General features: G+C 45.5%; 2 protein-coding genes and 1 pseudogene across 3 annotated transcripts in view; 2 read left to right on the top strand and 1 right to left on the bottom strand.

Annotated features, from left to right (window-relative positions):
- Positions 1 to 1,577: 1,577 nt before the first annotated feature.
- STK25 (serine/threonine kinase 25) lies at positions 1,578 to 15,143 on the bottom strand. Its single transcript, XM_088479220.1, has 11 exons — positions 14,457 to 15,143; positions 12,325 to 12,555; positions 12,013 to 12,069; positions 11,813 to 11,921; positions 8,384 to 8,541; positions 8,109 to 8,294; positions 7,577 to 7,722; positions 7,351 to 7,453; positions 3,291 to 3,362; positions 2,519 to 2,649; positions 1,578 to 1,780 (listed from the first exon to the last, which is right to left on the bottom strand). Exons 1-11 carry the CDS (start codon positions 14,484 to 14,486, stop codon positions 1,762 to 1,764), a joined length of 1,242 nt encoding a protein of 413 aa, XP_088335346.1. The 5' UTR covers positions 14,487 to 15,143; the 3' UTR covers positions 1,578 to 1,761.
- A 37,790-nt stretch (positions 15,144 to 52,933) lies between these two features.
- LOC148517028 (AMMECR1-like protein) overlaps positions 52,934 to 62,089 on the top strand; it is a 9,160-nt pseudogene continuing 4 nt past the window's right edge.
- BOK (BCL2 family apoptosis regulator BOK) overlaps positions 56,789 to 62,089 on the top strand; it is a 110,696-nt gene continuing 105,395 nt past the window's right edge. The window contains exon 1 of one of the 2 annotated variants that reach the window (XM_088479280.1): positions 56,789 to 56,872. The gene's annotated coding sequence lies outside the window, so the exon portion shown is untranslated. The remainder of the gene's footprint in view (positions 56,873 to 62,089) is intronic. The other variant, XM_088479279.1, reaches the window with a different exon arrangement.

Below are 62,089 nucleotides of genomic sequence, written 5' to 3'. Positions count from 1 at the left end.
GGTTGCAAGCGCCTTAGCGAAACAAGCCCAGGGAGGTTCCTGTACCGGGACCGTGACCATAACCGGCCGTGACAGTGCCAGGCACTGGGGACATAACCCCTCCGCGTTACCCTCCCCCTCCGCTATTGGTACCTTACATTTAGTACACATGAGCTGGAGAGGAAAATCAGTCTCAGACATGATGGTAAGTATGTGACACACACACCTATACGTATTGGTATAGTGTGAATAACACCCTGCACACCGCGCACCGCAAGGGCTTTGAGCAGAGCAAGATCAGGGACAGTAATAAAGCTGACAGTAGAAGGTGAAAGTACAGACAGCAGGCTAGCAGTTCAGTCACATACAATGCAGAAGAAACAAATCCCTGCACTATTAGCGCTGGTTCTCAACTACTCAGACCCTCAGGCTGGTAGGACTCAGCGCTGCATACACTGACCTGTAACAAACAGAGGAGAGGTATGCTGGGGGACCCAGACCGCAATGCCACCGCTCACAGGCTTCCAGCAGCGTTCACCATGCTTTAAAGATGGCCACCGAGGAGCAGAAGATGAAGGAGGCCGGTCTGGGGAGGACAGCTGACACACTGAGGCCAATCAGGCAGAGCAGAGAGGCTGTGTGCAGCAGGGGAGGCGCCGGCTGTGAGACAGGGAAAGCGCGCTCCCCTGGCATGCATTTAACCCCTGGGACGCCGCAGCGCATGCCGCTCAGCAGCGGCCCGCTGTCCCAGGGGGTAGTGGAAGCGCAGGTTGGTCGCCTGGCTCCACGCTGCAGCCAGTCCCCAGGGAGCCCCCTGCCTGGGGACTCAGGACCATGTGACCAGCGGGGACCCACCGCGGGACCGCGCTGCTTACCTGCTATCCCCTTGGATCCGGCCATGGTCCAAAACATCTGGGGACATCGCTAGCCGTGACCCCAGATGTCTACCAGCATCCCCGGATCAGTACCGGCGTTCTGGTACCGGCGGGGTGTAGGGGAGACGGCATGGACGTCAGTACTGACTGTCCATGATGTACTCCCAGATGTGCAGCCAGCGCTGCCTTTAAAAGAAACTTCAGGGGCTCTTCACAGCCCCCCTCTGCACAGTGCCTCCGACTCTGGCCAGGCACCGACGAAACTGGGATGCCTTGGCTCGGGAGCGGGGTATAGGAGAGAGACCCAGATGCATCCTGGGAGGCTGAAAACTTTAACTCTGTGATGCCTGAAGACTGACGTCATCACCTATACCCAAGGTATCCTGTGGATACCCTATGGACCCTGAAGTAGAAAAAAGAAAATTATTCCACTGGCTACTACTGGTTTGTTTTCCTTTATATCAGTCACAACAATACCTTATTTCACCAATGCCACAGCAGTGTAAGCTGTGACCTTCTGCCTGCAGGTGGCAGTGTTGTTACTGTGATTTACCCCCAGCTGTATGTTAGTATGTTGTTACATTATTGAAATCAGAATGAAATGGAAGCAGTGAATATTCCACTTTACATACAAAGCACAAGCATCTTCCATAGCAGTGTACCAAGAGCCCTATGTGGTTAATGTAAAAATATTTTTGCTTATTTTTCATTAAAGATGCCAAATTACGTATCCACTTTTATATAAAATGTCAGTTTATTTCTATACAGTAAGTGATGGTTGATGAGAAATATTGGTAAACATCTTTGTACATTACAATAATACACATAAGTAATGCCATTATGGTAGTGTTCCAGGTCACAGTGCAGTCCCAATACACATCAGGACGTGAAGGAGGATGGTGTCGGCTCAGGACGCAGAGGAGAACCTGGGAAGAGAAACAGCGGACATTGCGCCATTAGGATCCCTCCAGCATATAGCAAACGCCTTCCCTATGCACAGTGCAAGCAGCCATACTCCAGGGGCGCATGGGTGTGCTGTTCCAAACAAGTAATTTAGGTCATATAAAGATATATTTACTTCACTCAACAGACCACAATTCTAGCGGGAAAATTGGAGGCTGCACCTCCTGTACTTTGTTCTGCTGTCCCTAGTGGAAAGTCTCATATGATGCCTACACACTGACATCTTGTCATTTATCACAGCTTCAGAGCAGCCAGATCAGAGAACAGTGTGGTTCTCACATGGCTAAACTGCATGGAGTACGTGTTCACATGATTTTCCAATGCCACCTGTAAATCATGGGTGAATGATGCCACCCCCTTCTTCCGTCCATGCCCAAAGCTGCCAATGGTTATTGTTTGGTGCAGGTTACAGCCATAGCTACTGAAATATGGGAATGGAGTTCAGGGATTCGTATAAAATGCAAATAAGTAATGTTGGGTCTATTTAACCATCTAAAATCACAACGTGTGGGCAGCACTATTACTATTGCAAAAGAAACCCAAAAGAGGAGGAGAAGATGAAGAATGGGGTCCATCAGAAAACAGAGAAGGTAGAGACAGATATCTAAGCAGCAGTCATGAAGACATGAGGAAATAGGTAAGCAGACATTGTAATGAAGCGCAGAACCACAGTGCTGAGTGTGAAGGATGTTTCCTGTTACCTCTGCACACGCTGAACCAGGTGAGAGATGAGCTGGTCTGTGATTCCCGGGCTGGACTCCTCCGCTAAGCTAAACGCGTTCTCCAGCTCCTGCACAGACCCGAATGCTCCAGCACAGCGCTGCTCCCTTAGCTGCCAGATGGAGACAGAAAGGACTTTATCACGTTTCCAAAAATAAAAAGGGGGGAGCAAAGCTTTACCGTTTTTATCATATAGATCAAAAGAAGAACTTGAGGTGCTGGTGTTGCTATCAAACAACTTGAGCCCGGTTTTAAACATTAAGAGTATTTGGCTTTACCAATAAAACAAAAACCCACAGTAGTGTTTTTCTGATGAAACCAGGACACCAGAGAAACATATAAAGGCATTAAGTCTTCAGTTTGTTTTAACCCAGATTGGATTCATACCAGCCACGTCCCACATGGACCATAGAAACTTCTGAAGTACATCTTTTACCAAAGGTGAATATTAGCTGAACAGTGAGCTGTGGGCTGTTATATACAATGACCCATCTACAGACACGGGGCCACTAAGTTCAGGCTTCAGTGACCGGCAACTTATTAAAGTGGATAACATATACAGAACCGGTTGTGCCATCAACCAGTGTTTTACAGCACCATAGACTAGTTACATTGGATTTTATTCTTGTCTAGAGCAAATAGTACAGTTAAGCACAATTACTGGGGCTGCTTCAGCCTATCACAAAGTAATGACAACGCACAGTTACTAGCTTATCATATGTATGCATTACTAATAGAAGTATAGGATCTCACCTCCTGGAATACGGGAGTTACCAGAGCCGATAAACAGTGTGATCGTGGCAGGCGCTGTATCACTTCCGATGGCTGCAGAGTCGAGCACAACAAAATGACAATATGTTAGATAAGTCCTCTAAAGAATATGTATGAGAGATTTAGCAGTACGGTATCCGGATGGTAGATAGACAGTAACTAGATAAACTGTCAACAGACAGAAAGTGAATAGGGCGACAAATGATTTTTCGGGTTAGGCTGCAGAAGGGAACGTTAGGGTTAGGCACCAGGGGGAGTGGAAGGGTTAGAATGTAAAAAAAAAAAATCACGTGTCAACCTTTACTATATCGACCATTTGAACGTCGATCTTTTGACCCTGTCGACCTTCTGGTGTCTATCAATCAACACCCAGCAGTACAGGTATAATCAATGCATAACATACATTTAAAATAGGAGATTAGGTGACATTTGTAAGCCCAAGAATAGTATCTAATAGGCCATTGAAATGGGTTGGGTATGATATCCCAGTGGCTGAATAGCCGCCGGGTGAAATACTGACGCTGGAAGCCTGATCATGCCCGACAAGGGCACATAAGTATACTAACCCTACCCCTCTCTCCCTAACTCTTCCTTTGGTGCCTAACCCCCCCCTCTCCGCAACCTAAAACTAACCCTCCCCAGGGATACCTAACCTTAACCTCCCCCCCCGGTGGTGCCTAACCCTGACCCTCTCCGGGGGTGCCTAAACCTAACCCCAACATCCCCCTCCCCCACGGCTAAGAGCGGACAGCTTACCTTCGTTCTGGGAGCCATCTGACGAGATTTCGACGCCTAGCTTTAGTCCAGAGTCAGGATTTAGACAGACGGCTTTCCAGCCGTCAGTATTTTAACTACATCCCCATTGAAATAGTCTGGTTGGGGAATACAGGAGATGTAGGAAGTTACCCTGACTTACGTTCCTCTCCCCCAGATGACAGTATGGAAACAACAGACAGGCTCCCTCCCACAAGAGATCATGTAGACTGCTTCTTTAAAGCCTTGGGAGCTGAGGACCCGATTCAGACCCGCTCCCTAGGATGCGTTCACTCGTAGCCAGCCGATGTTTGCATTCCGCGCATGTGTACGCATCACACTGCACTTGCGCAAACTAGTCCGAGCAATCGGGAAGCATACGCTCTCCTAGCATAGACAGCCCGGCAGAATGAGTGACAGGAGAAGCAGTTTGTTGGTGGTGACAGGGATGGCCACTATAAACGAGGAAGGGGAGGTGCGAACGCAGGAGTGCCTGAGCGCCGTTACAGAGGTGTGCATAATTAAGAGGCAGCGTCATAGTACACGTCACTTGGTTGTATTTCACACTGAAGTGCTCGCAGTAGGGTATAGTCAACCACAAGCGCTGCGTTCTCTTCCGATGGTCCTCGATGTACCGATGGTTGCATACACTTCCTGGAGATGACGTGCGCAAGTGGGCATCTTAAGACAGGCTGGTGGGCGTCTGCATACACAAAGCGATCGCAGGCCAAATCATAGTGGGCGTGCTTATGCCTTGCCGTGCGATCGCCTGCCTTGCTGTCACTTAGCCAAATTTGCATACGTATCGAGCGAGCGTACAAATCTAGCGAATGGGTCTGAATCGAGCCCTGAATTCTTAGCTATCAGACTTTTTCCTGCGGACCTCAATGGGATTCTGACTCCTCTCCTGACCCGCAGGGTGAAAGGAGAGGAATTAAAGCCCTTAGGCCTTCACATTCTTAGAGGTAGCATGTAACAGTTTCCCCCTTTGCCCAGGTCAGTATATTTAGCTTCGGCTCTGTTAAGAGAAGCTAGAACTCCACTCTGACCATTTTCCGAGCCTTAACCCCTGAGACTGAATCCCACAGCCCCTAGCCACAATATCCTCATGCAAATGCACAGCTTGCAGGCAGGTAGACCCAGTTTGGGAGGGCAGTCCATTCCTCTGACCATATCAATCCTACTTTATTCTCCCAAACTGAAAATTAAGATGGTATAAGAGATGCCACAAAAACAGGCATAAAGGTTGTCTTAATCTTCCTTTGTGTTGCTGAGTGGGGGTGGTCTAATATAGTAGCACAACGGGAGCTCGTTTTGCATATCCCCACAGGTGAGAAGATAAAGGGTCTGTAGCTTAGATGAGACCTGGAACCTTCTATCAGGTCTGGTCCACACAATAGGTCCCACAAATGTGGGAATGGAACATTCTGTTTCTTCTTGAAGAAGAGTCATCAGGCACAGTCTCTCTCGCCTTCCTAAAGTTTTAGTACCCCTCTAAATCCCCTACCCAGGCTCACCCATAGGAAATATAATGGGGGAAGCATTATTCAGCGATAGTGATGTCTCTGATTATCAGTATATGGTTCGGTCCTTAGGATGTCTGTACCCACTGTGTCTAGGATACATGTACAAGTGTCTTTACTACATCCAGGGCTGTATTTCGGGCTTGTGACTATAAGTAATTATGCAACTTACATGTTTCTATCATACATTATTCTTTTCTGGCTGCTAAGTATAAAGCAGAGGGGGAGGAAAGAATTCTATCTATACGGTCTCCTGAGCAGTACTGCCCTAGGTAAGGGTCATTGTGCCTATATGGTAAATGCAGCCCTGACTCATTCTTTTTTGCACAAATGAAACAGACTGATCAGCAAAAATCTTTATTTTCAGTAATATGAGAACTGGTGTCAAGGACAGAAGGTGCAGATGTGTCGTCACTCGTCTCTGCTGCATTCGCGCCAAACAGCCCCTCTCTGCGCTGGGCGGCTTTTTTTTTGCAGAAAATCTATTTAAGTGGCAATAATGCATTGTAACTAGACTGTGCTGAGTAATGTGATATGCGACACTTGTATGTCTGTGTGAGACTGAGTCGCTGAATCAGCAGGTGAAGGGCTACGATGCAGCTTTTTCCCACACCAAGTTCCGTTTACAGACTCAGTCACACACAGATATACAAGTGTCACATATCCAATTAATCGACACAGTCTCCTGGTGCGTCCTAGTCGCATCACATCGCGATACAGACACAATTTCGGCAAAAAAGATGCCCGATGCAGGGGCAAATGTAGGATTTCTAGAGGGGGGTTTCCAATTGCTTAATTTTAAAGCAAGTGTAGCCAGTCCATGAAGAGGGTATAATCAGCACTTAAACAGCTAAAATATACGTCATACGAAGTACAATGTATGTAATAATTCTGGCACACAGATCTGTCTACATACATCTATACGGTAGTGCCTAGCGTCTTTTTACACGACTCTTCCCTTAAAATGCATCTTATTCACAAAGCAATGTGAATAGGACGCACATGTCGCTGATTAGAATGATATGCGGCATGCCTAGATTCTGTGTGTGACTGCATCTGCATGCAAAATGCTACGTTACAGTGTCCCAGACGCTGAGAGACATTTTACGGGAAAAAGTTACATGAAAAGATGCTCGGTGCTATAGAGTGGTGCTACGGTTATGGCGCGACTAGACGTGCAAGGAGGCTAAGTGTGTGTATACAGGACCAGCGATCATAGTATGACATTATATGCAGCACTAGGGTCATCCTGCCTGAGCTAAAAGTTTTTATTTCAGATTTGGGCACCATTCCAGATAATTTGAGCAAGATTGGGACTCTAGGGGAGCAGCAAAAGAGCCTAGCATTGCCCTGGACATATATGTACATATCGGTCTCCTTATGTACTTGGTAGTGTATTATTATACAGTATTAATAATTGACCCTATAGACGATCTATTTCAGTGTACCTCTAACAGTGCATGGTTTCCAGATCTCCTAATTGGTGCACAAGTGTATTCATTACTGGCTCACACATTTTAAAAGATCAACAGGTGGTGCTAATTATTTAATTTGTAATATTATATGCTATTTATATGGTGGTCATCATGGTATGGGCTGGGGAGGGGGGTTTCCAAGTAAACTGAAACCCCACCTGTGTTTGCCTATGCAGCGCTAGCAGATGGCTCACTCACGCCAAGCAAATGGCGTTGCATGGCATATTGAGTCTAGGTGAGCAAGGACACATCTCTACACAACGTTTAGGTGCATGTTATACAAATTTGTACCTGCTGGTATCCCCACTGCAGTCTGCTCATAGAAGAAGGTCGCATGGTTTCTGGAAATGACCAGTGAGGTGTCTGACTCTGATTTCTCTCATCTTCATTATCCCTGGCCAATCACAAGAACAAGGCATTGAGGGTTACTGTACAATGTAGGGTCAACCACTAGACCACGCAGTCATTCCAGCAGGGACTGAGATATTAAATGCCAGACTGTTCCTGCTTTACTCACAAATCAGACTCATCAGAGCTGGAATCATCGCGGTGGCCCTGAGATTTCCAGCGTCTGTATCGTTCCACCAGTTCCATAAGAAAGGAAGTTTTCTTGGTGTAGCGTAAGATGAAGCGATGTTTGAGCAGCTCCCGTGCCGTGGGCCTCTATATAACCCCAAATACAGATAATGATATATAATAGATTATCTTTTGTCTTTTATATAGGATTTCATTTATAAAGCATCGCATGCATGGTACAGCAGACTCCTGTCCTACCCACCGAATATAACAATATACCGCCAGCTCTTACATACTCAGAAAAACTGCCTGAAATTGGATTTAAATTTTTTTTTTTAAAAAGTGTTTGATGCAACAAAATGAAAGTTCTGACTTCTGCCCGGTTACAGGGACTTCAGAGTCCTCCGTAATACATGAGCATCTAATTTCCGCCAGCAAGTGCATGAATTGCATTGTTTAATATGGTATTAGATTTAGCCTACCTATTAGATTTAGCCAACACCAAGATTTAAAAGAAAAAATAAGACACTTACAGATCGGGGGTCTTTGTTCAGACAAGCATCCACAAAATCTTTAAATGGTTTGCTGTGCTGGCCTTGCAGAGATGGAGGGTTGTTTTTGGGAATGAGGAACAAGACTCTCATGGGATGGAGGTCAGAGTATGGGGGCTCACCTTTGGCTAGCTCAATGGCTGTGATCCCCAAGGACCAGATGTCTGCCTAGAGAGACAGGGAAACATGAAAACCGTTAACGATAAAGTGGATTCTGTGGGACAAAAACTCACACAGGCACACACACGGCTTCCAACCTTAAAATCATAGGCAGACTGCTTGATGACTTCTGGTGCCATCCAGAATGGTGTTCCCACAAACGTGTTCCTCTTGATCTGAGTATCTGTCAGCTGTCCTGCTACCCCAAAATCAGCCAGCTTCACATCTCCTTGCTCTGACAGCAGTACATTAGCAGCTGGAAACACAAAGGTGTAGCTATAAATGCAGTGACACATGCAATACAAACTAAAATACAACATAATATAAACTGAACAAGAATGGTCATTATTTCAGGAAGATCAAAAGGAACATTTACAAAATGTAAGTGACTGCTACAATTTTAAAAGATAAATGTTCATATATGAACCGAGGGACAATACACTGCTTAATCTGACTATACACTGTACTCTGCTAAAAAGTAAAAGTGTTAACCACCCTCCTGTGGCTTCCTACCAGTGGTTCTCGGTTATTGACCTAAGGCCTGTATCTACAATGCATTATCACTCTAACAATATTGTACACGGTCATTACTGCTACAGAAAGGAAAAAAAATAGTAGTCGATTCAAATAGCGTAGATTTTCATCTGTGTACATATCCGCTTAGGCTCTATATCGCTAATTTTCCTGTGCACCTCTATAGGGTGCGGGGCAAATCTAGAGATGTTGTTGGTCGGGGATGCAGTTCGTGCCATTACCCATACAGAGTGGCAGTGCACAGCACCTTCCAATCAAAAATGACGGCTTGGTACAAAAACATTATTAAACTTTGTAAAGCCATTCACGGAGGACCACGCCTGCTCAGACAAAGCTCTTTCTTTGACAAAGGTTTCTCTGCTGCAATGTACACGTGCTGAACATAAGCAGTGATCCATCTTGGTATTGTCTCTTGACACAGGCCAGCCTATTTTTTAGGGTTCATAGGAGACCAGAAGGTCATCAATTTTCCTCCAAAGACTGATTGCAATCTAGTGCCATAATCACAATGACCTCACTTAAGGGAAATGTAGAAATCAACTTAGATTAAAAAGATGGTTTAGTCCAGAAAATGGCCCCCCCATGAATATCATACAGCTCAGACAACCTATGGGCCATGGAAATAGCCAGGAGAAATACTGGTTTCCATGTGAGAAACTTCCCCCTTAAGCCATTTGATACAGATAACGTGGACTGTTGTGATGCTGCCAAAATGTAAAGAAGATCACACTCTCTTCCCAGCTCCAGAAGTACTTCCCTGTAGCTAGTGTCTCTAAAGGGGCGTATCCACTACACGAGAGTGGAACGACTGCACGATTACAACTTTGTAATAGTGCAATTGTTCTTCATCCTGTGCAGTGGATACTGTGCCCACACTGAACGATATGTTGTTCCATGCAGGCACCCTCCCTCGACAGGTTGGTCTGCATGTTCAGGCGATGATAGATGTCAAAAACGACCAGCGGGAGTGCGCATCGCTGGTCGTTTTTGACATTTTAATGCAGGATTCATGAATGATTAATGAGTAATTGAACGATAACGATGTTGTAACCGTTCAATCGCTCATGTTAATCGCCTAGTGGATACGCACCTTAAGGACATGAAGAGAGCAGTAGCTGCTGGCAAGACATCGGTTTTGGCTGCACTTCAGTCTGTAAACCAAAGCTTGCTAGGAAGGAGGTATTAGATTGCCTTCAGGTCTGCAACACCATCCAGGTCCCCACATGTCATGAACTACTCCCCTAATAAGAATGGCACCCTACTGCAGACATCGTATACCCCCCACATCAGAAACAGGCCACAGTATTCTGTGGTCCATGTAGGCTCTAGCCTCCCCCTGATCTCTAGAGTGATCGGCGTTTATGTACCAGGCTTTAGCCCAGAGAAGCAAGAACCAAAAATCTAATTTACAGTAAGAAGCTGCTGAGGTTGCAGTGATAGCACAGTGGCCTGCAGAATGGGGATATAGAAGTGGAGGAGCGCAAACATACTGATTATATACATGGTGCAAAGATACACCTCTGTGTATTTAGCTTAGTCCAAGTCTGCGTGGTTCGCATTTACTGACCTTGGCCTGCGTGAGGCCGTCCCATTAGGACCAATTTCCGCCTCTTCGATAATTGCGAGTAAGGCTCTGCATTGCCCATACTTGTGCGATTCCATTTTCATAGGAGGCACTGTGCCAATTCTCACGCTACACACAGGTACATAGCCACTTCACCACTAAAATGGCTGCATACAATCTGCCTAGGGTTTAATGAACTTTGGCTTCAATTAAATGTCTACCATTATTTTTCATTAGGTTGACATGCTTAGGATGTCGACATTGGCCATGCTGGCATTCATGTCTATACGGATGGCATGTCGACATAACAGAATGTCGATCCAAAGTCCCTGATCCTGGAAGCCTCTCGAGCAGCATCTTCTGGGTTGCAGCGGCCATATAACTACTGCAAGGGACAGGACCCAATATGGAACCTGTAATACATCAGTCCTCTATCCTTCCACCAGTTCTCTACCCATGGGCCTACGGTTTCCCCCGATACCTAGTACTCTCAACTTATGTACCAGATTTTTATTTGGAACAGTATTGAATGTTTTCAGAAAATCCAATATATCACATTTATTGCACCACTATGATCTAATGTGAAACTTACCTTCATGAAACCATGCCAACGCTGTGTGATCAAATTACAGTCTACAATGTACTTCACAATCACAGCCTCAGAATCCCTCTAAATAAGGTCAGGATAACAGGTCTATTATTTTCTATCTCCAATTTTGATCCCTTTTTTAAAGACTCTTATTGTCATACATATCAGACATAAATAGTGGTCCATCACATACGGAAGAATTTTGGAATTGACGTCCCCTTTCCATGTGTAATTACACAAGACCATTGCTCACCTTCTGATGGCTGAGACAGGCACGCATCATCTCTGAATCACTCATGTCAAATCACACCAATAACCGAAGGACATTTCATAAACAATAACAAGTTTATGGTCACAGGAGTTTTAGGGACATGTCAGAAAATTAGTGCATCACTAACAGTGCATAATGATATGCTGCAATACACAACTATAGGAGAAAATGGTCATTAGAAATTGCTAAGAACGTGAAACATCTCACTAGTTGCTATGGAGTAAAAGTACATTTTGTGCAGCATTTTCCCCCGGTAAGAAAATAGCAGTGCCATATAGCTGGGCATCCTTTCCCGATACCCCCTGCACACAGCAAGTGCTGGGGACACTACGGAGAAGCAGGAAGATAGCTGCCGGGGGCATCCTAAGGACATGCCATGTGGCTTTCCTTACAGCGGGGTGACTCTCCAGACACCCCGCAAGGTTAAACAGTGGTGTGACTGGGCTGTCGCCTCAGCCTTGCACGTTGGGCGGCAGCACACCGTAACGGCCATGGATGTTAGAACTGTAGTAGCAGTGATACAGATAAAGATGAGCAGTAAAAGCAGATTGCTGTACCAGTGTCCTCACCTTTGATGTCTCGATGGATCTTCCTTTCAGAGTGTAAATAATCCAGGCCCTTAAGGATCTCCCGTAATATCGTGGCAATATAGGACTCCTCCAGTGGGCCGGGTTTCAACTGCAGCAGGGAAAGGTACAGAGATGACATTATGGGGCAACAACAGTTATGTATAAACACATACATTTTTATAGAGTTTAGACTTCCTTACCAAGTCTAGTGCCGATCCTCCACCCAAATACTCCATAATGATCCAGAGCTTTGACCCCTAATTAGAAACAAAATAAAAGATTCACATGAAGTGCATACAGAAATGGTTTAGTACATCCCAGCATGTCCACAAACCATCATTTGCCAAAGGCATATTACCCTAAGCTTCCCCACTGCTCCAGCTATAAACCAAAATGGTTCAATGCACAAGGCATCATGGGAAGACCATCTGCTTCCTGGTCAAACCTATACAGGGCAAGGGTAACAGAACAGTCCTACAGTAACAGACAGTTTTGTTACTTTAAGTCATTACCTTCAGGTAGGAGCCATAATAACGAGTAATATAAGGACTGTCACATTGGCTCAAAACAGTGATCTCTTGTTGGATGTCCTCAATCTCATCTTCTGCCTCCTCCAGGTCTATGATCTTGATGGCCACAACTTCTTTGCTGCTGTTCTCTATCCCTTTGTACACCTCTCCGAACGAACCCTTCCCAATGCGTTCCAGCTTGGTGAAGAGGCGTTCTGGATCCATCCTGGATCCCTATGTTAGAACAGAACATTAGAAGCTCAGCAAGCACTAATGCAGATTCAATCACTTCACTTCAAGGAATGGTTCAGCCAGTGTGACAGGGCAATTGAAACAAACAGTAGTATAAATATATATTACCACCACGTGACAGTATATAACATTTATTTTGTTCTCTCAATAATTGTAAACAATAGAACTATTTAAACAAAAGACAGCCACCCCCATGCACTGGAAATTAATGTATATACAATCAAAATTATTTAAACATATAATTGTACTGATCCCTGACTCAATTGATAAAAGGTGCCTAAAGTCAAGCATACAGCCATGTAAAGGGATGTAGTTATGGGATTGACAGTCACTATGTCGACAGTTAGGACGTCAGTCCTGGGAATCCAGGTGCCGGCATGTCCACAAGGCTAACATGCTACTTACAACATGTTAGCCTTATCGGCAGTACAACTGTAATTAGCAGCATCTTTACCATTTGATTAACATGCCTGCATTCCAGGATCAACATCATCACTGTCGACATAGGGACTGTTGTTCCCACATACCCCACCCACACAGAAGGGGTTGGGTATGGGATGCTGGTGCCCAGGATCCCGGCGGTCAGAATCCCGACGCCGGCGTCCTCAGGATACCGACACCTGTAGGTAAGTATCCTAACCCTACTCCTCTCGCTCTGCAGCCTAAACGTAACTCTTCCCCCTAGTGCCTAAAGCTAACCCACCCCTAGTGCCTAACCCTCCCCCTAACCCCTCACGACTTACTGTCGGAATGCTGGTGTCAGGATTGTGACTGGTGTCAGGATTCCTGGGCCGGTATCCTGAGCATCAGCATCTTAGCAGCCGGGATTTAAACTACATCCCACAAAAGAGCTCAGTGGCTTTAAACGTGGCACTGTCATAGCATTCCACATTTCCAAGTCTGTCTGTCAATTTTCTGCCTTCCTAAACTGAAAGTGCGCTTATTCTGAAATGGAAATGTTTAGGAGCAACCACAGCTCTGCTGCAAGGCGGCAGGTCAGACATGCTCACAGAGCGCATAGAAATGGTCTGTTCTCATGTGAAACACTAACTACACAGAGTGCAGAACTTCCTCTGAAACCAAAGTCTGAACAGTTCTATGGGAGCAGCCGCATACAAGACTCAGATCACCACGTGCAATGCCAAACATTGGCTGGAGTTGTGTAATACACACCGTCATAGACACTGGAGCAGAGGAGGAACAAATCATAATTAGGTAGGTTCTAGTTGGTCTTCAAAACAACAGGTACTTAAGGTGCGTACACACTGGGCTATTAAAGTGGATGACTGAACGATATCGTTATCGTTCAGTCGTCCACTTTATCGTCCATTTTTAACAAAAAAACGATGATGACTCGCGTTCCTGCGGGTCGTTCGTCATTATCGTTCATCGCGTTAACATGCAGGCCAACCTGACAATGTTGTCAGGTTGCTGAATGCTATGGAATGGGGGAGAGATCCCGGCGCTGAACAATATCGTTAATGATATCGTTCAGCGGGTGTGCTCAATGTCATGAACGACATTGAGCACAGCCTACCAGGGACACACTAGATGATATCGCTCAGGGAGCATATCGTCTAGTGTGTACGCTCCTTCAAGGTAACACCAATTAGACAATGGATGATAAAAATCACAAGTTTCATCCTACCCAGGAATGTACCTGGCAAGGAAGAAGTCATGAGCGCACTACAAAGGTTACCATAGGGGGAATAAATGAGAGGTGGAAATATGATGCATCGTTACACATTGGGGAAAATGCTAAGGATAACATAACAATACAGGATACTTATTACTATTACTGAACGTTTTATGAGACCCGATCCCATTGGACATCAGAAATTGCAACACGTACCCTTACACGCATGTATTCTGTTCATAATTACCTGTGCTGGAAAGTCTCGGATATGGGCCATTCTGAAGTGACTTTTCCCCCGTTCAGCAAAAGATTAGTCAGACGTTGTGTAAGTAAAGGCGTCTATGGCTCCAGCTCCACAACTCACCCCATATTGCTGCCCTACATGTCCCTATTTTATAATAAACCTGAAAAATATGTCTACCCAGCACCAGAATGTAAGACACATACACATATAGCAGCAGGCAGTCCCTTTAGTGTGTGCTTAGAAAGTCCTGCTGTACTTAGCAGTGGGATTCTGTCTCAGCAGCCAAGTAACCATAAATATAGACCTATGCTCTATGGGAAGCAGCTATGCAAATACATGCAATGTCCAGCAATAATCATCCATCATGAAACATATGTACATTATTAGTATGAAAATAAATGATGCATTGCTGTACAGCTAGGACTGAGAGACCATATTACCATCACAAAACCCTGAGCCCTAGTGCAGAATGCTGATGTCGCCCCCTGTAACACACATCTGCTGACCCAGAGGAAGGTTCATGCTACATCCTCCCAAACCTGCAGTCTGTCCCATGCCAGATTATGGCAATGACAGCTGTGCCACCATGCTGCTGGCTGATTCCCTACTATACTAGTCTGTTGCAGGAGGTGATGATCTTCGCACGGGGCCTGTTGTCCCTGACACCTTTAAGTTCAGACCCCCACCCTAATATCACACACAGTGACGTCCCCGCGCAAGGTAACCTGGAACTTGTATTCCACTGTACTTTAGGCCGCCGCTTAACACAGGTGGTCAGAAACTACATCTCCCAGAGGCAGCCACAATGACCAGAGCGCAGGTGGCTTCTGGGAGTTGTAGTACAGGAGTAGAAGGCGGACACTCCGGTCATGTGACCATAGGTTGGCGTGGTCTCACGACTCTTGAGCTTGCCTTGTGCTTGGGTGGCTCAGTTTGTTATTAAATCATGTGATGAGGATAGGACATACATGTATCATATGTGTACAGCAGCAGGCACGTTTATACGCACATATGGGAAATTAACACCTTTTATAGTGGGGCTATGGATGTATCAAACTTTCTAACGTAGAGAAGCTGCTCATAGCAACCAATCTGTAGCTATAATTTACCTAGTACAATATGTGCAATGATAGCTAGAATCTAATTATGTTGCTATGGTCAACTTCACCTGTCCTCTTTTGCAGGTTTGATACATCAGATTTGTGTAACTCACACACAAAAATTCTGGCTGAACTGCCTTATGTATAATTTTTATTTTTTCCAAGTGATGTATTTTTTTTTCTTCAGATAATTGCTGTCCTCAAACACTGCTTTGGTTTCAACAGGTATCAAGCAGAAAATCTGCTTAAGTGACACTATTTAGGCAAAGCCCATTCATTTCAATGAGATAGATTTTTTTTTTTACTTCCTGGAAGAAAAAAATGCCTCGGGAAATGCTCTTGTGTGACACTACCCTGCACATGTTCTGTGCGTGCTGCCATAGGTATGGCCATCGACCATCGATGGTAGATTGATTTTTTAATGATTGCGAAGATCCAATGGTTCTCCACCACTAATGTTTGTTTGTTTTTTTTTTATCTGCATCGGTGGCACAGAGATTACCCCTGCCCGTGATAAGCCACTGATGCTGATTAACTCACGGTCTGCCATGGTAACCCAGCAGCGGTGGACAACGAGGGGTGCAAACCATTGACGGTTCACTGCCAATAGGGTCATGCCATCCATGGTTATCACAGATGGCACTATCAAAGGTGACCATGGAGGGTTAACCCGCCGATGGCCATCCCTATTTAGCATTATGTTACTCGTTGTCTTATTGATCTGTCTGCTGTGATAGCTTCCACACTGGTTGTGACAGGACAGTGCTATATAGTGTAATGTTAGTCCCCAATGTAATTATTTATGTCAGTGTGGTGTTATTATAGGATTAGATTCATTTGCGGAATGTGCTTGCATTTAGTTTAGAAAGGCTTAAGGGGCCCATACATCTACAGTCCCGATTCCCTGTTCTGCTAATCCGCAATCCAATCCACGGGTCGACGGCGATCCGTCAGCAGATTGAGGTAGTTTAACATGTAAAAAAATCTTATACTCACTGATTCCGATCATTTTCAAATCTCGATCGGCAAATCAAGATTTGTTGAATATTCCTGATTTCCCGGCCCCACCATCTGCAGAAGGGAGAATTGCCGCGATAGCGGCTACATGTATGGGCCCCATTAGAATACTAATAAGTTATAACCCACAAGTTGTAAGCAAACACAGGTGAGTGCATACTCTCTAATGTGACCCCTTTCACCAAATACAATATACTCTGCTCCTGGATTTACTATCTCAATGTTTTGCATAATAATATAAATAAAAATATAAGTACATAAGTTGGCAACTGATCAACATTGCTGCAATTATACCACTGCTGCCAATTGGTGCAGTGGCGTAACTTCATCTCAGTTGCCCGGAGGCAAGATAAATGGTGGTGCCCCCCCCACAAGTTTAAAACCTGATTTAAAATGCTCCTATGACATGATGCAAGATTTTCCCAATTACACATGTAGCACTGAAAGATTAAAAATGTCTCACTTTACTTTTTTCAAAAATCACTGCTCCCACCTCTTATTTGACAAATAATATCTTTATGATAAATTAGATATACCTCCAGTGCTACCATATATATATATATATATATATATATATATATATACATAGATATATATATATATATATATATATATATAGTGTGTGTGTAGCACTGTTGGAGGTGTATCTGATTTATTTTAAAGACATTATAATCTTGCTCTAAATTTAAATGCATCATGAATTTAGGGGGCTATGAGGGCGGGGTTGGTTCTGGCGGGGGCGATATATTTTAGAGTATATATCTTATCACTATGTCATGTAAGGGGGAGGGTGATATATTTATAGAGCATATGTTTTATTATCACTGTAATGTTAGGGGGGGGAGTATATTTAAAGAGCATATGTTTTATCACTCTGTCATGTTAAATAATTGAACATGGCAGAGTGATGAAATATATGAGCTTTAAATATACTCCCCCCCCCCCCCCCCCCAACATGGCAGAGTGGTAAAATGTATGCTTTATAAATCTATCACCCCCCCCTCCCCCAGCACCCCCCCCTCCCCCGCCCCGAGTCCAACGCAAGGCAACGACCCCACCCCTCATCAGGCTTGGCTTGCGAGACACTGTGACAGGCAGACTTACTTGATTTTTACTGCCTGTCTCCCCAGTCACAGTGCCACAGCCCGCTGCGCTGCCCACACAGATTCTCTCTCTCCCGGGTATCAGCCGCACTCTCCACAGTGTCTCCGACTCTCCACCACGGTCCGGTCTGCAGTGTTGGGAGGCTCCCCAGAGTAAGGGGCACGGGGCAGGCACAGGGTGAGGTCGCCGGCGGTCACATGATACGTGGTGACGTCTGCGGCTCGCCGAGACCACAGAGCACACAGTGTGTAGTGGAGCCTGAGGAGGAGCGCCGCTGCCGAAGCTGAATAATTGGCTGAGACAAGTTCAGTTTAAAATTTAATCGCGGCGACGCCATTTTGCGAATGGCCGCCTAAGCGCCATTTTAGATAAACTCATATTTTAGTACATGTGGCGATAATACTATTAGCACCATGCGATTGCATTTTTCACCATTTCTCATACACACATTAATACGCACCATTGCGCTAACTAGTCGCATATTAGCGAATGCATAGGACTTTGTATGAAACCGCTGTTTTATTAGCTTTATGCACACGCATCTGCCCCAAGTTAACTAGCGTCCTTATATCAAACCCTCAATACCCACACATTACATATTCACACATAAGGTTCAATAAGCTTTAAAGTGTATGATTTAAGTTGGTTCAGTTAGTTTAAATGCTGAGAAATAAAGAGATTTGATAACTAAGGTATTATACATGCTAAACAAGTCGTGTTTGGTCTTGTACTGATGCGTACTCTTTTTACAGTATTCCGGTGTTATCGGTGGGGAGGTCGCATCATGCAAACTCAAGTTATGGATCGCAGAACCTACAAGCAACAAAATATATATTTCAGGAACAACTGTTAGGATGTTGCAGGGGGCATGAAGAGAAAGATCCCCAGCTGTTAGAGGCAGGGAGAGTCTATTTGAACCAGCCTGTTAAATGTGCTGTAACAGATGCTTCTCCCCTGAGAACCAATGACATCAGCAACTAACTTCCCTATTGTCCTGTTTATTCTGGGGGGGTATAAAAATGTGTGCACGAATGCTGGTTCTCAGTCTTCGTGCTGAATGCTGCATGACTAGGGGTCTCTTGCTGATGCCTATCTCCGGGTCCGGAAGCGCCTGCGTATGTATACTGTACTTGGGTCTGTATAATTTTCCTTTTGTGCCTAAATTGTGTCTAGATCAATTGCGTGTAACTGTCTGAACTTTTACCTGAATAACACTTGTGCTTTGGAACCACAGATTCCACGTCTAAGTCTTTATTTGTGGTAGGACTGCGTACGCAAATTAGCGTCATCCTTAGAAGATATAGGCAGGATATTAGAAGGTATAGGTAGGACATTAGAAGGTATAGGAAGGTGTGTATAGAGGTTCTGATCCAGTATCGTTAGTTCGGGGCTCGTAGTGAAGTCACTTACCTGCTCACACGGTACATATGGCCATCGATATTTCAGCAAAGGGTGGAGTGGCCACATGCAGGGTTTGCCTGCAACCGCTTTGTGCTGAAAGATCGCTATCCATCTCCGTGTGAAGGAAGCTGACTAGAATCCAGGGACAAGAGGGAAAAAATTTGTTTTCCTCTGTTGATAGAACCTAATGCTTAGAGGGGTGCCGCAGTATTGAGTACGCGTCTGAGACGCATTTTTGCGTACGCAGTTAAAACGTCATTATACAGTTGTGTGGTAGTCGCATTATTGTGTATGCGGCTGGTCACACAATAGCGTATACGCACTTCCAGTTGTGCTGCCACGTGTTTGAACAAAGCCATTGAGGTTTACATTTTTTTCTATTACCAATATCTGGGTTAACGTGTATTTTTCTGCGCAGGAAAAAAGTGTGTAACAGTGAATATTTGTTGAACAAAGTTAAGGGTATCGAATGATCCTTAAATGCTAGGGGCAAGGGTTAGTCTAGCCGCTCGGTAAGCAGCTTTACCGTTCTATACACAGTAGCAGGTGTACATGTTGTCTTTGTTGTAGAGAGGTGCGTGAGAGTAGCCGACATATAAACTCTCATAGGTGTGGAAGTTGCCTTACTAAATCTTATCTGGGAGTGGAAGTTGCCTTTTTCAAATCTTATCCAGGTGTGGAAGTTGCCTTACTAAATCTTATCCAGGTGTGTGGGCGCCGCCGCCTTAAATCGTCCACAGGTAAGTGAAAGTGTCTTGATTGTCTTTCACTGGTCTAAATCTTTATTGAAAAGCATAGGAGTTGTCTCAGAATGGGAGCCACGCAAACAGTAGAGATGTTAGGCAATGATGTGCTGCTAATGGAGGCGCTGATCGGATCGGCCCGTCGTCTCATGCATACCAAGTACGGTACTTATGCAATTAGGTATTGTGATTTATGGTTTAATATGAAGAGGAAGAGTGTTAGACCGTTTCCCAGAATTGGTAGTTTTGATAAAAATGTGTTAGACAATGTCCGGGATCACATCAGTTTGATGCGCTCCCCAGAGAAAAAGGTTAAATATTTTGAATGTTTAAAACTGTGGCAGCATGAAGGGGATGCGTGGCTTAACAATGTGCAAACAACGCAAATTAGCGTCGTGAGCACATTGCCAGAAAATACATCCGCGACGCTGAATTGCAATACGGGCGAGCCGCAAAATGGCGCGCACATGCGGCAAGGTAGCGTCGTGGAGAGTATTGCCAGCAGTTCACGCTCACCTCCACCACCTTATGTGGATGGAGGTGCAAGTATAGTTACCAAAAATACCCATAAAAATGTAACAAGCAACTTGTACCCTCTCTTAAGCAATTATAAAGAAAATGTTCATGATGCGGATGATGAGCCTATTGTAATGTCTGCCATTTGCCATGCTGTGCAGATGATAGATGCTGCATCACCACAATCATGAGTGGTGCCGCCATCTCCATCGGTAACAGCAAGGGAAGTGTTAATGCCCTCTGCACCCGTAGAGGAAGTTGTTCATACCATACGTAGCAGCAGCAGACTAAACCCCCAGCCAGGTAATCAGGTCAAAGGTAGCAGCGCTACCGGTCTGCATCCCATTCGGACAATAACTGTTCCAAATGGAAATGCAGACGCGAACGGTATAGTGCCCACGAGGGAAGTAGTAATGCATTGTCCTTGGACAAGAGCAGAACTAAATTCCATCATAAATGGTTTCCCTGATCCCAAAAAGGAATTAGCCAAATGTCAAAGATTTTTGAGAAATTTCGGTAGTTCACATGAGACCACAAATAAAGATTGGCGTGTGGTATTAAGGGCCTGTCTACCACGCAATACCGACGTGACAAAATTTATCACGGATTGTGTATTGGATGGTGACATTCCCTTAACAGACCAAGTAATCCAAGGTAACATTTCCCGCATTGTAACTCAATTGGGTATATATTTTCCAGTAGTAGTTAACTGGAACAAAATTTTCACCATTAAGCAGAAATAGAGTGAGACTGCAGAAGATTATTGCGATCGGGCTCTGCAGGCTATCACCCAGTACACTGGGATAGAGGATATTAAAGATAGCACTCACCACAGGGGGATGATAGTCACAGTACTTGTGGACGGTCTGAAAGAGAGTTTAAAAACTCGGGTTCAGACCTCACAGCCTGGCTGGCGGGGACTCACAATAGATACCCTCATAGAAACCGCCATTGAACATGATAAAAACATCTCCAAAAAGAGAGGAGCCCAGAGCGAAAAACTAATGGCTATCAGTATACAAGCTCTGGAGGGAATGACGGTAACATCACAGCCAACAGACACACTTACACTTGCACACACCCGATGCAACCACAGGTCCCAGGCTATCCACCAACTTCTTATCCCCCACAATACCCTTACCCTCCCTATCCTTACCCATATCCACCACCTTTACCCTCTGCGCAAACCTCACAACACCACATGTCTTCACCTGAAACACGAACATGTTTTAACTGTAAACAAACAGGATACTTAAGTAGAAACTGTACAGTAAAAGGAGTAGGGATCCCACATCAGGGAAGACCTAGATATCCCCATAAGGGATATGCACAGAGGCCAGCAAAAGTCCAGCAGGCACCAGCTCCAATTTGTTGAATCGTGCAACTGAACCTTTAGTACATTCCTGCCTATAAACCTCTAAGATTCACCTGCCTAGAACCTCTAAGACAAAACCTGCCTATACCTCCTAAAACCATAAGGTGTCGCTAATTAGCGCTGTGTTTTAAATATACCATTAATAAGACTCTAAGACAGTGGAATAGCGGTCCAACGCGCTAAAGATTATTATTCAGGTAAAAGTACAGATGTTACCACGCTATGATCTAACAATGAGCGCAAACTAAATTGTACAAACATTTAGGTCATAAGGTACAGTCAATACATACGCGTGCGCTCTGGGACCAGATACCGGCATCAGTAATGAAACCTTCGTCGAAACAGCATAACAGGACCACCGCAGACTGGCATCTCGTTTCAGAGCACTCACATATATACCCGTACTGGGATAAGCAATACAATAGAATACATTGGCAGGTTCTCATTGGTTCCTCTTCTTGCTTCTTCCGTTACGGTACAATTCATAGGTCAGTGCAAAGACTCAAACCAGCCTCTAACAGCCTGATTGTGTCCACTTTCCCGCTGCATATTAAATCTAGTCTAAACTGGCATACAACATTTCAAGGAGTTATTCTCTCTATCATTCATATTTCAAAGCCGCATGTTCTGATCTCCTCACCGATGCCACCGGAACGCTGTGGGAAAAGAGTAGATCAGTACGGCACCAATCACGGTCCATTTGCCATTTACTAAACCATAGTTACAGAAAACATTAATTTCTTCATATGCTGACATTGCGATTAAACCAAATAATAATCATTCCTTTCGTGCTGCGGGACCATTGCTTTTAAATGTGTATGCGGGGAGAAATGACATTAAATTGTGTTGTGCGTTTGAGGGTCTATGGGGCACTTAGCGACCAGCACTAAGTTGGAAAGGCTTCTGTGTATGTGTGTGAGCATGCCAGTATGGGTTTGGGAAAGATCACTAAAAAGCTGGCTGTGCGTTTAAATAGCTATTTTGCGTTGTCCTATGTTTAACATGAAGTGCAGGGAAAACACCACTAATTTGCTACTTTTTGCTACATCGCGTATGTGTTAATGTGAATGCAGGGGAAAACACCACTATTTTGCTACTGCTCAAATATGTTTGTGGTGATTTTAATGTGTTGCAAAGTTATTTTATGTCTGCTAAACACCGTCGGTAGGTGTTTGGGGAAGATTGTGAAAAAGCTGTTCGTACTACTTTTTAGCAACTTTGCTACTTTTCAAATATAAGTCTGATGATTTTAATGTGTTGGAAAGTTATTTTATGTCTGCTAAACACCGTCGGTAGGTGTTTGGGGAAGATTGTGAAAAAGCTGTTCGTGCTACTTTTTAGCAACTTTGCGTTGTGAGTAGCAAAATTGCTACTTTTAGCAATTTTGCACTGTGGATTGTGTACTATGTATTTTTGACAAAATGGCACTTGTGTAAGCTTTCTTTTCTAAAATGGAGTCTTGCTGCCATTCACAAGATGGTGTCTTGAGGCCAGACGCAAAATGGCGTCGTCGCGATTAAATTTTAAACTGAACTTGTCTCAGCCAATTTTTCAGCTTCGACAAATTGTAGCCGTAAATGCTTTATTGGAGAATGGTAGCCAACGCTAGGGGTCAGGTCATACCTGTAGTCTACAGATGGTCAGGTTAACGGGAAGTACTAGGGAAGAACCGGTCATGATGGTTGACGTAGCTGGTACTGAATATCCTTTTCTTGTAGACACAGGGGCGACCCGGTCGATGATAAAATCTCCCGTTAATTTGCAGGTGACCAACGAGACAGTACCAACAATGGGTGTAACAGGTAAAGTGGAGCATTATGCTTTAACAAAGTCCACAGAGGTTACTATTGGGCTGTTGCATACCAGGCATTCTTTTCTCCTGGCTGCTGCGGCTCCTACTAACCTGCTGGGTAGAGATTTATGTAAGATGGGATGTGTTATATATTGCACCCCTGATGGTGTATTTTTAGATATCCCAGAGAGAATGGTATACGAGTTGCGGGATATGTTAGACACTCCTCAAAGGATAATGTATCACTCTACAGTTTTAAATGAAACTCCATCACAGGTAGATGAAATGTTGTCCCTAATTCCAGATTCCCTTTGGACTAAAGATGGACAGGACACTGGATTAATGGCAGACGTAAGCCCAGTAATGGTACATTTAAAAAGCGGAAGGCAAGCTCCAAAAATTCCCCAGTACCCACTAAAACAGGAGGTAGAATTAGGGGTTTTTCTAATAATTGAGCGATTATTGCAACAAGGAATTTTAGTTCGTACAGCTAGTGTAGCCAACAGTCCCATCTTTCCGGTAAAGAAGAGTGGTGGGAGGGGTTATAGGCTGGTACAAGACCATAGAGGTGTTAATAAGGTAGTAGAGAGCCAATTCCCTGTAGTGCCGAATCCAGCTGTCATTTTGATGCAAATCCCACCAAATGCAACCCATTTCACTGTCATTGACCTCTGCTCTGCTTTCTTCTCTGTGCCTCTCCATCCTGACTGTCAGTATCTATTCGCATTTACATACAGAGGTTTACAATACACATGGACACGATTACCCCAATGTTTCATAGACAGCCCCAGTATCTTCTCCCAGGCATTGCACGACTGTTTACAATCTTTTCAACCTGCCAATGGATCTGTTCTAATACAATATGTGGACGATTTATTGCTATGTTCTGACTCGTTTATGTCATGTTTGAATGATACTAAACTTTTGTTACTTAATCTCTCACAAACAGGACACAAGGTGGCTAAGGACAAACTACAGCCGTGCCAATCCAGAGTAAAATATTTGGGACACTGCCTAACCCAGGGGTTATGACACCTCACAACAGATAGAATCCAGGCCATACAAAACATGACACTGCCGCAGAATCAACAGCAAATTCGTACCTTCTTGGGAATGTGTGGATATTGTAGAATGTGGATACCAGGTTTTTCTATTTTGGCCTTACCTTTACAGGAATTAGTCTCTTCCTCAAAGCCCGATCGTGTCATACACACAGAGGAATCAGAACAGGCTTTTCTTAATCTTAAGGATAGTCTGACAAGAGCTCCTGCATTGGGAATACCTGACTATGAAAAACCTTTTGATTTGTATTGTACAGAAGCTGATGGTTGTGCTGCAGGTGTCCTTACACAAAAACATGGTGATGCCAGTAGGCCCGTAGCATACTACAGTGCCCAATTGGACATGGTAGCAAGATCACTCCCCACCTGTTTGAGAAGTGTAGCAGCTACCGCTGTATTGGTGAGTAGAAGTGAGGACGTAGTATTGGGCCATGATATGATTGTCTACACTCCCCATGCTGTATCTGCTCTGTTGAACTCAGCTCAAACCAGACACGTCTCCTCGGCTAGGTTCACCAAATGGGAACTAGCTCTAATCGCTCCTGCAAATATTACTGTTAAACATTGCAGTACGCTGAATCCAGCAACATACCTACCATATGTACAACATGATGTACAAAGGGTGTAAGGAGAGGAGTTGCTGGCGGGAGGTGAATTCGGCAGACATAATGATACGCACGATTGTATGACATATCTGAATCAGACCTTTACTGCTAGACCTGACATACATGACACACCTTTAGAGAATGTGGATGTAACTTTTTATATGGATGGGAGTTGTCATAGACAAACAGACACAGGTGAATTATGTACAGGTTATGCTGTTGTAAATGACACAGACATCATAGAAGCTAAACCTCTCGGTCCTCCTCACTCAGCCCAGGTGGCAGAGTTAGTAGCACTGACTAGAGCATGTGAACTGGCAGCAGGCAAATCTGCTAACATTTACACTGACTCGAGGTATGCGTTCGGGGTGGTGCACGATTTTGGGGCTCTATGGCGTCTGAGAAACTTTATGACAGCAGCAGGCACACCAGTTGCACATTCCTGACACATAAAACATCTTTTAGAAGCAATCCAACTGCCCAAAGCAGTGGCAGTAATTAAATGCAAAGCCCACACATGTGAGGGTGACCCGGTGTCACTGGGCAACAACAGAGCTGATGAAGCTGCAAAATGGGCAGCAGGGTTAAAAATGTTTTTTCCAGCTGAAACAATTATGTCATTCCAAACTATTGATATGCTGAAATTAATTGAGATGCAAAATTTGTGTTCAATTCAGGAAAAATCCATTTGGAAGTCCAAGGGATGTGGGCAAGAGTCCTCTGGGCTCTGGAGGGACGGACATGGTAAGCCAGTAGCCCCCAAGGCATATTACCCCAGCCTGGCTGAGGCAGCACACGGTCTGACTCATCTGGGTAAACAGGGTATGTGCAAGTTGGTGAGGGCATACTGGTGCGCACCAGGTTTTTCTTCACAAGCAGAAAAGATAGCAATGTCCTGTTTGACCTGCTTGAGAAAGAACAAAGGGAAAGCGATCCCTACCGAACCGTCCCACATTCCACCGACTGATGGACCTTTCCAGGTGATACAAATTGATTTCATCCAATTACCACCCTGCAGGAACCTTAAGTATGTATTAGTGTGCACAGATGTATTTTCTAACTGGGTTGAGGCCTACCCAGCGGCCACTAATACTGCTGCGTTTACTGCCAAGAAAATAGTTCAGGAATTTGTATGCAGGTACGGTATCCCTAAAGTCATCGAGAGTGATAGGGGTACCCATTTCACAGGTGATGTTTTTCAAAATATGTGTAAGCTGATGGGTATTAATAGCCGACTTCACACCCCCTACCGACCGCAAGCCAGTGCAAAGGTAGAGAGGATGAACGGGACTATTAAAAATAAGCTAAGTAAAATCGTGACTGAGACTGGACTAGGATGGCCAGAAGCGTTACCTTTGGTCCTACATAGCATAAGGACCACTCCTAGACCTCCTCTGAATCTGTCCCCATTTGAAATATTGTTCGGTAGACAACCTCATTTGATTATAAGTCCACAGGAAGATCTAAAGGGTAACAACGAGGTAACTGTGAAGTATCTTATATCAATGAGTAAGCAGTTAAAGCAACAGCAGCAGAAACTGAAATTGTTGTCTAATGATATGCCTGAAACGAATGATGTTGAACCAGGAGAATATGTAATGATCAGAAATTTCTTGTGTTCAGGTTGTTTGACTGATCGGTGGGAAGGTCCATACCAGGTGCTACTGACAAGTACTACATCTTTGAAGGTGGCCAAGAGAGATACCTGGGTCCATTCCACTCACTGCAAAAAGGTCAATCAACCGGTGGAGAAACAAGTCGGAGACAAAGCTGATAGCGTGGACCTGTCGCTCGCGAGCTTGTTCCGGGAGGATTGAAAAGGTCGTAGTAAGATACCTGAACTGAGAAAAATTTGCAGGTCTTGTTGTGACAATGGACGGGCCTGCTGTGTTCATTTTCATATTCTCTTTTAGAATGTTCACCATCCTGGTCAGTCCGGGGATATCAAGTATCTGTGATGGGGGACCGATTGAGGAAACGGGAGCTGATGGCAGTGCTGATGGAGTGGAATCAGGAAGAGTGCAATGCCAATCAGGGGAGTGACCAATCTTAGTACTGTTATTGTTAAGAGAGCTGTCATTCCGGATACTTGGGGAAGGTGTGGAGTTTTATCGTCTGAAGATTCCTGTATTTGTGAGCTTTGTGGGTCCCTAGTTGATGAGAACTGTATCTAACGGTGCCAACCTAAATATAATCCGTACCGGGTGGGTATCCTCTAGAGGATTATCATAGCATGGTAGGCAAGGTGTTAAATCAAACCAATTGCTGGGTGTGTTCACATGTGCCACATGGAGGGTTGGTGCCATTTCCGCTGAATATCACGGAAATTTTAGAATTGCAAAAAGGGACAACATTGGATGGAAAATTCCTCTCATCCAAACCACCTCATTTCAAACTCCATCAATTCCAAGTAGATAGATCACTTTTGTGTCTAAACATAACCAACCCCAATAAACCCGGGAGTTGGGAAGTGACGGGGAATAATCAGACGATGACCTTCTCACAAAGAGCTGATAATGAGTCCATAGACCATGACCTGCTGCGCTCCATTAAGTCTGGTGGGAAACATTTTAGGTATCGGTATACATTGAGTTCCACCAAAGAAACTATTGGTAAGGTGCCAAACGGTTATTGTGCTAAAATAATACAGCCAGAAACTTGCATGTACCAGATGGAAGAACCAGAAATAGGATTGTTTGCAAGGGAAATGTGCTTAATGATAATGATGCATACCATTCCTTATGTTCTCCCTGATAATGTATATTTCATCTGTGGAAGAAAAGTGTATAAATGGCTCTCCCCGAGTTCCGAAGGTTTGTATTACCTGGGAAGAATAGTCCCAGAAGTTATGACCCTCACACATGTTGAAATGCTGGGTATACATAAAAACACACCGACACCATATCTTCACACACAATATGAACACAGAGGCAAAAGAAATATGGTACCTGGTGATATACATAAAGCCACTCAGTTAATCAGTGAGACAACTGGCTTTCAAGTTCCGGTCGCATTGGACCCCACCAGGATCGCTCGGGGTACATTAAATTTTAGATATATCCAGGAACTTGCTAAATTAATAGATAATATCACCGAGATGTACGATGACACATTCAGGTATACAGGGAGAGAATTGCAAGCGTACAAGAAAGAACTGGTGCAACACAGGGTAGTGTTGAATTATTTAACTGCTGTTACTGGAGGGTACTGCGTAACATTGGCCACCCAATTTGGAGTAAAATGTTGCACCTATGTCACCAATGATACCAGCGACCCTAAGGAGGTGATAGACCGGAAGATGGATGAAATTCTGCAGCTAAAGTGGGAATTTCGCAAGAACCATAACACTTCAGTGGCTGAAGTAGGGGAAAAGATAGAAGGATGGGTATCATGGCTGAACCCAGTGAAATGGTTCTCAGGTCTAGGGGAATGGGTCCAGGAAGTGATCACCAGCGTAGGCAAATTCTTAATCCTTATACTAATTGTCATCATAATAATTGGCATATGTGTCCGGTGTGTTCCTATTGTGTTGAAGTGTGGAAAATGTAAAAATAGAGTAAAGCGAAAGAATGAAATTATGATGGTGGCCAGTATGAATACCGAGGTAAATACAGAACTGCATTACAACCCTGAGCTAGGAAACTCCAATATTTAATGTATTATATTTAGACATGCATAGAATGTATTATTGAAATGTTATTAATAGAACACCTCAGATAATGTAAAGTCTCAACTCCCCTTCAAGACTGCTATTATAAGAATGGTGCATTCCCACACCTTTCACATGATCTTCCAAGATCCGCGGTGTGCGTATAATAGTAGTTTTATGTCCCCACCCAGAGACACATTATTGATGGACTAAGAACCACCTTGTGCCATCCCATAATAACACCAAATAATATGTAAATGTAAGCCTAAATTAAATTCTAATAGCAGATTGTGATAGCATGTTGTTTGCTATCAAAGGGTGGACTGTCGAAGCTGAATAATTGGCTGAGACAAGTTCAGTTTAAAATTTAATTGCGGCGACGCCATCTTGCGAATGGCCGCAAGGTGCCATCTTGAAAATGAGATCGCAAGACGCCATTTTGCGAATGGCCACCTAAGCGCAATTTTAGATAAACTCACATTTTAGTACATGTGGCGATAATACTATTAGCACCATGCGATTGCATTTTTCACCATTTCTCATACACACATTAATACACACCATTGCGCTGTTAACTAGTTGCATATTAGCGAATGCATAGGACTTTGTATGAAACCGCTGTTTTATTAGCTTTATGCGCACGCATCTGCCCCAAGTTAACTAGCGTCCTTAGGGGGTCATTCAGACCTGCTCGCGAGCGCAGGACGCTCGCAAGTGGGTCGATGTTGCCCCACTGCGCATGCGCACGACGGAGGGAGCTCCATCGTGCGCATGCGCAAGACCCGACTAGCGACGGGCTCTCCGTCGCTCCGGGTCTCGCACCAAAGGGGGCGTGCTGACGATGTTGATTGACAGCACGCCCCCTTTGGTGGGCGTGCCGGAGGCGTGGCTGCCAGACGGGAACGCCTACCGTCTGAAGCCGGCCTCACTGACATCACTAGTGATGTCAGTGGGAGTTATTTTGGCTCTGATAGAGCCAAAATCACTCCAGGGCTTGCGGCAGCGAGACCTTACCGCAGGGCAGGGGCGGATTGGGCCACCGGGACTGCAGGAAGGTTCCTGCTGGGCAGGTCCCCTCTTCCCACCTGCTGGGCCACTTTAATCACCATGACTACTAGCCGGCGGCTCTAACGGGCGCTACCACGATCAGAGCTCAGCTCCGAACGGGCAGCGGTAATGAATGAGCTTCTGCGCATGTCGTTTTTACGCGCTATAGAGAGTGAGGGACCCAGTTTTTAAAACTGCTCGCGTCCCAGAGGACGCGCGCTGACTCACTGACATGTGGAAATCCTCAGTCTGTCCCCAGCCTCTCCCTGAATGCCTCCCCATTGGCAGAGAGAAGAGACTAGCCACTCCCCCAGTGTTTGAGGAGCACAACAGTCAAACTCTGCAGCGTGCAGTTCTCCATTCTGAACAGTAAGCAGCCATGTGGTGAGCATCTGCTCTGAACCGGAGGTTTGTTTCCATTCCCGGTTCTCTGAGCCTTACCACCAGCTGCATTTCTCCCCAGCTGAGAGGCACCAGGCTGTCAGCGTGCTCTCCGGTGATACTGTGAGATTCACCCATGGATGACCTCCCCAGCGGCTCAGCAATGTCACTGTTTGCACACAGGTATCTCGGCAGCAGATCAGTTTATCTAATTTCCTGTGGCCAGGTCACTACTTAATCACCACACACACGCTGCTGGTAGCCTTATCTACCAAGGCTGGAACACAGTCTGCCCAGCATGGATTGTGGCCACTGAAGGGTTAAACAGCTGCGATAACTATTAGGACAGCTGACCTGTGAGTCGGAGTCAGTGAGAGCAAACAGCTCACATGAGAAGTTATTTTATGACACATTTTGCTTTTTCACTGCATGCAGCTATCACTAACAAAGTGGGAATTCATTAACATTTCAGCAGTAGTGGACCTTAGTATATTAACTTTTAAGACTAACCTATACTAATATCAGTAGACTTAACAATTGTGTGGACCATATTTAATCCATGTGAATGTGCTCATGTTGGGACGGTGATAGGGCCTGATTTAGAGATGGGCGCTGTGATCGCAGTTGCAATTTCACACGTATCGCAGCTATGAAAATATGCTAGCATAGGGATGCCCACCACTGCCTTCTCATCTGTGCCGGACGTAGTTTGCCAGCGCAAATACCAGTAGCATCAACCAGCCATGTAGCCCTTGTGGAACGTCTGGCCTTTTTTCAAATACAGTGTCTCTCCAGACACGCTGCGTAGGAGATCGCAATATCTAATTTATGCACGCCCATGTAATTATGTTTAAACGGTCAGACACACCTGTGTTTTTCTAACCACCCCATTACCTCCCCCAAAAGCCGACTACCTGTCACTCACTTTGCGAATGGGTTCTCTGTGTGTGCGGAATTATAAAACAATCGCTGCACGTGCACAGTGCGGGTTATATGCATGTGCAATAGCAAGAAATCGCTTGATCTGCGTGAAAATCAGCATGGCGTACATCTTTGAATCAGGCCCTTAAAGTGCTGAGTGCTTACCAGTTGAAAACTGCTTGCTTGAGCTTACTAACCCACGTAGGCATCAGCACAGCAGTGCATTACCTACTGTAGCTGCTATTATTGTGTTTTATATTTATTGAGATCTCTACACTATTAATGACCCACATGATTTTATTTTGCCGGTTGATATTTGTGGATTTATCCAAGTTAAACAATTTTATGTGATTATTGCCCAAGATGCCAATTGCCCCTACCACAAGCACTGTCCCAACTGCGGCCTACCCTTAGCCCCCTCTTTGCCCCCAACACTGCACCTGTTGGCTATGTTGAAGTCAAGGAAATATATTTATAAGCATCTGTTCTTACCTCAAAAGGAGTATGACTTTCCATAGTGTACAGTGGCCCTGATTCAGAGCTGGATGCTCTGAATCAGGGCGGTTTTTTTGGAGCGGCCTCCTGGCCACTCGCATAGCTGTGGGTGACCACCCACAGCTATTGCGAGTGGCCAGGATGATGGTCGCGATGGTCAAGACCATTGGGCTTGCGACGAGACCCTTGTGGTAGGGTCTTGTGGCCGCAAGCCCCAGAGAGCTTCTGGCTCTAATAGAGCCGGAAGCTCTCCCACTGACATCACTGGTGATGTCAGTGGGGCCGCCCACAAACGGCAGGCGTTCGCATGGGAACGCCTCCATTTGTGAAGCCACCCCCACGCCCCGCCTCCAAAACGGTGAGAGCTGTCGATCAAAATCGACAGCCGCCCCCTCTTGGTGCGAGACCCGGAGCGACAGAGCGCCCGTCGCTAGCCGGGTCATGCGCCGGCTACGGCGTGCGCATGCACAGTGGCCTAACATCGACCCGCTCGCGAGCGCATAGCGCTTGCAAGCGGGTCTGAATCAGGAAAATTAGCGAATAAGGGATAGACAGATGGGAAAAAAAGGAGAGAGAAGGTAGAGGAAGACAGATGAAAAAGTGAAGAAGAGGACGGGAGAAAGTGAAGAGATGTGAAAAGGAAGACAGAAGCAAAATTAGGAGAGAAATCTGTAATCACTAATTCCTATCCGCATTACACAGTCACTGTAATGTCACTTATTTACCAATACTTTCATGTGATATCATGCCTCATCTACTGAGATACACTTTCTTTATTATCACTTTTTGTCACTATATTTTATTAAATGTTATTACTTTCTTTCCTATTACTTTTTAACCCTATTCCTCACTCACTAACGTATTTGTCTATTGTCACATTAATTTGGTTTGTATTTAATGACATTTCTTTCATTGCCCAATGTCCCTAAGTGTCACTTACTGCCATCCCTATAAGTCCCATCACTTGGTGATGTCATAATGCAGCTATAGTGACGCCCCCAAACTTGTCATCACTGAGACTGTACCTCAGATACTGACAGGTCATTTCAGGGCCGGATTAATAATGGGGCTGATGGAGCTACAGCTCCAGGCCTACCATCAGAAAAGACCCACAGCCCTCTGATGTGTGTGTGTGTGCTGCTGTAGAAAGGATTTTCTCTTTCTACTTCAGGGTCCATAGGGTATCCACAGGATACCTTGGGGTATAGGTGTGACGTCAGTCGCAGGGCACCAAAGAGTTAAGCTTTCAGCCTCCCAGGATGCACTAGGTCCCCCTCCTATACCCCGCCCCCGAGCCAAGGCACCTCAGTTTTAGTTTGGTGCCCGGCCGGAGTCGGGTGCACCTGTTGGAGTGGGGGCTAGAAGAGCCCCTGAAGCTTATTCTTCATGCAGCTGTGGCTGCACAACTGGATGAACAGCATGGACAGTCAGTCCTGACATCCATGCTGTCTTCCCTACACCCCGCCGGTACCAGAACGCCGGTACTGATCCGGGGATGCTGGTGGGCGTCTGGGGTCACAGCTAGCGGTGACCCCAGATGCTCCGGACCATGGCCGGATTCAAGGGGGACAGAGGTAAGCAGCGGGGTCCCGCGGTGGGTCCCCGCTGATCACATGGTCCTAAGTCCCCAGGCAGGGGGCTCCCTGGGGACTGGCTGCAGCGTGGAGCCAGGCGACCAACCTGCGCTTCCACTACCCCCTGGGACAGCGGACCGCAGCAGAGCGGTAGCGCTGCGGCGTCCCAGGGGTTAAATGCATGCCAGGGGAGCGCGCCTTCCCTGTCTCACAGCCGGCGCCTCCCCCGCTGCACACAGCCCTCTCTGCTTGCTGCCGACTGGTCCTGTGGCAGCGCTCCTCCCCCAGGCCAGCCTCCTCTCTGCTCCTCGGCGGCCATCTTCTCCAGAACGCATGGTGAACGCTGCTGGAAGCGCTGGAAGGAAGCATCGTGGTCTGGGTCCCCCCGCATACCTCTCCTCCGCTGTGGTCAGGTCTGTGTATGCAGCGCTGTGTCCTACCAGGCCCTGTGTCTGTGTAGTTGAGTGATCAGCGCTGTTAGTGCAGGAATTGTTATTTTTCTGCATTGTATGTGACTGTGCTAGCGCTGCTGCCTGTAATCTTTTCTTCTCTAAACTGTCAGCTTTATTACTGTCCCTGTTCTTTCTGCTAAAGCCCTTGCGGTGCGGTGCTGCAGGGTGGTCTCTCGCCTATTTAATACTTAATTGGTGAGAGAGGTCACATACGTGGTGCCATCATGTCTGAAAGTGATTTTCCCCTCCGGCTACAGTGTACCACGTGCAAAGTACCGTTAGCGGAGGGGGAGGGTAGCGCGGAGGGCCTTTGCCGGCAGTGTTTGTCCATGGCGCGGCCTATTACGGTTACAGCACCGGTACAGGAGCCGCCCTGGGCTTGTTTCGCTCAGGCGTTAACAGCTTTAGTGGGCCAGTTAGCTCCGCAGCCCGCGTTTACTCCGATGGGTTTGTCCCAGCAGTCTGTGGTGTCGTCACCCATGCAGGGATTCCCACGACAATTGGTGGTACCCCACAGTCTCCCTATTTCCCCGCTCCCGGGTTCTCAGGAGCCAGCGTGGGTTAACTCCCTGACGAGTTCTGTACAGCACTTGTCGGATGTGTTGCAAGGGGAGTCTGTGATGCGGTCTCATAAAAGGCCGGTGGCGTCTCTGTCCGCTCCTTATGAGGATGACGAAGGGACGTCTGATGATGGGGAGATTCTAGATCCTTACGATCAGGAACCTCTCCATACTAAGGACGCTGATGCTAAGTCCAAAGTATATATTCCTGGACTTATTCGGGCGGTCCGCACAGCCTTGGTGATTGAGGACGAAGTTCCCCCAGCGGCTAAATCTAAGTATGCCTTTTTCAAAGATGTGAAGGGCGATGCCACAGTCTTTCCTCTTTCGGGTCAGTTGGTGGACCATTTAGAGGAGGCGTGGAAACAACCTGGCAAAAGATACCAGCCGCAGAGACGCCTGGCGGTGGCTTATCCGTTCGCGGATAATTATTTTGCGAAGTGGGAATCCCCTCCACAGGTGGATTCTCACGTGACCCGTCTTGTCCGTAGTGCCACATTGCCGATGCCATCCATGTCCTCCCTTAAGGATGCTACGGACCGCAAGGTAGAAATCTGCCTGAAGTCCGCTCATTCCCTTGCAGGGGGGGCAGCACGGCCGGCTATGGCCATTTGCTGGGTTGCCAGAGCGATGGAGCGCTGGGCGGATTCATTAGAGGCTTCTTTTGAATCCGACTGTCCGGCCGATCAGGCAGAGTTGATTGGCAATCTCCGTGATTCGGCCACCTACATCAACGAGGCGGCTCTAGACATTAGTACTCTGGTGTCTAGAATTTCTTCAGCAGCGGTAGCTGCTCGTCGCACCTTGTGGCTGCGATCCTGGAAGGCGGACGCAGATTCCAAGAAAGGTCTGGAAGCGTTGCCGTTTACCGGAGAAGTTCTCTTCGGTCCGGATCTGGATAAGATTGTGGCCACGCTGGCGGCAGCCAAATCTGCCTGTCTCCCGTCGGCCGCTGCTCCTTCTGGTTCGGGACCATCGTCCTTTCGGTCATCTAGGGCCCAGGGCAGGCCCAAACCACAGTCGTTTCCTCGACAGGCTGGCCCTAAGAAATCGGTCAAGACCCGGAAGCAGGCATGGAGTACCAGACGTCCGGCCCCCAAGCCAGATGACAAGCCTGCGGCCTGACGGTCCGGGCCTCCCTTTGGGGGATCCCAGGGTGGGAGGCCGCCTGCTACAGTTCGCCCAGTGTTGGTCGACCACTACGACAGACACTTGGGTTCTGGAGGTGGTTTCCCACGGATACGCCCTCTCCTTCCGGCACAGACCCCCGGCTCGCTTCTTCACCACGGGTCTCCCATCAGACCGGAACAAGGCTACGGAGCTGCGGAAGGTATTGCACACTATGCTCCAGGCTGGAGTTATAGTGGCGGTTCCATTTTCCCAGAGGGGCCAGGGTTTCTATTCAAATCTATTTTTGGTACAGAAACCCAATGGGTCATATCGTCCGATTCTCAACCTCAAAGCACTCAACAAGTCTTTGCGGGTCCCGAAGTTTCGGATGGAGACCCTACGGTCCATCATTCTGGCGCTGGAACCTGGGGACTACTTGGTGTCATTGGACATACAGGACGCTTACCTGCATGTCCCTATTCTTTGGCGCCATCAACAGTTCCTCAGGTTTGCAATCAGCAGCGACCACTTCCAGTTTCGGGCGTTACCTTTTGGCCTGGCAACAGCACCACGTGTTTTCACCAAGGTGATGGCGGTCATGGCGGCTTCTCTGCGGCTGCAGGGAGTCCGCATGTTGCCGTATTTGGACGACCTGTTATTGGTGGCAGGATCTCCAGAGCTCCTGTTACGCCACTTGGACCTGACCATTGCACTGCTGCAACGGCACGGCTGGCTAATCAACTGGCAGAAGTCCACTCTAATCCCGTCTCGGAGGATTCTGCATCTTGGAGCCTTATTGGACTCGGGACAGCAAAGGATCTTCGTGACGGAGGACACGATCTCTGCTTTACAGTCAAGGGTGCGCAGTTGTCTGCACAGCCGCCGGGTGTCCTTACACTCGGCGATGAGGTTACTGCGCTCCATGGTGTCGGTGTTCGACATGGTGGAATACGCCCAGTTTCACTCCAGACCTCTGCAGCACCTGATCCTGTCCAAGTGGAACGGGCTGACTCAGTCTCTGAAGTCCCAGACGATTGTGCTCACCCAGGAGGTTCGCCTGTCCCTTACGTGGTGGTTACAGACGACCCACCTCAACAAGGGACGTCCGTTCTGGGTTCCAAATTGGGTCCTGTTGACAACGGACGCCAGTCTTCGGGGCTGGGGAGCAGTTTCGGGTCCACACTTGTTCCAGGGCAGGTGGACGCCGACAGAAGCGGAGCTTCCAATAAATATCTTGGAACTCCGTGCGGTCTTCAATGCTCTCCAGCAGGCACAGCGGTTTCTCCAGGGTCGCCCGGTGCAGGTCCAGTCGGACAACGCTACCACCGTGGCCTACATAAACAGGCAAGGAGGAACTCGCAGTCGGGCGGCTCTCGTAGAGGTCTCTCGGATCCTGGTTTGGGCGGAGCGCAATCTTCCGGCCATATCAGCGGTCTTCATCCCGGGAGTGCTCAATTGGGAGGCGGACTTTCTAAGTCGCCAGGACGTTCATCCGGGGGAATGGTCCCTGCACCCGGACGTTTTTCAACTACTGGTGGACAGGTGGGGTCTTCCAGAAATCGACCTCATGGCGTCCCGGCACAACAACAAGTTGCCGGTGTACGGGTCTCGCACAAGAGACGAAGGGGCGTCTCTGGTGGATGCTCTGTCCGTCCGGTGGACGTTCCGGTTCGCATTCCTGTTCCCTCCGGTCTCCCTTCTTCCACGGGTAATCCGGAAATTCAAACAGAAAGGAGGGACGCTCCTGTTGATAGCTCCCGCGTGGCCCAGACGGCACTGGTTCTCAGACCTTCAGGGTCTGTCCGTGGACATTCCTCTGCGGTTGCCGCTACGACCGGACCTTCTGTCTCAGGGTCCTTGCCTTCACCCGGACCTGACTCGGCTGTCTTTGACGGCGTGGCTGTTGAGACGGCCATGCTGAGGTCCCGGGGGTTTTCCAGCTCTGTGGTGCGTACCATGTTGCGAGCTCGGAAACCGTCTTCCGCGAGGATATACCATCGCGTGTGGCATACGTTCTTCCAGTGGTGTCGACCGAGAGGTTATGCACCGCGGGAGTTTCGTCTGTCTCGGATTCTCGCCTTCCTGCAAGCGGGACTAGATCATGGGCTTCGCCTTGCTTCTTTGAAGGTACAGGTTTCGGCCCTATCTGTCTGGTTTCACCGTAGGATTGCTACAATCCCGGATGTGCGCACCTTTATGCAGGGTGTTCTCCGCATTCAGCCGCCCTTTGTTCCACCTGTGGCGCCTTGGGATTTGGCTGTGGTCCTGAGGGCTCTCCAAGGACCGCCGTTTGAACCACTGGGCTCAGTGGATCTTAAATGGCTAACAGCTAAGACTGTTTTCCTTCTGGCCATTGCTTCGGCCAGACGTGTTTCTGAGTTAGGGGCTCTTTCTTGTAGACCCCCTTTCTTGGTTTTTTATGGGAACAGGGCAGTGCTCCGCACTCGGCCCGAGTTTCTTCCCAAAGTTGTTTCCCAGTTTCATATTAACGAGGAAATAGTTGTTCCGGCCTTTAACTCACCGGGTCTTTCCGTGGGTGAGGCCTCTTTGGATGTTGTGCGGGCCTTAAGGACTTATGTTGACCGCACTTCTTCGTTTAGGAAGTCGGACGCTTTGTTTGTCCTCTTTGGCTTCCGTAAAAAGGGTTGGCCTGCTTCAAAGCAAACTTTGGCAGCCTGGATCCGTATGGCTATTTCTGAAGCTTATCTTCATGAAGGCCTACCGGTCCCTCCTTCTCTGAAGGCTCATTCCACTAGGTCTGTGGGTCCTTCGTGGGCAGCTCGACGTGGTGCCTCGGCAGTTCAGATCTGCAAGGCTGCTACGTGGTCTTCTGTCCATACCTTCGTGAGGTATTACAGGTTTGACACCTTCGCCTCTCAGGATGCTTCCTTCGGGCGGCGGATTCTCCTTTCTGCACAGGAGCGTCCCCACCCTTAAAGGATACTGCTTTGGGACATCCCCAAGGTATCCTGTGGATACCCTATGGACCCTGAAGTAGAAAATATGAGATATGGTAAGAACTTACCCTTGTTATCTCTATTTCTACGAAGTCCATAGGGTTCCACAGGACTCCCGCCCTGTCGCACCTGTGCTGCAGATGGGCTTTGCTCTGGTCACCGGTTTTCCGTCTCCCTCTGGTGAGAATGTGATTCTTGTATGTGTCCAGATCTTTGTTCTCTCTCTTCCTTCTCCTCCTCCGGCCTATGGCTTGGTAACTAACTGAGGTGCCTTGGCTCGGGGGCGGGGTATAGGAGGGGGACCTAGTGCATCCTGGGAGGCTGAAAGCTTAACTCTTTGGTGCCCTGCGACTGACGTCACACCTATACCCCAAGGTATCCTGTGGAACCCTATGGACTTCGTAGAAATAGAGATAACAAGGGTAAGTTCTTACCATATCTCATATTTTCCTCCTACAGCAGCCTGAGGGCCGACCACGCCCCCCCCCCGGGCGTGCATAACCCCCCCCTCTACCGGCCGCGGCTGTGACACCGGAGCAGTGCGTAAACATAATGGCAGCGCATTGGAGGGCTGGGCTTCTCTAGCCCTCCCAGCGCTGCTAAAAGAGAATTGGCAGCAGCGTCGCCTGCATGTCATGTGACGTCACTACGTAAGACGTCACATAGGTGCCGCCCACCACCGCACCGCACCCTCATGCAGCCTGTCCCAGGTTGTGCACCGACCACCACCAGCATAGGCGGCCCCACAGCCTCAGTCACAGGCTCACAGCTCCTCCATGAAGGCTGGTGACACCGTGACAGCAGCAGCACTGTCTGCAGGGTGTGATCTTTTGAGTCCCCCAAGGTAAGATGCTTTTCAGTCCCTCTGGCCAGGCTGCTGCTGTATAGTAATAGTTTATGTATTGATATGTATGCATATCTATACATAATATTAAATTATTAAACATTCTAAAAATATATTTATACTGTGTTATATATACAGTCAGGTGCATAAATATTGGGACATTGACAGAATTTTCATATTTTGGCCTCTATTCACCACCACAATGGATTTGAAATGAAACAAACAAGATGTGCTTTAACTGCAGACTTTCAGATTTAATTTGAGGGTAATTACATCCAAATCAGGTGAACGGTGTAGGAATTACAACGGTTTCTATATGTGCCTCCCACGTTTTAAGTGGCCAAAAGTAATGGGACAAACTAAACAATCCTAAATCTAACTTTCACTTTAATACTTTGTTGCAAATCCTTTGCAGGCAATTACAGCCTGAAGTCTGGAACGAATAGACATCACCAGACGCTGGATTTCATCCCTGGTGATGCTCTGCCAGGCCTCTACTGCAAATGTCTTCAGTTCCTGCTTGTTCTTGGGGCATTTTCCCTTCAGTTTTGTCTTCATCAAGTGAAATGCATGCTCAATCGGATTCAGGTCAGGGGATTGACTTGGCCATTGCATAACATTCCACTTTTTAGCCTTAAAAAACTCTTTGGTTGCTTTTGCAGTATGCTTCGGGTCATTGTCCATCTGCACTGTGAAGCGCCGTCCAATGAGTTCTGAAGCATTTGACTGAATATGAGCATATAATATTGCCCGAAACACTTCAGAATTCATTCTGCTGCTTTTCTCAGCAGTCATATCATCAATAAATACAAGGGGACCAGTTCCATTGGCAGCCATACATGCCCACACCATGACACTACCCCCACCATGCTTCACTGTTGAGGTGGTATGTTTTGGATCATGAGCAGTTCCTTTCCTTCTCCATACTCTTCTCTTCCCGTCACTCTGGTACAAGTTGATCTTTGTCTCATCTGTCCATAGGATGTTGTTCCATTACTGTAATGGCTTTTTTAGATGTTGTTTGGCAAACTCTAATCTGGTCTTCCTGTTTTTGAGACTCACCAATGGTTTACATCTTGTGGTGAACCCTCTATATTCACTCTTGTGAAGTCTTCTCTTGATTGTTGACTTTGACACATATACACCTACCTCCTGGAGAGTGTTCTTGATTTGGCCAACTGTTGTGAAGGGGTTTTTCTTCAGCAGGGAAATAATTCTTCTGTCATCCACCACAGTTGTTTTCCGTGGTCTTCCGGGTCTTTTGGTGTTGCTGAGCTCTCCGGTGCGTTCTTTCTTTTTAAGAATGTTCCAAACAGTTGATTTGCCCACACCTAATGTTTTTGCTATCTCTCTGATGGGTTTGTTTTGATATTTCAACCTAATGATGGCTTGCTTTACTGATAGTGATAGCTCTTTGGATCTCATATTGAGAGTCGACAGCAACTGATTCCAAATGCAAATGTCACACCTAGAATCAACTCCAGACCTTTTACATGCTTAATTGATAATGAAATAACGAGGGAATAGCCCACACCTGTCCATGAAATAGCTTTTGAGTTGATAGTCCCTTTACTTTTGGCCCCTTAAAAAGTGGGAGGCACATATAGAAACCATTGTAATTCCTACACCGTTCACCTGATTTGGATGTAATTACCCTCAAATTAAATCTGAAAGTCTGCAGTTAAAGCCCATCTTGTTTGTTTCATTTCAAAGCCATTGTGATGGTGAATAGAGGCCAAAATATGAAAAGTCTGTCAATGTCCCAATATTTATGCACCTGACTGTATATATATTAGGGGTGTGCACCGGCCACTTTTCGTGTTTTGGTTTTGGATCTGGATCTTTCTTCGTGTTTTGGATCTGGATTGGTTTTGCCAAAACCACCCTTCCGTGTTTTGGGTTCTGGGTTTTGTATTTTGGATCTGTATTTTTTTTTTAAAAAGCATAAAAACAGCTAAAATCACAGAATTTGTGTGTTTTTCTGCTCCTATGCTATTATTAACCTCAATAACCTTAATTTACACTCATTTCCAGTCTATTCTGAACACCTCACACCTCACAATAGTGTTTTTATATCCAAAAGGTTGCACCGAGGTAGCTGGATGACTATGCTAAGAGATACGAGTGGGCGGCACAAACACGTGGTCCATCTAGGAGTGACACTGCAGTGGCAGACAGGATGGCAGTTTGAAAAACTAGGCCCCAAACAGTACATAATCAAAGAAAAAAAAGAGGTGCAATATGGAATTGTCCTTGGGCCCTCCCACCCACCCTTATGTTGTATAAACAGGACATGCACACTTTAACAAACCAAACATTTCAGCGCCAGGGTCTGCCACACGACTGTGGCTGAAATGATTGGTTCGTTTGGGCCCCCACAAAACAAGCTGGCAATTAATCTGTCCCTGCACAAACTGGCTCTACGGAGGCAAGATGTCGTCCTCATCCTCCTCATCCACCGATTCCTCACCCTCTTCAGTGTTGTGTACATCCTCATCCTCACAGAGTATTAATTCGTCCCTGCTGGAATCCACAACCACAGGTCCCTCTGTACGTTCTGGAGGCTGGTCTCCCTGGAAGAGTTGATAATTAATTTTATGAACATCATCTTCTCCACATTTTGTGGAAGCAACCTCCTACGCCTTTCGCTGACAAGGTTCCCGGCTGCACTAAACACTCTTTCGGAGTACACACTGGAGGGGGGACAACTTAGATAAAATAGAGCCAGTTTGTACAGGGACCTCCAAATTGCTTCTTTTTCCTGCCAGTACAGGTACGGACTGTCTGACATGCCTACTTGGATGATGTCACCGATGTAATCATTTAACAGACAGACGCACGCTTGTCGCTGCTGCTTTAAGGATGCACGTGTGGCTACATCGCACACAAGTCACAAACACATAAAAAAAATAGTTTTTTATTTTTTGGAGCACTTTGAGGGTTACACCACCCTTTAACAGACAGACGCACGCTTGTCGCTGCTGCTTTGAGGATGCAAGTGCGGCTACAGCCCACACAATTCACAAAGACAGAAAAAAAAAGAAGAATTTTTTTATTGTTTGTGGAGCGCTCTTTGAGGGTTACACCACCATTTAACAGACAGACGCACGCTTGTCGCTGCTGCTTTAAGGATGCACGTGCAGCTACAGCCCACACATTTCACAAAGACAGAAAAAAAAAGAATATTTTTATTGTTTGTGGAGCGCACTTTGAGGGTTACACCACCCTTTAACAGACAGACGCACGCTTGTCGCTGCTGCTTTGAGGATGCAGGTGGAATCTAGACGGGATTTGGAACCGGGGACACACTACCTCCATCAATTGTCTAAATCCCACTGCACTAATGGCGGATACCGGACGCACGTCTAACACCAACATAGCAGTCAAGGCCTCAGTTATGCGTTTTGCTTCAGGATGACTGCTGTCGTACTTCATCCTCATCGCTAGGGACTGTTGGAGGGTCAATTGTTTAGTAAAAGTAGTGATGTTCCTACTTCCTCTCTGGGATGATGAACAACTCCCAGCAGCAGCAACAGCACTAGGAGGAAGTGGTTCTTGATCTTTCCCTATTTTATTTTTATCGGAGAAAGTTTGGTCCTCCATTTATGTTATATTGATATATACGTGCGGCTAAGGCGCACACAAACACAGAAAATATTTTTTTATTTTTGCTGGAGAGTAGTGCACTTTGTGGGTTACACCACCCTTTAAGAAATGAGCCAGCCGGCTCTTTACTTATGGGACACAGGCGCACGCTTGGCACTGCTCCGTTGTTGATGCACGTGCAGCTGCAGTGCACACAATTCACAAACACAGAAAATATTTTTTTATTTGGTTTGGAGTGTACTTTGGGGGTTACAGCACCCTTTAACGGTCAAGCCAGCCGGCCCTTTACTTATGACACAGGCGCACGCTTGGCACTACTTTGTTGATGCACGTGCGGCTACTGCGCACACAATTCACAGACACAGAATTATTTTTTATTTGGTTTGGAGTGTACTTTGGGGGTTACACCACCCTTTAACGGTCAAGCCAGCCGGCCCTTTACTTATGACACAGGCTCACACTTGGCACTACTTTGTTGATGCACGTGCGGCTACTGCGCACACAATTCACAAACACAGAAAATATTTTTTTATTTGGTTTGGACTGGAGTGTACTTTGGGGGTTACAGCACCCTTTAACGGTCAAGCCAGCCGGCCCTTTACTTATGACACAGGCGCACGCTTGGCACTACTTCTTTGATGCACGTGCGGCTACTGCGCACACAATTCACAAACACAGAAAATATTTTTTTATTTGGTTTGGACTGGAGTGTACTTTGGGGGTTACAGCACCCTGTAACGGTCAATCCAGCCGGCCCTTTACTTATGACACAGGCGCACGCTTGGCACTACTTTGTTGATGCACGTGCGGCTACTGCGCACACAATTCACAAACACAGAAAATATTTTTTTATTTGGTTTGGACTGGAGTGTACTTTGGGGGTTACACCACCCTTTAACGGTCAAGCCAGCTGGCCCTTTACTTATGACACAGAAGCACGCTTGGCACTACTTTGTTGATGCACGTGCGGCTACTGCGCACACAATTCACAAACACAGAAAAAATATTTTTTTTATAGCACTTGGGGGGAGCACCCCTGATGGACAGAGCACCCCCTGGACAACACTACAGCACCCCTTTAGGACTGGGACACTGCACAGGACTTTGGAGTGGACACAGCCCCTATTAACAACAGCAGCACAGCACAACACAGCCAGCCCCTATGGACTTTGAAGTAGTGGACACAGCCCCTATGGACAACAGCAGCACAGCGCAGCGCAGCACAGCGCAGCACAGCGCAACACTACTCTGCACTACACTACACAGCCCAGCCAGCCCTAACTCCCACCCTCCCTCTTCACTGTCCACAGCCGAGTGAGAAAATGGCGCCGACGCGGGTACCTTATATAGGATCCAAAACCCGCGAGACCCGGAAGGCGGGATGATGACGTTTTGCCTCGATTTCAGATCCGAGTCAGGTGGGAAAAGTCGAGCCTGACTCGGATCGGCCTCGGATCGGGGGGGGTTCGGATTTCAGAAATCCGAACCCGCTCACCCCTGAGATATATATATATATATATATATATATATATGACCGATCCAGTCTTGATAAAGGAGGTCACTCCGAAACGTTGATGATCATGGAGCTGCTGTAGAGCGTGTTTTATTGTTGCTAGTTCTCTAAGTGCCTGCCAGTTTTCCATTATTTACTATACAGCATCTTTGGATGTGGCATCGGAGCAAGTTGTTCCACAACAGTACCAGAGTGCCGGACTACCCTCTGCATATGTATATAGTGTGTGTGTATACATATATACAGTCAGGTGCATAAATATGGGGACATTGCCAGAATTTTCATATTTTGGCCTCTATTCACCACCACAATGGCTTTGAAATTAAACAAACAAGATGTGCTTTAACTGCAGACTTTCAGATTTAATTTGAGAGTAATTACATCCAAATCAGGTGAACGGTGTAGGAATTACAACGGTTTCTATATGTGCCTCCCACTTTTTAAGGGGCCAAAAGTAATGGGACTATCAACTCAAAAGCTATTTCATGGACAGGTGTGAGCTATTCCCTCATTATTTCATTATCAATTAAGCAGGTAAAAGGTCTGGAGTTGAATCTAGGTGTGACATTTGCATTTGGAATCAGTTGCTGTCGACTCTCAATATGAGATCCAAAGAGCTATCACTATCAGTGAAGCAAGCCATCATTAGGCTGAAAAATCAAAACAAACCCATCAGAGAGATAGCAAAAACATTAGGTGTGGCCAAATCAACTGTTTGGAACATTCTTAAAAAGAAAGAATGCACCGGAGAGCTCAGCAACACCTAAAGACCCGGAAGACCACGGAAAACAACTGTGGTGGATGACAGAAGAATTATTTCCCTGCTGAAGAAAAACCCCTTCACAACAGTTGGCCAAATCAAGAACACTCTCCAGGAGGTAGGTGTATATGTGTCAAAGTCAACAATCAAGAGAAGACTTCACAAGAGTGAATATAGAGGGTTCACCACAAGATGTAAACCATTAGTGAGCCTCAAAAACAGGAAGACCAGATTAGAGTTTGCCAAACAACATCTAAAAAAGCCATTACAGTTCTGGAACAACATCCTATGGACAGATGAGACAAAGATCAACTTGTACCAGAGTGATGGGAGGAGAAGAGTATGGAGAAGGAAAGGAACTGCTCATGATCCAAAACATACCACCTCATTAGTGAAGCATGGTGGTGGTAGTGTCATGGCGTGGGCATGTATGGCTGCCAATGGAACTGGTTCCCTTGTATTTATTGATGATGTGACTGCTGACAAAAGCAGCAGAATGAATTCTGAAGTGTTTCGGGCAGTATTATATGCTCATATTCAGTCAAATGCTTCACAGTGCAGATGGACAATGACCCAAGGCATACTGCAAAAGCAACCAAAGAGTTTTTTAAGGCTAAAAAGTGGAATGTTATGCAATGGCCAAGTCAATCCCCTGACCTGAATCCGATTGAGCATGCATTTCACTTGATGAAGACAAAACTGAAGGGAAAATGCCCCAAGAACAAGCAGGAACTGAAGACATTTGCAGTAGAGGCCTGGCAGATCATCACCAGGGATGAAACCCAGTGTCTGGTGATGTCTATGCGTTCCAGACTTCAGGCTGTAATTTCCTGCAAAGGATTTGCAACAAAGTATTAAAAAGTGAATGTTAGATTTAAGATTGTTTAGTTTGTCCCATTACTTTTGGCCCCTTAAAAAGTGGGAGGCACATATAGAAACCGTTGTAATTCCTACACCGTTCATCTGATTTGGATGTAATTACCCTCAAATTAAATCTGAAAGTCTGCAGTTAAAGCACATCTTGTTTGTTTCATTTCAAAGCCATTGTGGTGGTGAACAGAGGCCAAAATATTAAAATTCTGTCAATGTCCCAATATTTATGCACCTGACTGTATGTATATATACTGTGTCTGTGTATATACAGTATATATATATATATATATATATATATATATAAATATATAAAACAAAAAACTGCGGCACTCGGAGACTGATGTTAATCAAATAAATGAAATGGTGTCACAAAAAGAATCCAACGTTTCGGAGCTCTGTGGCTCAAGGTGTTCACAAGGTGTCGAAAAAAAGTGCAGAATTGTGGATTAAGCCTGCATCCTTTGGAATGTCCCCTAAAAATAATCTGTCAATAAAAAATTAAAAAAGTAGCCTAGGACACTCCAAAAAAAGGGGTTTCGTTATGGGGTGTAAAAAAAAAAAAAAGATGGGGAACAAAGTTAAAAACTAGCAAAATAGAGTCAGATATGCTTGCACCCATTTTTATGTACCCCAAATTTGATGGGACAAGTTATTTTCCCCAAAAAATTATGCAAAATGCTATTCTTCACCACATGTTTAAAAGCGCAATAAAGCACCTGCCACGAGCATTTAAAAAACCCAAATTACCTTTAGCAGGCCAATTTGGGGGTACCCATAGTGATCCCCCATGTCAGACCATCGTTTGGGGGGTGGCAGGATGATTTCCCAAAAATTGCCTAGACTTTTCAATACTTACCTTTCCACCGGGTCCCGTTTTCGATGATTCCTAATTGGAAACGGGGATAAGCGGGCACGCGCCCGATACTTTATCCCCACTAAAAACGGCGATGATGGCGAAAAGTCCGGACTGTGACTTTTTGCCTCAAATTGAATAAGGCCCTTAGTGTATGCTTCAAAATCAAAGAGGGGAGGGCGATGAAGATGGTTAAATGTAAATAGGAAGCTATGCTCTATGGTGCTAACCACACTCCACAATAGACCACACCCCTACATCACTGGTCACACCCCCATATCAGTAGTCACACCCCTTGCGACTGTACACAATAGACCCTTCATAGATTTCAGCTCCAGGCCCATGAGGACCTTAATCTGGCACTGGGTCATTTACTGAACAGTATTGTCTGATACAGGACTTTGGCCCTCATTCAGAGCCGTACGCTCTGAGCAGAGCGCACGCTCTGAATGAGGGCCGGGCTCCATTTTCATGGAGCGTCCTCCTGGACGCTCGTATAGCTGTGGGTCACCACCCACAGGCTATACGAGCGTGCTTTGTGATGGCCGCGATGGTCGAGACCATCGCGACCATCGAAATTGCGAGCCGGAGCCTGCGGTTGAGGTTTTCAACCGCAAGCTCCGGAGTGATTTTGGCTCTATCAGAGCCAAAATCACTCCCACTGACATCACTAGTGATGTCAGTGGGCCGGCTTCTGACGGGAGGCGTTCCCGTGGGAACGCCCCCGTCAGGGAGGCACGCCCACCAAAGGGGGCGTGCTGTCAATCAACATTGACAGAACGCCCCCTTTGATCGGACACAACGAGCGAAGGACTTTCCTTCGCTCGTCGCGTCTGGCGCATGCGCACGACGGAGCTCCCTCCGTCGTGCGCATGCTCAGTGCATAACATCGACCCACTTGCGAGCGGACAGCCGCTCGCGAGTGGGTCTGAATCAGGCCCTTTATCCATTGCTCTTATTTATTATTATTTTCTGATATTATACCATATTTATTGGTATATTCTTATATTCTATATTCTTATTTACCATATATCTCTGGTGATATAACATTCTCACTTAGGGCTCTATTTACTACAATCCGCATATTGAATGCGGATTGTAGTGTGATATTACCGAGTGAATTCGCATTGCGAATTCAGGCAATATCACAGGGATTTACTATAAATCCCTTGCAGGGACAGAGCTTGCGATAAAGCTCTGTCCCTGCGGATCCCATCCGCACTCTAGTCGCGGTATTTTCGGAAAAAATACCACGACTAAGAGCCCGCGCATGCGGCGACCGACCACCGCTACTACCCCCCCCACCGACGCTAAGCCCCGCCCCGGTGCTAAGCTCCGCCCCCCGCAATCGCGGACCCCTCCCGCAACCCCCCCTCCCTTCATTACACTTACCTGCATCCTCCTGGCCTCCGGTGGTCTTCTCCGGGCTTCCCGATCAGGTGATCTCCCATACTGCACTGGGGCCCGATCACCTGATGACCGGGCCCCAGTGCACTGTGGGAGACCAGCTGACCGGAGAGGAGCCATCACCGGAGGCCCGATCACCGGTCCCTGGATTCAGGTAAGTAAAAAAAAAAATGTTTAATTTTTTTTTTCTTTTTTTAACAGCTATCAGCTTGCGGTCTGCTTAGACCACACAGCTGATTACTGGTACCGGCTCCCGCCTCTGCTCTCCCCGTTAGAGCAGAGTGGGAGCCCGGTAACCGGGGGAGACCCTGGATAACGCCACCTGCAGGTGGCGTTATTATCACAGGGCTTCCCCCGGTATTTTTTTACAATTTATTTTTAGTAACTTGCACACAGATCACATTTCCCATTACAATTATGGGAAATGCGATCTGCTTTACTTAAAATAAGTGATACTGGGGGTTGGAGTAGAATTTTACTAATTCTACTCCAATTGCCCTGTAATAACTACAGGTGAAACTAAAATAATGTGAAAAGGGTGTGAAAACACCCTTTTTCACTTTATTTTAGTAAAAATAATGTTAATAAATAGAGCCCTTACAGAGATTCCTATTACATTTGGAGGAAGGAAGAGAAGAGAGGTAAGCGGAAATTAGTTTTCTGTGTCTTGTTTATCCTTTCCTACTGTAGATGTCTTATGTTATAATGTCACATCGGCCCAGGTATGCTCCTCGTGGTGCTGTGTGTATATATACAGTAGCATATTATTTATTATTATGTTTGGAAAGTGCAATTATATAGAATATTTTATATGTTTGAGGATATACAATATATTATAGTTTAATTTTAATATATTTATTTTGTATTGTAAATTTAGTTAAACTAATATAAATAATTTTGATATAAAACAGAAGGAGCTCCAAAAAAGAAAAGACAAGTAAGATAATGTCCTAATCTGGTCCTTGCTTCACCTACACTCAGCGTAGTAACTGGTACTCACAGATATAAGGGTTCATTTTCTTTCATGCTAATGTGGAAACATGCTAGTGTATCAGTAGTGTGTTCTTGTAGCTACAGCTGAAAACAGGGCCGGATTAAGGCTGGTGGGGGCCCTGGGGCAACTAAGCTGTGGGGACCCCTACCACACGGAGCCTACCCTCCCTTCCTGCCACACAGAGCCTACCCCTACCCCGCTGATAACCTGACCTCTGTTAAACACTCACATATATATATATATATATATATATGCAGCAAACTTATATTTTATATATAACATAAACAAAAACACACATATATAGAGTAGACATACATTATTTATTTATTAACAGTTTCTTATATAGCGCAGCATATTCCGTTGCGCTTTACAATTGGAAACATTGATCGAACAAAACAGGGTAATAACAGACAGACATAGAGGTAAGAGGGCCCTGCTTGCAAGCTTACAATCTATACATGAAAGCATACAAGCACAATTATACTTATACATACAGTACACAGTATACACACTAACACATATGTACACATTAACATACATACACATATATACACACTAACACATACACAGTATACACACACTAACACATACTGGATATACAATAATACATACATACAGTATATGCACACAAACATACATACACATAAAAACAGTACACATACACACTTACATGCAGGAGCTACTGGTTGCTAATGAAAGTGGGCTCCTTCCATTAGCCCCGCCTCTTGTGCCGTAATCCCGCGATTTGCGGTTGATATGGGGTCAGGGCTTGCCGTTTTGGCCACGCCCCCACTTTGGCAGGTGCACTAGAGGTGGGGAACCCCTCTGTGTGTGGGGGCCCCAGGACAACTGCCCCTGTCACCCCCCCCTTAATCCATCCCTGCCTGAAAACCTGGTGTATGGACTCGCAGGGACGGTTGCTTTTCAGAACAGCTGACAGCATCTGAGCAATTTTGAATTGTTCCCTTTATATTGAATCTGCCACAACAACTTACAGCAACTGGGATACTTAATTTTCACAGGACATTTTGGCAATCGTGAGACTCCCGCTAAAATCAAGAGGGTAGGCAACCCTGGGGGAATGTCATGCTCCACCCAAAAGGAGTATCCAGCTCCTCCTATATGTATTTCCACTATGGGGTGTTTCCTGCAGCGGCAGGTGATAACTGTAGCACTAAGAGCAGCACGGGCAGAGTAGAGGGGTATGGAGGGGCAGGAGAATGCTAGTAGCTGATCTTAATAGTAATGGGGTGTAATAGTGCAACATAGGCACTGGCAGGGTGATAATTACAGTACCAGCAACGCCTCCTTGAATTGGTGGGAAGGATGGAATAGGGGGTGCAGGAGGGAGCAGTCACACACGTATACCCATAAATACAGTCCCAAACTTATACACACATATAGTCACACACATACTGTACATAAAGGGCCCCATTTCCAAACGAAATATAACCCCTTTAGCGCTCGCTAAAGGGGTTATACCATCTTCCTGTATTTAGTAAATCTAAAAGATGGCGAGAGCGATGCGGGCCGCATTGCCGGCAATGGAGACCCGGCGGTGCCTTTCCGGCTTCAACGAAGCCTTCCAAGCACTGCCGGGTCTCCCTGTCATGCACATGCGCAGACGGACCGTCGCGCATGCGCATGACACTGGTGCCAGTCGCTGGCAGCTTTAGGCTGCCAGAAACCCAGCGGAGGACCTCGCTGAGGACTTCGACTTCGCGGGACCTTGCCGGAGGGGTAAGTATTACTAAATACCAGTTTAATTTTCATTTGTATCACAGTGATACTAAATTAAAATTGTCACTGGTATTTCCCTTCGTTTGTAAATGGGGCCCAAAGTCCCACAAATATACACACACATACATACTGCCACACACAAGTATACATACATATGTACTGTCACACACATTTACACATACATAGATATAGTCACAATTATACAGTGTCCCCCCTCCCTGTTACTACCTTACACTGTGTACACTCACTGTGTGCAGTGCTCCTCCCCCTCGTGCTGCTGCAGTGCACAGTGCCTGCCATGTAGCCCCGCCCCCATATCCCTGCACGGACTTCTCCCTCCCTCTTCCCTTTACCGTTCAGTTCCTGCAACATGCAGTGCACTTTTGCACTATCACAGCTGAAAATCAAAGGCTGGGGGCCCCGACAGAGGGGGCCTGGGGCATTTACCACGTGTGCTCTCCTCCCTCCCTCAATCCGGCTCTGGGCTCCTGTTATTGCCAAACTATTGCTCTCTTGCCCTACTCCCCATCTCTGCCCCTCCCAGCTCACATCACAGGTCAGTGTCACCCTGAGCACGAAACACTATAATAATTACTTACTTAGGCAAGGGGGAGAAGGAGAAGCCGCTGCTGCCGCTGAAGCAAGAGAGATTGAGAACAAGGGCTCTATTTACTACAATCCGCATAGTGAATGCAGATTGTAGTGTGATATTAACGATTGAATTCGCATTGCGAATTCAGGCAATATCACAGGGATTTACTACAAATCCCTTGCAGGGACAGAGCTTGCGATAAAGCTCTGTCACTGCGAATCCCCTTCAGAGCCTTATCACGGTATTTTCGCAAAAAACAACATGACTAAGTGCCCACACATGCGCCGGCCGCCGCTGCTACCCCCCGGCGCTAAGCCCCGCCCCGGCACAAAGCCCCGCCCCCGCAATCGTGGACCCCCCTGTGACCCCTGCGACCCCCTCCCTTAATAGCACTTACCTGCATGCTCCGGGCCTCCGGTGATGTTCTCCATGCCTCCGATCTGGTGATCTCCCATACTGCACTGGGACCCGATCACCTGATGACCGGGCAGCAGTGCACTATGGGAGACCAGCTGACCGGAGGGGAGTCATCACCGGATGCCTGATCACCGGTCCCTGGAGTCAGGTAAGTAAAAAAAAATTTTTACTATTTTTTTTTTCTTTTTTTTACAGTAATCAGCTTGCGGTCTGTTTAGACCACACAGCTGATCACTGGGACCGACTCCCGGCTCTGCTCTGCCCATTAGAGCAGGGCAAGAGTCCGGTAACCGGGGGAGACCCTGGATAACGCCACCTCCAGGTGGCGTTATTATCACAGGGCTTTCCCCGATATTTTTTCACATTTTAGTTTTAGTAACTCTGGTCGGATCACATTTCCCATTACAGTTATGGGAAATGCGATCTGCTTTACTAAAAATAAGTGATACTTAGGGGTTGGAGTAGAATTTTACGAATTCTACTGCAATTGCGCTGTAATAACTATAGCTGATACTAAAATAATGTGAAAAGGGTGTGAAAACACCCTTTTTCACTTTATTTTAGTCAAAATAATGTTAATAATAAATAGAGCCCTAAGTCTTGCCTGCACTGATGACAACTCAGGCTGCGCCTCTGGGTTACAACTAGATCTCCTTCAGTCCTCTGCTCTGCTCCTGCTTTCTGGCCTACGCTACCCACACAACCCCGCAGTGCGTGGCTAGCCTATTACATTCTGCTATCTGGCCCGGCTTCTGTCACATCCGGACTCGCACATGCGTAGTCAGGATTTCAGACGGGGCTGTGGGGAATGCGGGGTATTTATTAAGTTTTGCGGGGGGAGCAGGAGGTTTGTAGAAAAAACGGGAGCAAGAAGCGGGAGGGTTGGCATGTATGCTGTGACTATTAGACTGTTGTTGTCAATAAAGACCAGCAAATATAAAAGAGAAACATGAGCATATATATTTCTCATCTCGTGCCAGTAACGTTTGTCCTTGTTGTTACCTACAGGCTGCCTCACAGCATGGGGAAGGGGCGCCGGGTTCCCACTGCAGACACCAAACCATCTGCAGGCTGCTCTGATGGGAAAAAGCCTGAACCTTGTCCATCTCCTGCAGGCAGCGTTCTGCCCCCTGAGGACAAGGTGGTGGTTCCAGATGACCTCACTCCAGGAGCCAGTGGGACTACAAGTGACAGACAGCAGCTGGTGGTAATGCCTGAAATGGGCATCCACTGTTTCGATGTTCTGTATTGCCACCTGCATGGATTCCCACAGCCACGTTTGCCACATTTCATTGATGATCCCCAGTAAGTGTCGAAACTGGATTATTGGCTGAGACAAGATCAGTTTAAAATTGAAGCGTGCACGACGCCATCTTGCGAATGGCAGCTAGACTCCATTTTAGGAACAAGAATCTACAAGACGCCATTTTGCAACCAGCGCCATTTTAAGTTACAACTCACAAGCTAAGTACAGATGGCAATGTTTTTGATAATCTACCAAGGGCAACTGGAAGAACAGCTTCCTGAGAAAAAGCAAATAGAATAGACAATGGGTGTTTTTACATACAAATTGGGAATCCCTGTATGCAGACAAGTATAGTTGTGGCAATTGTAATATAATCCAGGCATTGATCTACACAATTGGATTTGTCTGAATCCTAAACAGGTTTTAGCCCCACACCCAGACAGGATGGCCCCAGCTTCACAGCTTGAGGTAACACATTTGCATTCACACAAGAGTCTGAGAGAATAAAGAGCTTTTCTTTTGAGCCTGGGAAAGGTGGGGGCTGCTGAGATAGGGGGCATGTGGAACTATAATGCTCAGCAATCCACACTGCTAGGTGTTCACTTAGTAAGTGAGATTTAAGTGCACCATTTCTCATACACACAATAATACGCACAATTGCGCTGGTAACTAATCGCATATTAGTGAGTGCATAAGACCTTGTATGAAAACACTGTTTTATTAGCTAAATGCGCACGCATCTGTCCCCAGTTAACTAGCGTCTTTATATCAAACCCTGTATACTCACACATTACATATCCACAGAAAAGGTTTAATAAGCTTTAAGGGATAAGATTTAAGTTGGTTCAGTTAGTATAAATGCTGTGAAATAAAGATATTTGATAACTAAGGTTTTATAAATGCTAAGAAAGCCGTGTTTGGTTTCGTACTGATGCGTACTCTTTCAACAGAATTCCGGTATTATCGGTGTGGAGATCGCATCATGCATTCTCAACTTATGGACCGCAGAGACTTCAAGCAACAAAATGTATATTATATGAACAACTGTTAGGATGATTGCATGGGGCGGGAGGGCAGAGACCCCCAGTTGTTGGAGGCTGGGTTGAGTCTATTTGAACCAGCCTGTTAAACGCTCTGTAACAGATGCTTCCCCCATGGGAACCAATAGCATCAGCAACAAACTTCTCTATTGTCCTGTCTATTCTGGGGGGGTATAAATATGTGTGCTCAAGCACTGGGTTTTTAGTCTTCTTGCTGAATGCTGAATGACGATGGGGTTTCTTGCTGATGCCTAACATCTGGACCAGAAAGCGCTGCGTATGTATACTGTACTTGGGGTCTGTATAATTCCTTTGCGTCTAATTGTGTCTGGATCAATAGCGTGTAACTGACTGTACTTTTTACTTGAATAATACTTTGTGCTTCGGAACCACACGTTCCAAGTCTGGAGTCTTTTATTTACTGTATGACTGCGTACGCAAATTGGCGTCTTCCTTAGAGGTTTATAGGTAGGATTTTAGAAGGTACAGGCAGGGGTATATAGAGGTTCTGATCCAGTATCATCATAAGTGTTCTGGTTCTAGTCATAGCTACTTGCCTAAGACACAGGATGATGGACAACTGAATCTCCATTTTGTTCTGTTATAAATCTTTGTAAAGAGCATATTTCTATCATCAGCCCCAGAGCTGCATCCACCAAGGGGAGACCTTGCTATAGTAATCTGCTGCTGGGTGGAGTAAGAGCTATTCAGGGCTATGCAGCCCCTTACAATAGCCTACTGTAATAATATACTAGCATTGAATATCCATATGTTGAATGAATGTTAAAACATGGAGATTGTGCTGGTAGTCATGGTATCGGTCGCCAAACAATTAATTCTCAAACACTGGATCTCGCGATCTGCACCCACACTAAGTGAATGGAAAAATGCAATGCTAGAGGTAATATACAGTGAACGACGCATGGCTATGTTCAATATTGAATAGGGAGTAATAACCTTCTACAAGAAATTGGAGATATTTATCGATTGCTTACCTGCTCAAACCCAGACTAATTTCTGGAAGGAATTTGAAAATACGGTGGTCCTTGTTATGACAAGTTACCTAAAGCAATTGCTGGGTCGATTATCCTTAACTCACTTATATTGGCAATTCCTCTCATGAAGTCAGCATAAAACAAATTTAGCTCCCCCATCTTGTTCACAATATCGAAGTCATTGTGTATTTATACTATAGGGATCTCTAATGTGACATGGGTGTCTTCATATTCATACTCATATTTTTATTAATATGACCTTCACTGCCATTCTGTTTATTTTCTATCCTAAGATTATATTATAATCTATTTATACTAATTTGTCTACTTTGCTAATGTTTTTCTAAATCTATAAAAAAAAATTGTAATGGCAAATGTTAGTTTTCAGTCAGGAATAACAAATACTTTCTGGAGATAATTGTTTTATATTTGATTTTATTCCTGCATTGTATGTATGTATTTACATTTTGCTGTTCAATAAACAGATTAAAAAAAAAACCATGGAGATTGAGATGTAGTTATAACATGTGGCCAGTAATAGTAAGCCTGCATACCTCATCATGGTGTGACTACGTACGATCCTAATGATGTACAAGCTGTAATAGTGTATAATGAGGTGTGTGTGTACTGTATAATATAATAGATGTTTTGAAAGGACCTCTTTGTAAATTACTCCCCATAATGTTATAGCAACTTCCTCCTCAGTCTCTTGGTATTATTTGCTATTACTTGTGTGCATAGGTGTGCTGTTATGTCACACACACACTTTGCCTATAGAAAGCCCACTTTAATATAGTCACTTTATTTTAGTTGTCATTTAAGGAGGCTTAGATACCCCTTTATTGGAAGCTGTTTGACCGTGTGAAAGGTCTGCTTTGTTGTTAATATTTTGTATTATTATTATTATTATATTTATTTATTTTATTCAGTTCTATGCATTGATAGTTGCTCTGCATAGCAATGTCTACTATATTAGGATTTTGTTGTTTGTTTTATGATAGTCTGAATTTTATTTTATTCACCTTTCTCTTCTCCAGCCCTTTGTTTGTAACATGGGAGGTTGGAGATGAAAGATATCAACGTGGCTGTATTGGGACCTTCTCTGCCCTCAAACTAAACTCAGCCCTCAGGGAGTTAAGCTGAACCAGTACTAAGACAGCAAAAATGAATTAAGCACATACCAGGAGTGTATAAGTATTCTATATGTACATTTTCTAAGTGCTCAGTGCAGCTACTTACCTATTCCTTACCATGAGGCTATTGTCATACTAGCGCTTATGAAAGCTGCAATAACTAAAGATGGATGGTCAGAGGGTCTAATAATATCTTTTATAGCTCCAAACAGGACATCATTCTATATATAAATCAGAAGATAATATGTGTGCCAAATTAATATTACATGTACAGTATAAAGAGTAAATGTTTTACAAAATCCAACTTTAGTACCTTTCAAAAGGCAAATATACTAAAATTCAAGTGTAAAGTACAATAACTAAACTGGATAGTTAGTGAAGATACACAAAACAGGCAGAGATACTTAATAATATATTCTGTTACCCTGCAGTGCCCTAAAGGACAGCCGATTCCACCCGGTACCACGTGAGGAGCTGCCCAAGCTACGGTGCTCCGTCTCTCTATTGACCAACTTTGAGGATGTAGATGACTAGTTGGACTGGGAGGTGAGAAGCTCTATGTGACCCTGAATCTATGCCCTATAGGACTGTGTGTGGAAATAGTCCATTTACCCAGTACCCAGCTATAATTACAGAATCACATTCTATGACATTGTTCAATTTTCCTATCAACTCTATAGTATCTGATGGGTGTAGTGTGCACCTCTGTAGGGTCTGATGGGAGCAGTGTGTACCTATGTAGTGTCTGATGGGTGCAATATGCACCTCTGTAGGGTCTGATGGATGCAGTGTGCACCTCTCTAGTGTCTGATGCATGCAGTGTGCACCTCTGTAGTGTCTGATGGGTATAGTGTGCACCTCTATAGTGTCTGATGGGTGCAGTGTGCACCTTTATAGTGTCTGGTGGATGCAGTGTACACCTCTGTAGTGTCTGATGGATGCAGTGTGCACCTCTCTAGTGTCTGATGGGTGCAGTGTGCACCTCCGTAGTGTCTGATGGGTGCAGTGTGCACCTCTGTAGTGTCTGATGGGTGTAGTGTGCACCTCTATAGTGTCTGATGGGTGCAGTGTGCACCTCTGTACAGTAGTGTCTGATGGATGCAGTATGCACCTTTATAGTGTCTGATGGATGCAGTGTGCACCTCTGTACAGTAGTGTCTGATGGATGGAGTGTGCACCTCTAGTGTCTGATGGATGCAGTGTGCACCTCTGTATAGTAGTGTCTGATGGATGGAGTGTGCACCTCCGTAGTGTCTGATGGGTGTAGTGTGCACCTCTATAGTGTCTGATGGGTGCAGTGTGCACCTCTGTACAGTAGTGTCTGATGGATGCAGTATGCACCTTTATAGTGTCTGATGGATGCAGTGTGCACCTCTGTATAGTAGTGTCTGATGGATGGAGTGTGCACCTCTGTAGTGTCTGATGGGTGCAGTGTGCACCTCTGTACAGTAGTGTCTGATGGATGGAGTGTGCACCTCTGTAGTGTCTGATGGATGCAGTATGCACCTTTATAGTGTCTGATGAATGTAGTGTGCACCAGTGATGTGCAGTCAGGTGAAGCAGAGACTTTCCTGTCATACTTAGGTATACTCCAGAGTTTTGACTATAAGAAAAATTTTAAGAAAATATATCTTCTTTGTATTATCCTAATAATTTTTATAGTCAAAACACTGGAGTACAAAATGTATGGCAGGTGAGGCACTGCCTCCCCTGCCTATCTTTTCCGCACATCCCTGATCAAAAACACCAAATTTCCAGCACTATATACTGTTGCACCTTTGTATAATGCCCACATGTACCTTCGGGTTCATATATGTATCTGTAAATCTGGTTCTGATACTAGCCAGTGCCTTCCCAGCCATTTAACTTACCACACGTCACTGGTGTGCACTTCCGTAGTGGATCCTAAAGGATCCTTTTTCACAACCCGGGACTACTTCTCATAGGAAAGGAGCAGGGAGCATATGTCATCTGAAGATGGCGAATGTTCCCACAGTCAAGCTCCAAAAATATTGTATTTTTGAAGCTTGATGAATTTAGGTCCCCATACTAGTATATGTTGACATCGGGCCAGATCGGAGCTGAAAGGTAAGCAGGAGATATCAGTGATATCTCCTGCATTACTTTTATGATGAATAGCCTCAATCCTGCAAAATGTAAATTTTCACCTACTTTTGTAGAAATTAATTGATGATGGTTATGGCCCATAGTGAGTTCGTCTTTAGTATCTGGAAGAGGTAATAAGATCCTTTGTAGTAGCAGGATGATGTAATGGCTGCGGTGGCCATTTTCCGGTGTTCTGTAGACTCTGGGCACGCTCTAGTGCCCGGAGTCTACTGCGCATGCACAGAACATGCATTCTGAGCAGCAGTGACACCCAACGCGGGACCTCGGACAGGTAAGTTTAAAAAAAATATGGGTGCAGTGTGTGCGGTGCGGGGCCCCCCTGGTCCACTTGTATGACACTATTTGAATTGGTGAAGACACATGCTTTGTACAAATGTACTGTATTATAATTTCTAATTTGAAAAATAAAAGTACAATCCAAACAGCCACCTACCTGCTAGAAGTAGCAATGGAACAAGGTGTGTCTTTCTCTTTGTCTCTATATAACTAGGAATGTTCCTGTTTGGCTAATGCTGATTGTACCAACTACATGTAATGTGCCAGTCCAGAGGTAATACATACAGGTAGAGGATACAGTATATGGAGCATGGCCCTGCTATAATACAAAAGTTAATAGGATACAGTATATGGAGCATGGCCCTGCTGTAATACAAAGGTTAATAGGATACAGTATATGGAGTATGGTTCTGCTGTAATACAAAAGGTTAATAGGATACAGTATATGGAGCATGGTCCTGCTGTAATACAAAGGTTAATAGGATACAGTATATGGAGTATGGCTCTGCTGTAATTCAAAGGTTAATAGGATACAGTATATGGAGTATGGCCCTGCTGTAATACAACGGGTAATAGGATACAGTATATGGAGCATGGCTCTGCTGTAATTCAAAGGTTAATAGGACAGTATATGGAGTATGGCCCTGCTGTAATACAAAGGTTAATAGGATACAGTATATGGAGCATGGCCCTGCTGTAATACAAAGGTTAATAGGATACAGTATATGGAGTATGGCTCTGCTGTAATTCAAAGGTTAATTGGATACAGTATATGGAGTATGGCCCTGCTGTCATACAATGGTTAATAGGATACAGTATATGGAGCATGGCTTTGCTGTAATACAAAGGTTAATAGGATACAGTATATGGAGCATGGCCCAGCTGTAATACAAAGATTAATAGGATACAGTATATGGAGCATGGCTCTGCTGTAATTCAAAGGTTAATAGGACAGTATATGGAGTATGGCCCTGCTGTAATACAAAGGTTAATAGGATACAGTATATGGAGCATGGCCCTGCTGTAATACAAAGGATAATAGGATACAGTATATGGAGCATGGCTCTGCTGTAATTCAAAGGTTAATAGGAAAGTATATGGAGTATGGCCCTGCTGTAATGCAAAGGTTAATAGGATACAGTATATGGAGCATGGCCCTGCTGTAATAGAAAGGTTAATAGGATACAGTATATGGAGTATGGCTCTGCTGTAATTCAAAGGTTAATAGGATACAGTATATGGAGTATGGCCCTGCTGTAATACAAAGGTTAATAGGATACAGTATATGGAGCATGGCTCTGCTGTAATTCAAAGGATAATAGGACAGTATATGGAGTATGGCCCTGTTGTAATACAAAGGTTAATAGGATACAGTATGTGGAGCATGGCCCTGCTGTAATACAAAGGTTAATAGGATACAGTATATGGAGTATGGCTCTGCTGTAATTCAAAGGTTAATAGGATACAGTATATGGAGTATGGCCCTGCTGTAATACAAAGGTTAATAGGATACAGTATATGGAGCATGGCCCTGCTGTAATACAAAGGTTAATAGGATACAGTATATGGAGCATGGCCCAGCTGTAATACAAAGATTAATAGGATACAGTATATGGAGCATGGCTCTGCTGTAATTCAAAGGTTAATAGGAAAGTATATGGAGTAACCCTGCTGTAATGCAAAGGTTAATAGGATACAGTATATGGAGCATGGCCCTGCTGTAATAGAAAGGTTAATAGGATACAGTATATGGAGTATGGCTCTGCTGTAATACAAAGGTTAATAGGATACAGTATATGGAGCATGGCTCTGCTGTAATTCAAAGGATAATAGGACAGTATATGGAGTATGGCCCTGTTGTAATACAAAGGTTAATAGGATACAGTATGTGGAGCATGGCCCTGCTGTAATACACAGGTTAATAGGATACAGTATATGGAGTATGGCTCTGCTGTAATACAAAGGTTAATAGGATACAGTATATGGAGTATGGCCCTGCTGTAATACAAAGGTTAATATGTTTTGTGAGCTATATTTGGAAACACCCTATTGTGTCTTGAGAATGTACACAATGACCGAACAAACAGATTATCAGCATGACCCCAGTACCTCATTTTCCGTCTTGTCATGTAGTGATACAGTACTGTACTTACACACAAATATTCTACATGTAACCACTGGTCACTTATACTCCTTTTCCACTGCCTAAACAACCCAGATAATTGCTGTGTCTACCTGGGACTCTGGGCCTGATTCAGAGCCGCTCGTAAGCGGCCGCTCGTTCGCTCTGAGCAATGTTTGCACAACTGCGCATGTGTATGGGTCGTAATGCGCATGCGCAAACCAGTCATTGCGGTCGGAAATCGTGCGCTCGCAAAACAGCGAGGGGCTGCTAATTTGATTGACAGAATGTACCGTTTGTGGGTGGTAACGGGAAGGTGATTGAAAACGGGGGAGTGGAGATCCGAAAGCAGGCGTGCCCAACGGTGAAAAGGGCGTTTAATGGGAGTGCATAATTAGTAAAGGAGCGTCATCGACCACGTCACTTGGTTGTCTTTTAGCCTGAACTGCTCGCAGTGATAGCAGTAAGAAAAACCTACCACAAGCACTGAGAGCAGTTCAGATGCCTTTCGATGTACCCTATTAATCTAATAAATAACGGAGATGACGTTCGATGTGAACGGCAAAGGGGCGTCTTTACAAAATAGCGAGCGCATTTTTCGAACGCTCGCTCAGACATAGAGGTGTCAACACACCGCAAAGAGCGAGCGCTCAATTTAAATAGCCGTCCCCTTTTTGGGAACGACCGTCCGCAAATAGCGACCGGGTCTGAATCAGGCCCTAAGGTCGGTGTAAATGGCTCCAACCCAGCATTTCTTCCCGGGTATCGAGCAGGGATTTTAGCGGGTAAACCCGGTAACACTGCAGTGGAAACAGTTCTTACCCGTGTTTTTTGACCCAGGTAATTGCAAAAGCAGCTGATTGGTCCTTCCAGGGTGCTGGCTGCTGATGTAATCACAAAGAGACCAGAGGAGATGCCAGAATAAATTATATAATTAATAATGACATTAAAATAAATAAATAATAATAATAATTAAATAATAATAAAAAAAAATAATAAGAAGAATTTAATTAAATAAATAATAAAAGAAGAAGAAGAAATAATAAAGGATGTTATTAAAAATTTAATTAAATGTGGATGTCATTAAAAATGACCTGAATAAGGCCATTTTAATTACATCCACAGGTTTTGCTGGGCTTACCCAGGTTCAGTGGAAACAGAGGTGACCCGGGAAAAACTCTGGACAAGGGTGCAGTGGAAACAGGGTCTAAGCCGGTTATGACCCGGGAAAATGCTGG

The sequence above is a fragment of the Taudactylus pleione genome, unplaced genomic scaffold (genome assembly GCF_031769625.1).
Source record: "Taudactylus pleione unplaced genomic scaffold, aTauple2 ptg000229l, whole genome shotgun sequence".
Classification (NCBI taxonomy): domain Eukaryota; kingdom Metazoa; phylum Chordata; class Amphibia; order Anura; family Myobatrachidae; genus Taudactylus; species Taudactylus pleione.
This window is presented reverse-complemented; position numbering and strand designations above follow the sequence as displayed.

What these genes read in the sequence shown, in the direction of transcription:
- STK25 (XM_088479220.1), bottom strand. Translation starts at nt 14,486, where the DNA reads ATGGCCCATATCCGAGACTTTCCAGCACAG. An exon ending in TCCGAGACTTTCCAGCACAG is followed by an intron (nt 12,556 to 14,456) that starts GTAATTATGAAC and finishes GTTCTAACATAG; the next exon opens with GGATCCAGGATGGATCCAGA. An exon ending in TGAACAAAGACCCCCGATCT is followed by an intron (nt 7,723 to 8,108) that starts GTAAGTGTCTTA and finishes GGGGTTATATAG; the next exon opens with AGGCCCACGGCACGGGAGCT.